Genomic DNA, 72089 nt, shown 5'->3' with positions numbered 1-72089 from the left:
TCTTCCTATCCACGGCGGTGACGCAGCAATTTGTTATAGTTTATTTTATAATTTATAATTAATACACAATTATTTTTATTTGCTCTACACTTATTTCGAGTTTTATTCGACGCTATCGAAGAATACACTAACAGCCGTAAAGAAAACTAAAGGCGAGTCCCCCTTTATTAACAAATAGTTTTAATACGTAACCATCTAACAACAACAACAACCATTGGAAAAATACATTTTGCTGTCAAAATAAATAAATAGGTATATATAAATATTTCATATCACTAATTTGACCACTATTCTCTATCATCGCCTCACATTTTCACTCCAAAAAATTACCAACAAATTCCAAAATATCATTTGTATGAATACCTCAAAAACATATTCTTTCCGAAAATATTTTCATTACCATAAGTTATAATTTCACCCCCTGCTCCGTCCATTAAGTTGGAGTGTTTATTTCATCGGTAAGAACGTCTCCTAAATAATTGTGAGATAACAGAAACCGGTATCGCTAACCGTTGCGAAGACGATAAAAGCATAAGGTGGAAACTGTTCGTAGTGGAGCATTGTATGGATACGATTTACAAAATATGCTAAATATTATTCGGTAGTCGAGAAAAGAATTTGTAGAATTTCCTGTTTCTAAATTCTATAAAATGTATTTGCGGCCGTGGTTTGGTAATAAAATTCTCTTAACAGTGAAAAAGTGAGCATACAATATGTTTAGAAGTTGTCACATAAACAAAAAGTGTTTTCCCTTCCCAATCTTCCTAATCCCGGATTCCCCAACAACCCTTAAATTCCTAACCACCAAAAGCACGGCAACCCACTTGTAACGCCTCTGGTGGTTCAAGTGTCCATGGGTGGTGGCGATTGCTTACCATCAGGTGATACATCTGCTGGTTTACATAAAAAAGTAAGTCGAGGAAGACAGAAGACACGCTATTTATTATCTTCCAGATATTAAATATTTAACTAAATACCTATATAATATTTTAATTAACTTATTTAACCAAAATTGAGATGACACTTAATATTCACATCTTTCATCATTTTGAAACAAGTGACTTCAACCAAATGAAACTTAGTTCAAAAAAATAAGCTAAAAATATAAGGGCACATCCACACTAAACCGACCGCCGTACTAAAAGGAAAACTCGCGTCGAAACTAAGAAAATATTGGATAGAGATTAGGCCATATACTTTTATTGAGTTTTTCACTATATTTATTTAACGTTCCTTCCTAGATTGCGAGGAAACCGTAAAGGAACGTATCAGCCACTTGAAAATAAATCTTTTTGTTTGTTAACACATTTTTTTCCTTCAAATACTTTTTGAGGGGGAGTTTTTTTTTCTTTTTCGTAAATAGAGAGGCGCCCGGTGATAACGTTAGGCTTAATTTATCGTTGAGGATTGTGTTTTTCCGAGTGCTTTGTCATATTATTGTGATGTTCTTTTAGTTTCTTTGTTGGTTCGTGGATTTTTCGTTGAAGGGCCGTTTTGTTGGGTTATTATTGCAAGTTTCTTATTGTTATTGTGAGAGTATTTTTGTATTGAAGTTGATTTAATGTTTTATTGGTTGACTCTTTGAAATGATGTGGGATGATGGTGGAAATAAAATTAAAAAGTGAGATTTTTGTTTATTCCTATACATTGCCAATGACTTGACTTACTTGATGAAAGTAGGATTACATTACAATCTAAAATAGTTATAGCCTCGTCACATTACAACTGTAACATTGTTTACAAACAACTAAGCCCACCGCTTCACTGGTTCACCCCATTATCAACCTCATAATTTTGAACACCAATCAACTCATTTCCCAATCCCATCACCAAAATTTCCATTAAAAAAATTACGTACGAACACTCAACAATGGAATAATAACAATATCTTCACCGGAAACCGTCCGGCCGCAGTGATCTTGCAGCGTCGTAAAATTTTACGATAACGTTGCACGCGCGTGTAATGTCACCGCGTCCCTCGACTGATGGCACATCATGTTTATGATGTCCGAATATTTATTGAGAAACGCCCTTCAGTCAGATTTGCGATGTGCAGTTGTTGATTTTGATGAAATCGCGTGTGTATCTGACAGTTATGTGGTATAGTGATGGCGAGAATTTAAAGCAGTTTAGTGTCCCTTATATTTGATTTGTCTTTCTTAATGAAAAATGTCTTGGTGGCCCAAAGAAAAAATCGAAATCAACCAAGGACAAGGACAAATGCGACATTTTCCGAGTTATATATATACTTTCTAATATTAATTAAGACACAATAGACAAACGGTGAAGGAAAACACCGTGAGGAATCTTGAACTTATAATTTCTAATTGTAAGTTTGATATTGCCAACCCGCATTGAGCGAGTATGGTGATTAATGCTCAAATCTTCTCCTGACCTCTGGTGGTAATCAAGTGTAATAGCTCTCTAATTATATTCTATCATATATAACAGACAGCCAGACAGCAAACATATTTCCCATACCGAATCAATACATTCTAATGTCTATATCTACCGTACTACTGACAATATAAGAGAACACTTACAGTTTATTACCAATAAATATCAAGCGAGGCGGTCGCGCGATTAATTCAGCCGCGTGTTCGCACGACTTTTATGTTTGAGCCGCGCGCTATAGTGTGAATGTGTCCTAATGATATTTTGACGTAAATGTGGCAACAAAAGTTGATTAGTTGCTGTGTGAAAGAAAGTATTGGGAAATGGATATTGAGTGAATGATTAGTTACTTAACCTACATCGAATCAAAACGACTTTGTGTCACTTGAAGACAACATCGGCCAGTGCCGTTAAAATAAAAATTACTTATAAAAAAACAAACCTAAATAGATACTAATGGTCTAAACAGTATAGTCAACGAACTTATAATATACACATGAATTTGTAGGTACAACATTTTTGCCCTATCACAAATTGGGAAAGCAAAAATGCTGATTATAAAATATTCGTTGCCAAAATGTGCATAAAATATGGGCACTATAAGCCACTGAAACTACCATTGGGGTTGGTTTTAGTCAGTAAGAGTGACACTTCTTATTGCCTCACCTAAGGTGGGAGAAGTCTTTGGATGGTTTACCCCCTTAAAAAACCATACTATGAAGCAAGGAGCACTTTTCCCATACAATCCACGGCTAACCCGTCAAAGACCGATCTAATCCAATTTGTTGACAGTGTCGCAAATTGAAACCCCATGCAGTACCATGTAATGGGTTGAGCCATGCAGTCCCAATGATGACGTAATCTGATTACGTCACCATTCTAACGTCTAATGTTTAGGGTTATGGAAACTGTTATTCGTAGGGTTATTAGGTTCTGTTCCTGCCTTAAAAACTATGTTATGGTGTTGTGTTGGGTACTACGCATTCAAAACTAATTAAAATGAGGCATTTTTTTTTGATAAGTAACTATTGTGAGACATTAACTATAAAACAACGGTTTAATCATAGATACGTACTTGATTTTGTAGTTGTGAGTTCTATATTTTCTTGGTCAAGTAAAATATTTGGTACCTTACTCGTTGTGGAACGAAAGTTTGATCGGAGGAATCTATTCATTAATCTTTACTAAAAGACCATCAATTTACCCGTAATTCTATGATTGAAATTCATCATTATCAACATCAACAACAGCTTACAACTGACCAAATCACTCTCGCACGGACTAGTTGTGAGCATTAATCACCACGCTTGTATTTCATTGATTGAAATTAATATCAATGTATTAAATAATTACCTAATTTTCTTTACACCTCAGTAAATACTATAACAGTTATACAGTTAACAAGAACAAAACGATTTACATAAAAAGCTGTAACATATGTGTAGTTAAAAGATAAATTATTGTGTTTGACACGGAACGCAACCCGGCACCGCTTGTCACGTTATCTGCTAATTACCGCTACACTTGTTAGTTTTTGATAAAAATGGTAATACGATGAAAAAGTGTAAAAGTAATTTATAATTAGAAAATTCTTTTAGTAAAAATAAAGAAGTATATACCTAAAGATGGAGATTAGGTGCGAATTTATACTTTTGTACGTTGAGGAAAGATTTTAAATTATATTATATTTTTTTGTAAACAAAAGTATATTTGTTAAAGTTAAAAAATAAAAACACGTTTATGATAAATAAAGAAAACTATATTAAGTAAAAAAACACGGTTTACTCACGTATATTAGTATAAGCGCTGGCAACGTTTTTGAGAGAGCATTTCAAGAAGGCCAGTTTTTAGATATATTATGTCTCTCAGTCTCCCAGACATCATACGGGCTATCTGGCACCTGGTAGTCGTTGCGTTCATCAGTGCGCATCGCATTTGTACAGGTAAAATTTCAATTTTTCAAACCATTTTAAGAAATTATTTTTTATTATTATTATTTTTATTGAACTTATAGTAACATGAATCTCTTATTGCCAGGCATTTTTCATGTTGTTTAAGGTCTGCCAGGCGCCAACTTTGAATTAAAAAAAAAAATTTTCAAATCATTTTAGTATGGCTGAAATTTTAGTATGATGTTATTTAAGTAAGAAAAGACCCAAAATTAATTTGCCAAGCAGTTATTCGGTTGTTAACCATCAGCCAGACCGATCTAAAACTGAAAAATGATGTAGTATCATTTCGCTTGGTCTAGAAATATTTGTCGAACGAATTAAAGAGAAAGGGATTAAACAACCGGCCAAGTGCGAGTCGGACTCGCTCATGAAGGGTTCCGTAGCAGCAAGTAGACGACTAAATAAAAAAATTATAAAATAACTTGGTTTTACATAGTATTTTTATGAACGACAAAGTTATATTTGTGGTTTTGGAAAATGTTTTATTTCTTAAAAACTAATAATGGTATCTCGTTCAAACCAATTTTAGTTGAAACATTTTATTGAAATGAATAGCATATATTTTTTTAAATTTCCTCACTCTCTTATTTTAAAAGTTAGAGTTAAACCACAGAACCTAATAATTATAGGCCTGTATCTATTTTGCCGGTCCTTAGCAAAGTGTTTGAAAAGTTGATACTGTCTCAGATGCTTCATCATTTTAATAAAAACTCCATCTTCCACCATCAGCAGTATGGTTTCACTAAAGGTCGTTGTACAACTGACGCCGGTGTTACTTTAATGAAAGAAATATTTGGTGCCTGGGAGGAAGCACAGGATGCCATAGGTGTTTTTTGTGACCTCTCAAAAGCATTTGATTGCGTTGACCACGAGACACTTTTGCTGAAATTAAATCATTACGGGATTAGAAACACTGCGCTCCGTCTATTGAAATCATATCTAGGAGATAGGCAGCTAAAAGTTCATATTAACGGTGTTAATTCACAAGGGTCTGAGATAAAAATGGGCGTTCCTCAAGGTTCAATATTGGGTCCTTTCCTCTTTTTAGTGTACATAAACGATTTGCCACTCATATTCGAAAATGAACCAAAAATGGTTCTGTTTGCAGATGATACATCACTGATTTTTAAAATAGGTCGACGTACGAATAATTTTGACGACGTGAACAGCTCCATTCTTCGAGTCTATGAGTGGTTTACTATTAATAACTTGGCGCTTAATGAGAGAAAAACCAAATGTGTTAAATTTTGCTTGCCAAACGTACAAAATAACGAATGTTATGTTGCTTTGAACGGACAAAAGTTGGAATTTGTTAAGGAGACTGTATTTTTGGGTATCACATTAGATGACAGATTGCAATGGGGGCCCCATATAAAAGCACTTTCGGGGAGACTAAGCTCAGCTGCTTATGCAGTTAGACAGATTAGGCAGCTAACGGACGTAGGTACGGCAAGGCTTGTTTATTTTAGTTATTTTCACAGCATAATGTCTTACGGCATTTTGCTGTGGGGGCGAGCTGCGGATGTAGAATCAATTTTTATTTTGCAAAAGCGAGCTATTCGAGCAATATATAACTTGCCCCGTCGCGAATCTTTGAGAGAACTATTTAAAACTATAAACATTCTTACAGTGCCTTCTCAATTCATTTACGAAAATATTATGTACGTGAGAAAAAATCAACAATTGTTTGAAAAAAGAAGCGACAGACACAATTTTAATACGAGAGGTAAAAATAAGTTAGCTATACCGCAATTCCGATTGTCCAAAGTGCAGAAATCCTTCATGGGATTTTGTGTTAAGTGTTACAATAAACTACCAACCACCATACTGAATCTGAACGAGAAAAAATTTAAATCTTGTATAAAGCGTGAACTGTGTAAACAGGCATATTATAAACTGTCAGATTATATTGAAGATAAAAATGTGTGGCAGCATGTTGGTCCGGCTCCACTGGACACTCGCTCACACTAGACAATGCTCTAAGACGATCACTAGTTACACGTTAAATTAAAGTAGTAATTTATTCCAATGTAGTCTAGGGATCCTGTGGCATCAAGCAGTTATTTATTATTTTTTTTATTTGAAAAATTAAATTAAAGATTATTTTTTATTTGTATAGAAGCATTATTTCAAAATTGTAAGTGTACATATGTGGGCACTATGTTTGAAACAACCCGCTTTTTTAATTTATATTCTTTACAAATTGGTTTTATTGTCCCATAGTTTTGACGTCGTATTGTCGTTACATTGTTCCTACATATATAGACAATAGGTAAATGATCAAATAATGTATCAGAGATATTGTAAAAAACATTTTTTGAAAAGAGTAACGATGGAGTTTCTTGCTCGTTCTTCTCCATTCGAAGCAACACTTTGGAACGAGCGCCTAGCTTCACTGACAGACAGACTGACGGACAATTCAATTTGACGTTTCAAAAGTGCCTAATTTAGGATTAATTGAAATAAATGCTTTGACTTTGACTTTGACTTTGGGGGGTACACTCATTTTTCCACTTTGAAAGCGTCTAACTTTCAAACGATTGATTTTGACGAAAAATGGCTTTAGGAACCTTAATGTCTTTTTTAAAGACCTATCCATAGACACCCATCACGGATATGTTAGATGAAAAAAATTTTTTTTTAAATCAGTTCCATGTATTAAATTATTTTTAAATTTATTAATTTTTATTCAAAATTCGAATAGCGGTTACCGAAACACATCAACCTACAAAGTTTCAACTTTGTAGGCCCAACAGTTTGGGAAATATAAATAACCGCTATTCAAATTTTGAATAAAAATTAATTAATTTAAGGGGGCCACTCCATACATGGAACTGATTTAAAAAAATTTTTCAGCTAACATATCCGTGATGGGTGTCTATGGATAGGTCTTTAAAAAAGACATTAAGGTTCCTAAAGCCATTTTTCGTCAAAATCAATCGTTTGAAAGTTAGACGCTTCCAAAGTGGAAAAATGAGTGTACCCCCCCTCTAACTTTTAAAATAAGAGAGTGAGGAAATTAAAAAAAATATATGCTATACATTTCAATAAAATGTTTCAACTAAAATTGGTTTGAACGAGATATCATTATTAGTTTTTAAGAAATAAATCATTTTCCAAAACCACAAATATAACTTTGTCGTTCATAAAAACACTATGTAAAACCAAGTTATTTTATAACTTTTTTATTTAGTCGTCTACTTGCTGCTACGGAACCCTTCATGGGCGAGTCCGACTCGCACTTGGCCGGTTGTTTAATCCCTTTCTCTGTAATTCGTTCGACAAATATTTCTAGACCAAGCAAAATGATACTACATCATTTTTTAGTTTTAGATCGGTCTGGCTGATGGTTAACAACCGAATAACTGCTTGGCAAATTAATTTTGGGTCTTTTCTTACTTAAATAACATCATACTAAAATTTCAGCCATACTAAAATGATTTGATTTTTTTTTTTTTTAATTCAAAATTGGCGCCTGGCAGACCTTAAACAACATGAAAAATGCCTGGCAATAAGAGATTCGTGTTACTATAAGTTCAATAAAAATAATAATAATAAAAAATAACTTCTTAAAATGGTTTGAAAAATTGAAATTTTACCTGTACAAATGCGATGCGCACTGATGAACGCAACGACTACCAGGTGCCAGATAGCCCGTATGATGTCTGGGAGACTGAGAGACATAATATATCTAAAAACTGGCCTTCTTGAAATGCTTGTTTTTTCGACGTTGCTAGCTCTCGTACCATATTAATGGAGAAAAGCTCTACTAGTTTCAGTTTCAAATCTATTAGTATTCAGCTGCGCGACGCCGCCGCGTCTGAAGCGCTGCTGCTGATGAAGAGTCCCTCTGTGACTCGAAACTAGTAGAGCTTTTGTCGTCGTCTCGTCAATTACCAATTAAAAGAAATATACATCTCACACCGTTGCAAAAATCTTTTTAAAAGAATATAAAATTTATTTTTGTCTACTTCCAATTAAGAATCTCTTCATTATTTTTTTTAAGAATCATCCAATATTCTTTTCAAATAATTAGTAATTACAGAAATCAAAGGTTCTTAGAAAGAAAAAAACATAAATGAATAGACACAAACATATTCCTTTTTTCTTTCACTCGGGGGCGACAAATTGCCGTAATTACTGTTCCCCGATTGATGCAAGATAATCATTTCACGCAATTTTTAGGGTCGCTATCAACCTAATCAGCGATGGTGTTTGCCACGTCCTGACGTCCCCGTGACAAATGCCCAATTAATTTTTATTATGTTTATCTTTATTTATTTTTTTATTTTATGTCATCGTTTTTATTTTTTGGAGAAAATGTGTATCTGTAATTATTTTTGTGGAGATGATTTTTGGTGATGTTTTTCTTTGATCTTTCATTTGATAATATATTTTTGATAACATGAAAAAAAAGATGACTTTCACTTTGTTTTTCTAAATACACACTTAGAATTGAAAAAGGCATTTGGTTTGTGTGATAAATGACTCAAAATGAAGTCCTTATTATTTGTAGTTTATTATTCTTAAGAATTTCCAGATAAAACAATCACCGCCGCCCATGGAAACCCAAAAAACCAGAGGCGTTTAAGGGTTGTTGAGGAAATCGTAGATTGGGAAGGGGAGTTATCAAGCCTCCGGTAACCTCACTCACACAACGAAATACAACGCAAGTGTCGGTTTTTAGGCCGTGGTATCACTCCAGTCGAGCCGGTCCATTCGTGCCGAAGCATGGCTCTCCCACACCTTTATCTACTATTACCACTACGACAACCAACAACACACGAAACACTAACAAACAACCATCTTTAACTCATTACATTAACACGACAACAAGAAAACAATAAAAGACAGCGAAAACACTATACCCCCCCCCCTACCCCCCACTTCTACGAACACGGTGGCCTAATAAAACAAAATAAATACAAGTTACGATCCCAGCGCCATCTGGCGTGCAGAGTTACAAGCTAATGAAACTGGCGCTTGCAAATATTTGCACGAGAAGATTAATTGCTGCAGGTTAGTAGAGGATGTTAAAGGAAGTATGGACATAGATGATGTGTTGTTTACTTGTTTTGCAAGTTGGGTAAAGTAGTATTATGTTGTTCATTGTTAAAAAGAAGAAAGATATACGTTTATTAATTTGGTAAATACAACACAATTCTACAACGTATACTTATGTGTAGGAGAGCCATCGCCTTCGCAACGAATGGGCCGACTGGACCGGAATGACTACTACGGCCTCACAGAAATCCGACTTGAAAAATCAACGCTTGCATTGTGTGAGTGAGGTTACCGGAGACCCATATTACAACCCCTCTTCCCAATCTTCCCCATCCTCGTTTCCCCAACAACACTTAAATTCCTAACCTACCAAAAGGCCAGCAACAGCCTCGGGTATTTCAGGTATACCATGGGCGGCATCCAAGTATCTAGAATGTCCCGATCCTGGAACTGCGGACTACTTAGCGGGTTACCTTATTTCCGGCTCAAAGAGCAGGACTAGGAACTGGGTGGTTTATAGTCGGTAAGAGACTGACACTCTCGCCTCGCCAAAGACGCAAGAAATCATTGAAAAACGTATTTGATTTTTATATGTGGATAAATTATAATAGAATTCTTCTTTATTTTCCATCTATGGTTTGTTGCAAATTCTCTGGCATTACATACATACTAGTGAAGAATCTTAAGATTTCATCATAAAAACATCACTGAAATATTAATTTTGATATTGGAAGCACACATAAACATCAGAAAACACGATCACATTATCAATCACACTCAAATTTGAACTCTATAAACAATCTTATAAGCCTTTGACTCATCAAAATATTAATAAACAAAGCTGTCGGCGCATAATCAAATTATTTCATGATCTCTCTTTATTTCCATACAAAACAACTATAAAACCCTTTCTTAGCATTCCCTCGGGTGCTAAAACAAAGGACTTGGCGTTTTTACGACATTTCTTGTTTTATGCCAGTCAGGATCTAATTGCTACGGGATTATTATCAGCCAAGGATTATATTGTTATTATTAATTTACTTACTTATGTTACTTTGTTGTGTTTTCATTTGTGTGATTATTTTTTTTCTATTTTTATGAAATAAAGGTCCATCTGGTTTCAATGTTATTATAGGAAAACTTTAACAAGATTTCTAGGCAGTTTTGAATTGTATTAATTGTTTATAAAAACATAATAATTTGCATGGCTTGAAACTAGTTTAGTTCCTCGTCAAACAATTATACGTGAATAAGCCGAAAAACATAATAATTAATTTAGTATGTCTCACGAAAGTTTTAATATAAATATAGTTTGGAATTGTAGTTACAGTTAACAAATGGTAAAATTGCATTTGTTGACTTTTATTTATAAGTAATAAATTAAAAATTACATAATCAAGGATTTATTATTTCATTTTGAAGATAAAATCGTTCACTTAACATTACTACATATACGTATATCTCACAAACGTTGTTTTCTGCAAGCATATAATTTCAAATTAACAATGACATAATATCAGTATTACACATTAAAAATTACCAGCAACGAATCAACAGCAAACAATTATTTCCACTAGCAAACGTTATCAATTATAAAATATTCGCACGCGGCCCAATTTGCCACAGGCGTCACTTGTCAGTTGTCACTCAGTTGTGACGCAACACCCAAGCTCTTCAATACCTACCGTGACGAATAGTGACGCGATTTTAAAATTGTCATTTTAAATTAACCCTTTGAGACGAACTTGGCTGTTTTTTTCAATCGTGGGAATCTGACTTTTTTGGGTTAATAAAATTGCTTCATTGTTGAAAGGGCGCGTTACTTGAATTCGGGTTATGTTAGTTTTTCGGTGTTTGGAAATTTTGAGTGAGAGAAATCATCCATTGGCTTCATGTGTTTTTTTTTTAGTGGAAGAATTTATTAATTGACTGCTCCCGCCTTGGGCTTGCCAGCTTTTGGCGCCTCTGGTGTTTCGAGTGTCCATAGGCGATGGTGATTGCTTACCATAAAGTGATCCATTACATCGTTTACCGACTTACACAAAAAAAATACATTTTCGTAATACCATGCCGTCTGGAATTGATGATAGAATTTGGGAAGTCTCCTTCTCCTTCTATTTCGATAAAAATTAAATTAAAAACACCTATAAACGAACCAAACAGTAAACTCCACAACATACGCAGTAACATCTAAATCACAACAGTTCCTAAATCACACAGTCACTTGTGGCCACTTCAGGGGGTGAGCAGAACACTTGGAATTTGCATACTATCTCAATGGGACGCTATGAATCAAAGCCAAGATGTATGGACACATTCGTCTTAACGGAACGACAGACGTTCAATTTGATCGAGGTTCTGTAATAGTGGAGTTTAGTATTGTGGCTATATAGGAATAGGTATAAAGAGGCCCCATTCCATTGGTGTCTCCTCAACCAGACGTGATACAACATGTATGAAAATTAAAAATCTATTAAATTGAAAAAATATTAGACACATATTTTTTTAATTTGTCATAATTATGAGATAACAATACTTAGATAAAACGATTCAAAATTTAGGAGCAAATACGTCATTTCTACATATAAACCTATATGTACCTAAAAGTGAGGTTACGCGATATTTCAAATCAATTTATCTTCGAAACTATTTGTTTTCGTAAGGAATTAAAAATGCGTGTCTAATATTTTAAAACAATCTACAAGACGGTTACCTACCCTATTATAGTATGGTAGGTATATTGGTATAAAGCACATAGCCCAATATCAGTTTCGTCCAACTTTAAAAAATAAAATCAATATAAAAATAACACAAGAACATATATCATCTAAAAATAAATACTAAAAGTGGGTGTTTATTTCACCACTTATAGATACGCAACACAAAGGCGAACATCACCCAATATTGTATGTCAAATAAATTTCAAAATTACACACAGTACATAGATTCAGGAATGTATGTTACAATAAGAAAGGGTGGCAATCCATTGTACTGATTCAATTTGTAACGTAAAGCTTAAAATTTTAAAAGGGTTCGTTGGCACAACATTCGTCGTCCCTATCGACATATTGCCGATGTGTCACACAAAAGAAATAACATTAAATTGACATACCATTAAAAAATATTGCTTGAAAAAATTCAATGAACAAATCATGTGGAAGATATAACTGCAAATGTGACGTCATAAATGTACAATTTATAACACAACCCCGTCGCATAATTAACGATAACGATAGTGATAGTTAATTAGCATAATTTCTAGCAACTGATTGATCGATTGTCATAAAATATCTTTTTGTAATAATTTAATGACGCAGTTTTATTTACGGTTTTATTTTGCATAAATAAATAAAAGTATGACTCGTGTTTTTATTGAAAAATATGCTAATTTGTATAAACATTAATTTGTAACGGTTGATTTGTTAATATGGTGAAAATTTGCATAATCATCGTGATAATAGCAGAGTAACGATCGATCGTTAATTCTATAGAATGACTTTTAGCACTTTTTTGATGTATCGATCATAAAACTAAATGCTTGCATTAAAAATAATGTCTCTATTTAACGGGTTATTATTAAAATCGTGTGTGGTTTTTAAATAAAATTATTCTAATTCCGATTATATTTTAATGCAAAGACTTAAGAGTTAAGACGGGTATAAAATGCTCACCTTTTAAATAAAGTTGACAATACAAAGAGTGTTATAAAATCTTTTATGACCGCAGATTTAAATAAATGTAATTAAGTTCATGAATTTAAATATTAGAGATTTTATTACAAACTGTTACGGTCTGGAACTCTGTGTCATTAGTCATTACTTTATCCAAGTACATAGAACTATGCTTTTTATTCTCGAAAGGGAAGAAGTAGATAAAAGTTCACTTACATAACATAACCAGTATTTTTTTTACTTTTTTATGGCAAGGTGGTAAATGAGCAGACGTATCACCTGGTGATAAGCAATTGCCGCCGCACGCGATAGGCGATAGAAGTGCGATTTCGGGGGTTAAGAATTAAAGGATTGCTGGAGAATCTGGGATTGGAAAGATTGGGAAGGGAGTAATTAGGCCTTCGGTAACCCCACTCAAACAACTCAAACGTCGTTTCATGTCGGTTTTCTGTGAGGCCATGGTATCACACCGGTTGAGCTAGCCCATTTGTGCCGAAGAAGCCTAGCTCTCCCACAATAAATTTTAGCAACATGTTGGTGAATGATTATAAACAGATAAAAGCTAAATTATAACTCTTTGGTGTATCGCTTAAACCAGTACGGTACTCACTTTTGCAAACATCCAAGAAAGCAATAGCGTTTCGACGCACAACGCACGACAAAAAAAGTTCAAAACGCAATACAAATCAGATAAACCAAAAAAATATGTTTGAGTAACTCTCATCATCCAATCCCGTAGCTAAAAGCCAAATCTAAAACCACATACTTATTGAACAAGAATAACTTCAACGATGCGGGATAAGTAACAAACATAAGTACGTAGAAATACAACTCAGAAGAATCAATTGATTTCCCATCATCTTTCAATAAACAGAAGAATTGAAGTGCTCTTCAATTTTAATACAATTTGCATAAGTTAAGACTAATGCATTATGCTTTTGTGTCTTCAAACTCCCTTAGGTCGTCGAGTGGGCACAAGTATGCGGGCATACATACGAGTTAGATAGAAAATTTGCATTTTTTTCAAGTATGGCGGCGGATTTAAAATTTAGGTTAAGATGTTTGAGAAGATTTTTATTATGTTAGATGCTGGTGGTCCTTGTAAGTTGTTATTTCGTTTTCTTATTGGTTTTAATAATACTACTTTTTTTTCTTATAAGATTTACATAGATTAGTAGATTAATACTGGGAAATGGACACCGATAAAATCAAGTGGAATTAAATCAAACTATATTTTGCTTAAGATCTTCATTTTTTGTTTAATGAGCTGTTAGGTACTAGTAATAATCTGACACATCACACGCGTGAGGGTGCGCGTTTGAAATCCACTAACGGCAAAGTACTACAATGTGAAATTTCTACTTTCTAAGCATATTTAGACACCACTGACAAACGGTGAAGTTTGAAATCGCATAGAGAAAGTCTAACACCTTCTCCGTGCGGGAAGAGGCATATTGGTGTAAGGAACATTTTGAAAATCCACCTAAGCAACTTCAAAATTACTTAATCCAGAAAGGGGTTAAGTTTAACAAATAGACAAACTTTCCTATTTATGACAATATTCCTGATACATAATTTCCTTCTATTTATTTCCTCTCTGTATCTATTTTTATTCCATCATCCATGTTTGTTTTCGATATGAGCTCACTCAATACTGTTACGGCAGAGTATTGTTCTAAGAAATTGCTTTGAGTTGTAGGTTAATGTAAGTAAACATTAACCATTTTTGGTATTTTATATTTGTGTATCAATACACAGTTATTGAACTGTCTAACCGGATCTTCGACACAAAAAGCAGGAGTAGGAACGGTTTGGTTTTTCAGTAAGAGTCTGATTCTCGCCTCGCCCAAGACGAGAAAAGTCATTGGATAATTTTCCCCCTCAAAAAAAAAAGGTTACCATTATGAGACGATTTCCATTGTGGTTATGGGATTTTGACTACCAGAACAAATAGTTGACTTACTGTTAACTTTATCATTACAAAATGGGAAAAAGGTCTATAAATCAGCAACACATGAAAGTATACGACATACTCGTAAAGTCCGATTATCGAGTTGAGACCAATGGTTAATATCCAATAACATATATTATCTTCAAATCTCTTATTAAAGATAGATAGCCTTCTTCATCCAGTAGAGAAAAGACTACCAAACAGAAGATAGGCATTTCAACAAATAAATGTCAAGTAAACCTCTATTACACGTCCAAAACGCTTCCATTCAACAAGTACTTAAATAACAATGACAATAGTTTCCGAGCCGTCACTTCTATCATCCACAAACGGGCCCGCCCTACTTGTGCATACATTACTCATTCACAAAGGCAAACGCAGGAATTGGGAGAGACCTTTCGTGTATCGGTGCAAAGATTAATTTGCAGAGAAGACCATATTTTGAGGTGTATTGGTAGAGTTATAGAAAAATACTAAATTAGAGAGATTAGTACGAGATATTTTGGAAACTGAGCGATAGAAAGTATATCTTATTTTATTACTCTGTTCCTTTCTTGAAAATGCTATAATTTCTTGCTACTTGATTTATCGGTTTCAAGTAAAACGTTAGTGACGCGTAGTTCGAAAAGCTTTATGTAGTGGACAGAAAAAAATTAAAAGTAAACTCACATAGGTATTTCTTCTGACTCGAACTTCTCAGTATTCGTTGAAGACCAAGATTTGACCAAAAGCTTTGACCGATAAACAATATCTTATTTCAATATCTGTAAGTTTCTTGCTTTTGTCTCTTAAATGGGACTCTATAGTTTGCTATTTCTATTTGTGTATAGTAAAATATGTATCCTCATCAACATCCAAATCAGACCGCTTCTGCAACATTATTTTATTCTACGTCCTCTTTCCCATGTCCTTTTGTACGGCTGGACCAGCGCGATCAAGTGTGTGTTGCTGGGCGTCGGAGCGTCAAAACCAATCTCACTTCGGCCTCACTTGTGGCTTTTTGAATTTGATTTGGCCTTTTCGATGACGTCACTGCTTTTGAAGTGAGGTTGGCCTTTCTTGTGTAGTGTTTTATGAAGCGTGTTTACTGAATTTCAATTTTGTGGACTGGGCAGTTTGTGATTTTGTGTGTTGTTAAATGGATGCTGAATGTTATTGATTAGAACTACTCAATATAAATAATTTATTGTCTTATGTGGTTATTGAATACAAGAACATACTGCTACAGATTTTTTTATGGAATAAAAAAAGAAGATAAATATCCAGACGAATCACTTAATGGTAAGCAATCAACGCCACCCATGGACACCAATACCAGGGAAGCTACAAGTGCGCTGCCGACCTAAATGGTAATGGAACGATCAGATGTTTTGCTTATCAGCATTATTAATTACACTAATTCCAGAAAATTTGTGGATAAGTCGCTAACCTATCTATCTGTAATCTAAATGTCATATCTAAGAACCCAATTTTTTAACACAATAGAAGAAAAATGTTCACAATAACTCAACCACCACCCCAGTAGACACCAAGAAATCAAAAATTCCAACAATATGCACAGCAACACCGCTAATGAACTGAGTTTAAACCAAGCAAAATTAATTGGTTAGCAAAGGGGTAAGCTAATCCCGTCTTACGTACTAGTAATTATTTTGATAGGGACTTTCTAGCCCATGGGAGTTAGAGGGTTATGTGGTCCATGCGTGTTTTAATTAGTTTCGGATTATCAGGCCTTTGATTAATGATTTGTTAGCGTTATCTGACGTTTCGGCTTTTGTTTTTTGAATGTGAAATATTGGCTGTGATGTTGAATAATGTTTATGTTGATTTCTGATAGTTGGGTGTTAATTTTTAGTAACCAAAGTAGTTAAAAGTGTGACTGCTGCTAAGGTGAATCATATGTATATAATAAACGGGAAAGTTTGGTTATTAGGATGTTTGGGTATTTTTCCGTCAAACACGCTGTAAATACTGAACGAATTTTGTTGTTTGCCATATAGACAGGGTATGAGCTGACTTGAGTGAAAGGATACTTTTCATCCCACGGGATTGCGGGCGAGACAGCTGGCAGAATGTAGTCATTAAGTTATTTTGAAATAGTAATTAAATCTACCTGTAAAAAATAAGCGGATTCCGCGAACTTTGTTTCGTCTTAGAAATTTTTCTTCGTATATTTGTATTTTTTTTTCTCTTACGTCAGAACCTTCTCTGTTAGAAGAGACTTCTAGAATGACTACCGCACTACCTTCTCGAGATTCGCGCTTGTATGACGAGAAAAATATTCAATTACTTTAAGAAAATTACAACACAGTAAGAGGTACCTAAGATTCATTGAGGTGTAAAGTTGTGTTAAGCCGTCAATATAATTCTCAACTCAACCAAATCATAATCCTTTGAGTTCAATGGAGCAGTAATTAATTTTGCTTTAATTCTAACTTGGTTAAGGCAACAAACTTGGAAGTCAGTTAAGTATTAAGAGAATTGAAAAGTTTCAAAACTCTTTGATTGGTTTGGTAGATAATTGGGAATGAAGTCGTGTTTAATTCGGTGGAAAATGTTTGTGTAAATGTAGCTTAGAGCAAAGAAAATATAAATATATGAAATTAAATAAAATTAGAACGATGACCATTTAAGTTGTATAAATCTTTGCCGCCCGACATAATTGAAGCTCTTCAATTCCACCATGATAGTCTATTTATTAAGAATTAGCTTTTGCCAGTGGCTTCGCCGTCGATGCCATGGGATAAAGTATCCTATCACCCAAATCAGCTCATACCCTGTCTGTATACCAAAATTTTCATCAAAATCCGTTTAGTAGTCTTAGCGTGATTGATTGACAAACTTTCACATTAAGAATATTAGTGTGATGTCGGTCACATTTTTTTAGGGTCACTAGATTCAGGGGTCTCTAGATTTATTTTCTAAGAAACTAATAATAATAGGTACGCAATCCGCATTACCCATCATCCAACAACCATAGACAGAGAAATATGAAAATTAATTAATTTAAGTGCATATACCCAACAAATCCGGACAATATTTTTCAAAAGACACATTCAAATTTAACTAAAACACTTGTGACGCATATTGCATATTCTGCAGCTCTACCCGAAATACAGGAACTTGTTCAAACTAAAATGGGTTCCTTGTAATATAAACTGCCATGGAATACATAAAGTTTGTTCTCTAAATATACTCTAGAGTTTTCCTTGCTAGTGGAACATTTGGTACCATTTGTTTAAGGGAAAAGTGCAGTGATGAAATTGTGAGTCGAGTTCGAAATAAAACTAAAATCAACTGTTAAGACAGCTTTTAAAAAAAATGGAAACCGCTTTCAATTTATTTTACCACCTCCATTTTTTTAATGGACGGGTAATATCCTTAAAACCTTCACCTACGTCTGAAAACTACTATGTTGAAAACCGCAACAAAATCGGTTCAACCTAACGCGTGATAATCGCGCAAAATCATAGGTACAGGTCATACTAAGAACCTCGTTTTTTAATTCGGTTAAAAATAAGAGTTATATTACACCCTGTCAATTAGAATAAAGAGTATAATACAGTCTTTTTTTAAATAACTTTCTAAAATGTAGCCTACTGAAAATGTATGTTAGAAACAAAACAACACTAGTTATAAGAAGACATTCAATTTATTTCGTTGCGTTTGTACTTCAGTTTGATTTCGTAGAAAAAAGAAATCGAGATATTTAAAGCTGATGTGCAATATTGCAAATAGTATCTTCAGTGTCAATCCCAGTTTGATTGACAGACACTAATGTGACGTCTCCGTTACTGCTTTTGTTCCTGACACGTACTTTCTCGCCATTTTATGTGCCAGAGCAAAGAAAACTGTACTTCGCGTAATAGCAAAAGAATATAGGACGTGGAAATGACAATTATCGTGAAAATTCGTTCTTAAATAAAAAACTTTAAATGATAAAGTTCTTAAAAAGTTATGAATAAATAAAACGAAATATTCATAGTCTCTATTTGGGTAAAACTTCACATCACCTGTACCTATCTATAATAATAGGTCGATTTGAATGTTCTCACTCAAAATCTGCCTCAACAAAACTTTTTCTTTCAATACGCAAATCTACCGGAATTTTCAAAAGCCACTCAAATCACACCCTTAGTAAGGGATTTCAAAGCAAAGCTATTATCATGTCCCGCGGCGCTGCCTGCTAGCAAAACGTTTGTCTTTTTAGCACATTTGTTTAAGAATAGTTGTATTTCACCGTCTTCACGTACATTATGCTCAGCATAAAAATAACGTAAGGTACTTCCTTTTGCTAAAGGGTTGATGTTCTTATATATTATGTGAGACAGATTATTTGTATCTAGAAATGTTGCAGTGTAACAATGCTGTGCAATGTTGAAAGTATTTGTTGATTGTGTATCTTGTATGTTTTTAATTTTATGGAAAACTTAAACGATATTATCATCAGACAAGTGAAATCTTAATTAAAGATCACGTCGCGTGTTGTGATGTTTTTTTATGATATAGGCCGGTAAACGAGCAGTCAGGTCAGGCGTTGATCGTTGATGATCAGAGGCGTTACAAGTATGTTGCAAGCCTTTTGGGGGTTAGAAATTTAAGGGTTGTTGGAAATCGGGCATTGGGAAGAACACGATAACGTTTCACTAGTATAAGTACACGATATCATATTGTGTATTTAGATTGAAAATGTCAAAATCGAAGTCCAGTTTCTAAAACTATACCAAAAACTTTACACTCATACAAAACAAGACAGCGTCTTCTCTTAAGTAAAAAATATAAAATTATCATTATTTAGACTAAAAACGGTTTACAGTCTACAATACTCCGATAATCTTCAAATATAATTCCCAACAAAACACAATACAATTACAAAATATTGAAAAAAATATAATTTAAAAAACAATTATTTATTTAAAAAAAAATGCATAAACAGTCCGCAGGGGTTGTGTATAGGTGGTGAACACCATGATCTGTACAATAATGGCGGACAATAATTGCTCGCGAAGGGTGGTGACCATTCAATCAGCATTGGGACATAATCATAAAGTGTCAGGAGCTGTACTCGTAAATATCTGACCGGGTTGTCACTGTGTAGGAAAGTAAGTAGAAGTTTAAGTTACTTTTTCAAGACTGAAGATACATGATGTCACTTTTTGCATTAATAAACAAGGCTGATAATACACATGCATATTTATGGAACTTGCCCTGTGACACCTCCTCCTGTATCAGATGAGAAAGTAACTAATAATCATTTGTATGTCTGATTCTTATATACTGTTTTGTAGAATATTACTCTGAACTTTTATAGAAAAAAACAGACACTTGCCATCAGCCTACACATTTATCAAACGCTTTAAAACTCAAAAAAATAGTGCGCCTTACTAATATCTAATAGAAAAATAAATCTCCATTACAAGTACACCACACATTGCTATTAGAATCTGGTAAGGCACACTATTATTTTGTTCTATCTGCATTAACCTAAAAAAAAGCTTTATTAAACCTACTGATTTTCCTACCATACATTACATGAGTCGTATCAGACGGACGGACGGACGGACGGACAGTTATGGCTCGCGTCGAGATGTTATGACGCAAATCGGTAGGGTGCTGTAATTGATCAGCAAATGCTATGCACTCGGTGCTTTTTTGTGGTGAAGTGGTTCTATGATATGGTGGATTGATATTGAATTCTTTTAGCCCCCGAGTAATTTTGGTATTTGTTCATTTATGTGTCTCTTAGAATCGTTTGACGTAACAATATTTTGTGAATACTGTACACAACATAAAGTTTTCGAAGGATTTTTATGGTATAAGCCGGTAAACGAGCAGAGGGATCACGTGATGGTAAGCAATAGCCACCGCTCATGGAGACACGAAACACCAGAGGCGTTACAAATGCGTTTCCGGTCTTATTTAGATTAGGAATTGTTTAATTTGTGACAACATATTTTATTAGCATTTGAGTTAATATTCTAAGTAAGAAAATCCTTTATAACAAAAAATATGAGACCATTTGTAGTCAAACATTATTATGCATTTTCACAATAAGTATACCACATTAAAACTTATCATGTTCTGATAGCATCCCTCCAAAATGACATCCATAAACTGGACAATAGACTCTAAAAAAACCCTAAAAATATTCACCACTATTAATACTCCCATAGCAAAATAAAAAGGTATTTTACTAAACCTATCGCTGTGTATCGAGTCAATAAAAATGCAACAATAACTGCCTGTCCATTATAAGTAGCGATGCGTGAATAACGAGTGCCGATAAACCCAAACGTGGACTGTAAAATGCAATCCGTATGTGGATTTGGTCTGCTTATCCAGTGTATGGAAATTTGCAGTTTTTAGAAGTCAAATTATATCAAAACGTGAAGCTAAAATGGATTTTGGTTTCTTGTCCTTAGATATGATTAGAGCTTTAGAATACTGCATTATAAAAGTGCAAATCCAAAAGGCTAGGAGACTATATTTTGGGCTCTCTGTCTTTGCTGCGGTAAGTCCCCTCTTTGAGGAGTGCCTAGAGAGGCGGTACGGCGTCCGGTAGACGGTCTGTCCTAGACGGTAGGTCCAAGGTATGGAAGCTTCGATAGGTTCCTGTTTCTGATTGGACGGGAGGAAACGCCCGAGTGTCATTAATGCGAGGACCGCCTGGAGAAAACTGTGGAGCATACCGTGGTAAAGGTGACAATATTTAAAGAAGAAATACTTTTGAAAAAAAATTTTTTTCTCTTTGTTGATTCCGTCTATATTTTGTGATGAATGGCGATACATTTCATTAACTCCTTTTAGAGTTTTACAGAATAATTTATGAGGAAAATTCCTTCCCAGAAAAAAATCCCAAGCAAACCCATGACACCCAACAATACCAAACAAACGTCAGCTAGTATAATGACGTCACGATTTTCCCAAATATTCTTCCGAATGCACCAATCGTAAAAGGTTTTACGATCAGTTCCGATGGCACACACGGGTTCACATCGAGCTATAACACACCAGTTTATCATGACCTCTCAATGTATGATCTTTCCACACATTCGACGGTCAGGTTATATTGGTTCTGTGTAACTTGATCTGTAACCTATGTTTATTAACGGTCTATACATGTGTGTGTCGTAATGGGCTATTAAATTTAGTTAGGACTGATAGGCCCATGTAGGTAGCCAGTAATAAAATTACTAATGATTTCATTGGGATGCGGATAGACGCGTTGTGTTCAGTTTATGTCGGTTTTATACCTAGATGAGGAAGACTAGGACATTTATGTGATAATACGAGTATCTAAATTAATAACTGATGTCAATTCAAAATCTTTGGATCTAGTGTCTGAATACTCAAACGTTACTCAATTTTAAGTCGCTCCCAAAACTAGTTCTGTCCCTATCAATTCTTTATAATATGACAGATATAGCCCGATATATAGGTGCAACTTAAAATTTGCCTTTCAGTATTCGGGCGTAGGTATAACAATGGACATCCGAAACACCAGAGGTGTTACAAGTGCGTTGCCGGTCTTTTGGGGGTTAGGGATTTAAGGGTTGTTGGGAAATCGGGGATTGGGAAGGGGTAATTGGGCCTCCGGTAACCTCACTCACACACACCAAACATGACGCAAGCGTTGTTTCGTGTCGGTTTTCTGTGAGGCCGTGGTATCTTGCAGCAGATATGCAACACGTAAGCATACACAAGACACACAACAAACAAAACACTCGACATAATTATGTTTCGCTCCACGGAGCATCTTCAGGAGGTGTTGACTCGGCGGCTCCCGCAGCCGCAATCATCTAAAAGCGGAATTAAAACCAACTAAAAATGTATTGTATTGTTAGTACCTATAGCATAGATTTCCGCAAAGTAACGCCTGACTCTATCTAGACACACGGCAGTGTGTCCGCCAAGTTCGAGCAAAAAACCGACACACCGGCCGTGGGTTATATTACACGAACCATTTCGGGCCAAGTTCGACCCACCTATAACTCAAAATCTATTTTATCTACGCATATGAAATTTCTAATATCTGTCGAGATCTACTTACTTATCTAAAATACAAAATTTCATTAATGTACCTACTGTAGGTCTTGAGATATTGACGTCAGAAAATCGCTATTTTTACTATACACTCACTGACTGACTCACTCATCAAAAACCTAGACCACTTCCAATGGTCGTATTGACTTGAAATTTGGCATGGAGGTAGGTCTTTAGGTCAAGGTAAAGGAAAAAATCTGAAAATGGCCAAGTGTGAGTCGGTTTTAAAAATAATGAAGGTGTAAATTCATTCCCCTAAGGAACTAAAACAAAAAAAATATCTATATCTTCCAATGGTCGTACCGACCTAAAATTGGTTACGAAGGTTTGTATTTAGTCAAAGTAAAGTAAAATAAGAAAAAAAGAAAATAAACCTTACAAAAATAAATGAAATCCCACCCAAAACATAAATGTGAAAGGCTGCCAAGTTCGATAATATTGGAATGCTTCGCCTATAAAAGAAGTGAGATCTAAATAAGTACCAAGTTCCATACACAGACCTCAGTTAAAAATGATATAACTTGGCAAGTTTTAATAGAAAATTATATACTTGACTCATTGCGTTTAGTAGGTTTATAACAAAGTGTGTGAAAACTTGCCAACTTGTTATATCATTTTTAACTGAGGTCTGTGTATGGAACTTGGTACTTATTTAGATCTCACTTCTTTTATAGGCGAAGCATTCCAATATTATCGAACTTGGCAGCCTTTCACATTTATGTTTTGGGTGGGATTCTATATACATACCCTGTATTTACCCCATATTATACAGGAGCAAATTAGACATATCACCATAGAGATGATCAATAGCTGACCAAACCATTCACTACCTTCATACCCAATCAAAATCTATTCACACAAGAAAATTTAATTACAGGACACCTACGGTCTACGGTCCACCATCAAATATCAAACTCAGAATCAAACTATTCATAGTTCCATTAAAATTAAGCCCCGTACAAAACAGACAATAAGTAATAATGTACTTAATTAACTAATAAGTAATGACCATATTCAAATGATGGAAATCAGAGTGCCCGTATGCTTGTATGGGAAAATGGAGCGTTGGAGCGGCCACTGAATAGATATAATTGCGGAGGTCATTTGAGACGCACAATAGACTGGACCCCGTCACCCTTTTGCTTAAGTTCTTTGGCTATGGAGTCGTTGTTTGGTGTAAATATTTTTGGAAGAGAAATTTATTAACATTTATTGCAGTCTATAATATTATGAATGCGAAAGTTTGTGAGATTGTCTGTTTGTTACTCAATCCCGTCAAAACTGCTGAAGGGATCGGGATGTAATTTAAAACAAAGATAGATTGTTAGACATAGGTGTCTCGTTGACTGATACTGATAGTACTCACACGTCCATTATTAACATTTTAAGCGTGCAGTTAAATGTCAATTACCGTTTGTATAACGCGCGGATACAAATTGAAAAATTATATCTACACTAAATACATATATGTTTAAGAAATATGATACCAAAAAAGAAAGTTAAGATTAAATAAAACATTGAAGGAATTCATATACAAAAAATAGCAAAAGGCTAACGTCACGCGGTATTCCCAGGCGGTCACCCATCCAAGTACTAACCGCGCCCGATGTTGCTTAACTTCGGTGATCGGACGAGAACCGGTGCTTTCAACATGGTATGGACGTTGGCGAATGTTGAGTTGAAATTACTCTTCAGTACAATATTTCACTGTAGTGACGTCATGTTTTTTATAACCAACCAGTGACAGAACAATAGTTAATTTTAGAATTCTTTGCCATCGATACGCTTGCGCCTGCGCATGAACATAATTGTATATTTTACTATCACCAATCTATTTGTACGAAATGTTTACGAATTTAAATAAAAAAAAAATGTATTTGCTCCTTGAAAGGGAGATAGGGGATTTAGATTTTTAATTCTAATATTTGGTTTTCCTATTAAATACCGTGTCCTAAGGAATGAAGGTCTATAAATCATTTTAAACTTGTTTGGTGGTAGGTTGGTTAAAAAGATTAACCGCAAAATATCAAATAATATTTCAATAACTAGTATAGGTTCAATAACAAAATATCAAATAATAGTTTAACACCTAAAATTTAGTAGTAAAAATGGCAAAAGGCTAACGTCACGCGGTATTCCCAGGCGGTCACCCATCCAAGTACTAACCGCGCCCGATGTTGCTTAACTTCGGTGATCGGACGAGAACCGGTGCTTTCGTAGGTTTGATTCAAAGCATTTTAGCAAACCCTAAATCAAAAGCTGCAAAAAAATTGTGTAGATTAATGTTAATTGTTCAGCAGTGAGGAGCAGATTTATAGTTTTATTTATAATTCAGTTAAGTTTTTTTTTTATAACAAATGAATTTATTATTGTTATAAGGTATGATGGGGTTGACATATCCTTGTTGGACAAAAACCCCAAAAAATTAAATAAAATAAAGATTAAAAAAAAAAAAACATGGTATGGACGTTGGCGAATGTTGAGTTAAAATTACTCTACACAATCAACGCTAACAACAAACGATGACGTGTTGATAGTGAACACGTGGTTTATAAGCTATTTTTATTTTATACAGAAGATATTTATGGATTGTATATAGTATTATCAATCTTACGAAAGATATTATAAATTAAATTGTGTAAACTTATAAAAAAAAAGTAACTAAAATCCATTCGTTTAAAAAAAACCTTTGCATCTGAGCATTATTTACAAAATTCATAAAATTATTTAAGTACTCAATAAACGACTCCATCCCTTTCACGAACACACATCGTCTGCCCAATGGAGTGGACAGTATTTTTCCATTTTGCAATTGATAGCCACCATCAGAAAATAAAGGGACCCTGCATATTTTAAACTTGTCTATTATTATGCAAATTAACGTATTGACTCTGCTCATACCCTTTACGAAGTATTAAAAGTTCTATGCCAGAAAGAGAAGCCACTATATTTGTAGAGCGCTATCTCGTTTTAGCGCAGAACAATGAGCGGTTTTAATCTCGCGATGTAGTGTCACCCTATATTCGCTGGACATTCTCTTTTTTGGCAATTTTATTTAAGTTTATTTGTCATTCGAATTTTAATCTTATTTTTACAGAAATAAGAACTATTTACAATGCAAATAAATGTTAAAATATTTTATTAATTTATATTTTGCATTTGCGATATCGTGTCATTTAAATTTTTACCTTATCACATTCGAAATAAAGTTTATTTTTATTTGAAAAAGTTTTTCTTAGTAGATTTATTAACAGCTTCCGTTTTGCTAAAAATGCGTGAAAGAGACAAAAGATCATTGTTTAGAGTTATTTAGATCACGCATTAGTTTTAATGGGCCGGACGCATGGGGGCGTCTTGTTGGTGACCAGTAGCAAAAAATAATAAAAATGTATGAGAAAATATTTTAAATTAAACGTTTTAATAAATGTGGGGGGTTGGGATTGTGTGACCGGACAGACATTATTTTATTTGTTTGTGAATTGAATGATCTACAATGGTCTAAAATGTCGTTGTGGCCCGGTGGTTTAAGGCGTCTTATGCATGAGAGTGCGGTTTCGAAACCTACCAACGGCAAGTACCTACTAATGGGACTTTTTCCAAGTTATATGTTTTTTTTCCTTTCTAAAATTATTTAGACACCACAGACTAACGGCGGTGTTTAGTCAGTAAGAATCTGACAGTCCTTCTCGCGTCACCCAAGGCGGGAGAAATAATTGAATGATTTTCCACACTCAAAAACATGCTTTTTTTAACTATTTATAAATTGGAACTGTTATTTCCTTCATTTATTGTATACTAATTATCTTACCTCTTAATATGCCACACTCAAACAAAAAAAAAAGTAACATTCTTAACATAGTACACTAGACGCCTTATAAATTAGCAAAAGAAAAAATATATAAAAAAAAATCATTCATAATATTCACACCTGTCTTTACTATACTATCAATTTTCGACCTTAACACAATACAATAAGGTTTTAATTACATTGTGGAGTAGTGAGTAGGGTGACCAGGTGTGTTCACGGTCGGTAAGGCACGGTGAGTCACAGTGTCCTCAAAGTTCATGGCACGTGGTCACCTAGTCGTTAACCTTTTGCGGTTGAAATGTTACGGTTTTTGCAGAAAAATGTCTACCGTTTGATAAATTAATATTGTTTCTTTAGAAGGAAAGTTTCCGGTGTATTTTAAATTGTTTTCTTTTAAACGGTTTATCAATTGTTAGTTTTGTGTAACATTAGACTTAATCTAGAGGGTATGTAGGAGTGTATTCACAACTAAATTCTGAGATGAACTTTTAAATGAAACTCGTGTTTAGAGAATAAAAATGTAATGAGGTACGTATTGAACGTTAAATCTAACTGCCGAAAGTGAAAAAACGAGCAGACGGCCCCTGGTCGAAAGAGAACAGCGCCGCCCGTGGTCACCCACATCACCAGAGGAATCACAAATATGGCTCTTCAAAGGAATCATACTATCACAAATTGCATTGGAATTTGAAAACTTCAATAAATCTTTCATACTATAGTTAGTCGTTCATATAAAATAACTACTCGTATATCAATCGGCGTTAAGCGGTCATTTCAGCTCTTTATACGACAAATAGGTCTTTCAATCAACCACGCCACGCTAAACGGTCGCACAATAACCAAGAGACCACAGAGAATAAAAAAACGTACTTAGTAAAGAAAAAAATATCTACATAATTATTTATAAAATGCAACGGTACATAGACAGTACTGGTTTGCAAACATCTGCCGTCTGACCTTTACACGATGCACCTTGAGGGGTCGGCAGGATGGTAATTATAAAGTAGTAGCTAGTCATAGGTACCTACTGCATGCGGGTTGCAAAAAGTTACCTATTAGTATTCTTGTGGCGTTAGTGTTCTTTTTTTTATGTTTTATGTTGTTAATGTGTGATGTGTTTGCTAACAGTATTTTTTTTAAAGTTAAGTCTTTGACTGCCAATATAAAACTGTTGAAGGCAAATCCTCCGCTAATGTCGGTCACCGGATGACCACCACGGCGTTCAATGTGTTAACCCACTCTAGGATTTTCGTCTGTGTCGTGGTCGTGGGTGCGTTTACAAAGACGTGATTTCACATACACATGACACCCAAATAGTTGGTCCCTACGGGAATCAAACTCGCTACAAGTTGCAAATTAGCCGGTTGCCCAGCCACCGCGTTATTTGTGCATTCGGATTTTTATAATAAGGATGAAAACCAGGCATTTTTTATACACCTAGTTGTCTAATGAAATTAAACAATTAGTTACTTAATTAAATATCATGATTAACATCTACATAAACATTCATTGCGTATTGATTTATAATTATTATAACCAGCAATAATCTATCTGATAAATTATTGCTACGACCAAAAAATCAGGCGTTGAAAAATATTCATCAAATTATTATTTTTTTTCTTAAATCAGTTACCCTATTCTTACCATTATCATTATTGGACATGATCTAGTTATTAAAACGTGCAAATTGACAGCAGATGCGCGTCACTAATGGCACAATGACTTGTGGTTTATGGGAAATTGTATACAAATGATATGGCAACATCACCCCCATAGCCGAACCAATCACTCATGGAATTAATTAATTAATTGTATTGATTAAGTAGGTACTTCAGTACTAATGATACATTATAATAAGTGAGATAAATTTTCAAGATAACAATTAGATATTTTTAGATTGTTTCATATAACAGTTTTTTTTTAATAACAAATAAAAATTTTCACTATTAGCTCCATTACAAGTTGAGAGTATTAGTTACAAAGAGCACATTTCAGATCAATAAACTGAATTGCACTTAAATAATTAGGATTAGTATAATAGAGTGTAATGCAAAAATGTGACAATGAAATAAAAAGTAAAACCGAAGCACGTACTTTGCTAAGAGTTACCTTTATCATAATAATAGATTGTAAATGAAAAATGGAACAATAAAACCTAAGCACCTACCCAAGAGTTATAGCAAAATCACATTTACGCATTTAACCAAAAACGAATAACAATTTCCAACCTACAAAAACAAAAAACACATCAACAATACAAAATAAAACATCAGCAGATTCGAATAATCAGCGCATCCCCACAAAATAGGGGACAGATTAACATCGAAAAAGAGAATCCAAATTAAATCCATTCTGGTAGATTGTGACAAACGCTATCAGTCATGCGGCCCCTCATTTGCATGAGAAAAACTTGAAGAACAACTATTTATCAAAATGGCGAGAGGACTTCCGGCTGCCATGACAGTAGGCGCGACGTGTTTCCGCCCGCCATCTTTGGCTGAATGTTGTACATCCGAAAAAGGAACAAAGCTTAGAAATATGTTACTAGATGTGACTTAGTGAAATAAATTATACTTACCTATATTTATCTTTCTATCTCAAGGCCTAATATACTGTAAAGTATGTAAATTATTTATTTTCATATCATTTATTACTGAAGTATCTCCTACTTTTTCTTTAATAAAGTTTGTTTTATCTAATGTAAGTTAACGCCTTAAAAAATATACATAGCATTTAGTTTCTTGATTGCGTTTTACCTACCTCATCTACCTGGCAATTTGATTCACACACGACTTTATTTTAGTTATTTGAATTGGTGGATAACTAACGTTACTGCTCATTAATTTTATGTTAAATCCCGGCAAACATGTTTTCAAGATATAATAAAATTGTGAATTCCCTATTAACAAGTTTTTTTTATGTTAAATGGACCGACGTTTGGCCGCTGTCTAGTTAGTAGTCTGTATAATAGGCTAGTTCTGTACTTAACATTCGCTAGTAACAAGAAAGTTACCTATTCACAATTATATTTTAAACTAAATAAACATTACCTACGTTTACAGATTATGAAAGTCCACAGTTCAACAGTAAACTATCACAAGCCACGAGAGTATCAATAAATAAGTGTCCGTAACTGATATTTCATAAAAATAACAAAAAGTGGAAAATACTATACATACAATATCGTGAATCGTGAAAATAAGTATCTAATAATACCTAATCCTTACAAAAACTATGTCACTTCTAGTAAAACATCTTAAATCACACAGAAACACAGATTCCCTGATTGGGGAGTGATCTCAATTTAGATAATTTAGTGCTTCGTTCACGGTGAAATATTTTCAGCATTTTCAGTGATTTCAGGGCAGCCTCGTTGATTGGTGGTGATTCTGCTAACTTGATGTGCGCCATTTTGTTTTCTTGTTGTTTACTAATATGTAGCGTAGTTATTTATGTAGGGCAGTGTTTTTGACCGACTTAAAAAAAAAGATATTATGGTAAGATCGGGTTTGTTTAACCTCAGGCGGTAACATTGACCGAAATTCTGTGATCAATAGGAATCCAGAACAAATCGTATATTAGTGTTTTTATTGTCTAAAAGTTGTTTGGGTCAAAGTAAGGGTTCTAAAAAACCTAGGTTAAAAAAGCACGATGACACGATTCTGAATTTTTTCATATTTTTATTTGCACAACGTTACGTGAGTAAACCGAAAAAAAACATAATTGTATTGTTATTTTAATATAATATTATGTACTTATTTAAAACTAAAAGATTGACACAGGTACGCACCGTTACCGAAATCACGTAAAATATAACTAATTTACTACATACATAATACATTTCAACAAACAAACAGCAATACGCATTGCATTAAAATAAATCACAATAATTCAATTCTTTCACTTTACGAACGCGTCTCAACGTGTGACGTAAGAATTTACGCAACGAGTTTGGCACGACGAGGGCACACCGCTATTTCGCCACGGCTTTCAACCCTTCGATAGCTCAGTTGGTAGAGCGGTGGACTGTAGTTGGTACAATAATGGATATCCATAGGTCGCTGGTTCAAATCCGGCTCGAAGGAATTCTTTTTGTTCTATTTAGTTTTTCTTTTTGATATTTTTTTATTACTTTTTGTTGTAAAATGTTTGATCTTGTTAGGTCAATTTCCATTAAAAAGTTACGGAGTTTGGATCGTTAATTTGTTACAAAATTGTCATTAGTTTTTTATTGTAGGTATGTTGCATTGTAAATACATAGTTATTTTTAGTTAAACTTAAATAGATTCAGGTAATGATTTTATTCGTACCTACAAACTGATTAAGTAGGTACTCTGGTTAGTGAAATCCTACTCAGAAGACCCTTTAATCGTTCAAAAAATGTTATGTAGGTAAGGTAAATAATATCCTTATCTGATAATGATAACACTACCACATTTTAACCAAATAGATAAATATACAAACTTACATACAGATATTCCCTTTTTACGTGTTAATCCTATGCCGTGGATGCGTTTGGCTTCCACCAATCATATTCATTGGTACACATAGATTGGTAATGGTGGAAACTGGCTCAGCTAAGATATGTTTTATATATGGCAAGATGCGTGCTATGGATGCGTGCTAAAAATGCATGCTATACATAGATGTGTGTGATGGTTTCCACAGCTACATACATCGCATACTCGAGCTGTGCATTTTCCTCGCACAGTTTCATCTTCGTAGCATAGCTACATAGCACATCTCTAGTAAAAAGGCACCCTTAACAACCGTAAAATCACACGAACCGTGCAAATTAACAAAAAGTAACCTTAATTTAATTAGTTTCACAGACTCAATAAAAAACTTTTCTCAAAACCGCAGTCGAATTAAAAAAGGAAATTCAATTTGGTCACGATACAAAGAATTCGAATCACCTTGTAACCCTTAACCACTGCTTTGGGTCCGTAAGACCGTGATAATGAATTAGAGGGTTGAGTGGCATTGTGAAGATGTCTTCGTTACAGAATTGAAAATTGGATTTTTTGAAGTCGCAAATGACGTTTTGTAGTCTTGTACTGGCGTTGAAAAGGTTAAGACGGTTAGGGATGGGATTCTTTTCGGAAATATAATGACTTCGAAGCAATCACATTTTTTTACCATCACTGTATACTTACTAAAATCTCATCTTGATTAATACAACATTTAAAGAAAATCAGAATCCAGTCAGATAAACATTTAAGTATTGTTGGTACGAAGAAACTCTACCGAGTTTCTAGTAATTTCATCAACAACTATTCAGCATTTATTGCAGAAATGACCTATTAAAAAAAAATACTCGCCTATTCTAAAAATAAAACGCCTACAGTATATCACTGGGCATTTAGTCCACTATTGTTTAAATGCACAAAAAGTGTAAAATAAATAAATCTATACAATACTAATAATTAAGATTTCCAAAATTAAATACCAAAATTGCTTAACCCAGAGAAAAATCTCATTAGAACAAAAATCTTCCCAATTATTCGCAAATGAATACTAAACCCTTTGAACGCTCAGAACTTTTTAATTGCTGTTAAATCGAAAAGGGATCAAATGGAAACTGGCGAGTCCATTGTTAGCTGTCATTAATCTATGTGGGTGGGTACAATTTCATCCCATCACGCGTTGTAGGGTTTTAAATGTTTTGGTGTATTTTTTTTTATATTGTTTATGTGTGTATGAGGAGTTGTGGAGAGTGTTTATATTGTTATGCCAGTAATCATGAGAACAGATTCAATGGGCTCTATTTTTGAGTCGGTTTTTCGGTTTATGCTAAATTCTTATAACTGATGGCGGATCGGCTCGGACAATCTGGAACTTATCTGTAATTGACTTATCTATTATACCCACATTGAAATCATAACATAACTAATAAAAAGTTGGTATTGCATGGCCTTTATATGTATATGAGGATAAATTGGTAAACGAACTGACGAATCATATGATGGTAAGCAATCGGCACCACGGATATGGATACCAGCAACACCAGAGGATTTACGAGTGTTTCAAATTAATGAGGCAATGGATGGATTTGGATATACGATGTCAAACAGTGCCGACATCCCTTAAAGATAAAGACTTAAGTAAAAATCGTCTGTGACAACCCTCTAAAAAACCCCAAAAATATCACCACTGCACATTTAAAACCCGACAATTTCACATTAAATTAAATAAAAGATTTTATCGCCCCTTCTAACCCCCTGCGTGACGCACAGATTCATCTTAACCCGTCACCGACTGATGGATCAAGATATTAATACCGAGCGTGGCGAATGTGACCAAAGCGTTAACCCTTTCAATGCATTCTTAATTAGAATTTGTGCTACGGGTCTTCTAATGACTGATAACTGTGATTTTCTTTTCAAAAAGCGAGATTGATTACTTTTGTATACGTTTTAAAGGAGATTAGCGATGCTGGAGTTTAAATTGGTGATTAAAATTGTGTTCTCTTTTGGCTGTATCGTTGGTTGAGTGGTAGCAAGTGCGACTACCGGGCAAGGACTGCAAGGAGTGTCGGGTTCGATTCCCAAGGAATCCCAGGCCAGGCAAACTGCTGCTGGGCGTTTTCCGGTTTTTCGCAAATTACTCACTAGCAGTACGGAGTCAGGAATTGTGCCCATTATTCTAAGATATACCTCTTCGATCCGACAGACAAACTAGATAATATAGTTTTGTCGGACTGTACCTACACTAGATTATAAGATCTCTAGCATCTACCTTTAACAAATAAATAAATTTAAAAAAATAATATTACATGGGAAATATAACGCAAATGGTGAAGTGTGGGTGTACAGTGTACATTGGCATCACGTCACAGAATAATAAAATCACGTGCTTTAATGTGCACATCTGCCCCTTCGGAGATACAAAGGCGTGACGTTAATTCTCTTTTTTGCAGGTTTTGTATGTACTACTATTTGTTTAGAAAATAAAAAATAAAGCTTAAATAAAATTACTGAAGAAGCTACCTACAGAGTAACAGGAATGTACTGAATTGAACTTTAAAAAAAAAACACGTTTATAATAAAAAAATACCAACCACGTGCCACGTGCGACCACGTGTTTACGTGTGACGTATATCTGCTACATTGTTTGTGGAGAATAATTTTGCCTCAGCATTCGCCAACGTCCATACCATGTTGAAAGCACCGGTTCTCGTCCGATCACCGAAGTTAAGCAACATCGGGCGCGGTTAGTACTTGGATGGGTGACCGCCTGGGAATACCGCGTGACGTTAGCCTTTTGCCATTTTTTTTTCTAGGATATGATTGAGTTTTTTTTTGTTAATGAGTTGCAAATAGCATTTTGCTAATTTTATGTTATTTATTGAAATAACACTAGTTATTGAAATAATATTAGGTATTTTGCGGATAATCTTTTTAACCAACCTACCACTAAACAAGTTTTAGAATTATTTGTAGACCTACTTCACTCCTACACACACAGTATTTAATAGGAAAACAAAATATCAGATTAAAAAAAATCCCCTATCTCCCATTCGAGGAGCAAATTATGTTTTTCTAATTATCAAAATTTATAACATTTGGTGGAAATAGATTGTTGATAGTAAAATATACAAGTACGTAAGCAGGCGCAAGCGCATCGATGGCAAAGAATTCTAAAATTAAATTGTTCCGTCATTGGTTGGTTGTAAAAAATATGACGTCACTTCAGTGAAAAATTGTACTAAAGAGTAATTTTGGTTTAGCACTCGCCAACGTCCATACCATGTTGAAAGCACCGGTTCTCGTCCGATCACCGAAGTTAAGCAACATCGGGCGCGGTTAGTACTTGGATGGGTGACCGCCTGGGAATACCGCGTGACGTTAGCCTTTTGCCAATTTTTATTTTAGTTTTCAAATCTCTTTTTTTTAATCAGTTTTGTTTTTCAAGATTTTTATTTATAAAAAAAGAGGAATGAAAAGTGACGTTTAACATTTTCTTGCTTTTGACCACGCAAACGAAACCGCGGGCAATAACTACTTAGTAAAAAATAAACATACATCATTACTTGAACTTTTCACACAAGAATTAAGTGGACACCTAATACTCGTAGGCAAATTTTAAACCATGCGGGTCCATTGTACCCTTCATCTTATATGTCGTCTAATCGATCAACTTCACTCTAATTCAGCTGATTTGCATGTTAATTTTAAACCGAGTTCTTAATAAAAGAGGGTTAATTGTGGGGATCATTGGAAGCCCTATTTATGTGCTGTTATTTAGGGATTAATTTGGAACTTCTTGCTTGGAAATTGTTTCGGTTGTATTGATTTATTTTGGCTTATTAGTAATTACAAAGTTGAATTAGAGAGAAAGAAAAAATATTTATGAAGCACCGAACACGATGCTCCAAAAATATACACAAAAAAGAAAAACAGTACAAACATTAAAAAAATATTTAAAAAAAAACAGTAATTACAGACAAAAATACTACACAATATAAAATAAAGGTACTTAATACTATAAAAATATTTACACGTTAACTGCCACGTAGATTACCTACGTTAGTGGAGGATTTGCCTTCAACAGTTTTCTGATGGCAGTTAAAGGATTAAATAACAAAAATAAGGTGGCAACGTACCCAAGCCAAAAGAGTTGCCAACTCAGCATGTCCTGGGCACATAATGTAACTGAAATTAGGTAAATTCGTTATAATAGGAACAGGTTCTCTTAACCGGTTACTTACTAAAATTATTCTACGACGTTTGTACTAAGCGTGGTTTCCTTAAAAAGCAAAATTGTTGATCCATGTTTTTCTCCGATTTTATCAACTTTTAGAAACTTCTGTCCATCGTTTTATTGGGAAATTGTAGGTAAGTATTCTAGAACCTAAGTAGGTAATGTCTATTTAGTACTGTGAGATGTGATAGTATACAGTTTGTCTTGTTCAATATCTACCTGGTGATCTGTAACACAGGTTCAACCTCTAACAGACACCAGTCTCATAGCTTGCATAGTACTATAAAAATGTGTAATTGTAAAAAAAAATTGGGAGAATAAAGAATTTTCTTTTTTTTTATAATAAAATCCTTTCCTTGTTTTCTACAAAAATATGCATTACATTACCAAACTTTTAAGACAGTTTAATTTGTTACACTTAACCTACTATAATTGTGAAACATTTTATACGTCTTAGTCCAATTATGAAATTAAACAATTTTCTTTATATCATCAAAAGAAATAAATTGATTGACTTTAGAGCATCCCCTGACGTTTTAGGGGATGGGGCCTCAGACTAAAAACAAAGTAAATTTTTTCACCAATTACATCCATAAATACCGTACAGAACAGTAACTACACAGAAACAGTCCCCTCTCAACAGTACATTCCATACCAAGTATCATTTTAGATCAAACACGTGATAATGGCTATAAGAGCGCCCCTATTATTTGATACAATAAAAGTGAAGTGCAGAAATACTTGGCATTCTACTGCGAAACTGCACCACATAGAAAAATAGCATAAGTGACGTTACAGCTGCAAACGATAATGAATCTAGAAGCTGGATACTTAAAGACAAGAATGCAATAACAATTGATGGATTTCATGAGATATTTTGGATTGTAGATAGATGTATGTATCGGTCGTTCAATAGGCCGTACTCTTGCAGATACGGTTCTAATGGTGATTGAGAAAAATATGGCAGGAGGACAGAGTACAATAACTTGTGGTTATGTCCTCATGAATATTGAAGATCTCAATGATAGACAGACATACATTTTTATTTGATTATGTAATAATAGCGAGCGATGCTGATCGTGAATTGAAGATACCTGCTTTATATCAGTTTGGTGGTGAAATATTTTTTATTGGATTTGTTTGATGTAAAGCGATATGATGTTATTATCCTCAAGGTGATTGTAGCTGAGAGTTATGTGAATGATAAGGGGGCAGATAAAGATATTATAGAAAATTGTACGTTATTTGCTAACTAGATAATGTTGATATTAAATCCCAAAGATTGGTTATTCGTGGATTACCTTAATTTGAGAATTTACCTTAACCCTAATTTGACAGTAATTCATGTCCCTGGGACGCGCCGGGCTTCAGTGTTCCGGTATTTGCATTGTTGTATCTACTGTAGGTCCTAGCTTACAGGTTGTGCAGGCTGGTCCCATACCATAATTTGAGAAACCTTAAAAATCGTAACTTCCTTTTCCTCGCTACTTTTTCCCCTTTCACCACGTGGCCGAAAAGGCTGAGTGCAGGTAACAGTTAATCTCTAGGTATGCAGTTCCTGAATCGACCCTTGCGATACCCACGGAAAGAGCTTGCGTATCACGATTCATGTTTCACCTGAACTAACTAATACAAAAGTTTGCCATACAATAAATTCAACACGTGTCACAAACAAGATTTTGTTAACCTTGGCTAGTTTCCAATTATGTCGTCTTCGTTGAATGTTTAGAGTAATTTTAGCTCGGCATTCGCCAACGTCCATACCATGTTGAAAGCACCGGTTCTCGTCCGATCACCGAAGTTAAGCAACATCGGGCGCGGTTAGTACTTGGATGGGTGACCGCCTGGGAATACCGCGTGACGTTAGCCTTTTGCCATTTATTTTTTTAAATACGATTGAGAGTTATTTTTTGTTTGACAACTATTTATTTTCATACAACTGCATCTTTTTCATTAGCCGCGAAACGCCCACTACCTAACAAAAGTTACAAATACCAAGTGAATTCCTTTACCTAAAGCCCACAAAAAGAAAATCTTATATCATATTTTTCCTTACATTTACATCTATAAATACTAGTCAAAAGATATTAATTACCGTATCATTAACGCGTTCCTGATTCCGACGCGCCGTGCCGTCGGATACCCGATTATTCACCCCTTTCTGCTTACACCCGAATACTTATTAATATACAAGGGGTAATCTTTGACGATTAATGTTTTAGACGTATAACACTGCTGACTACCTCGCTGGTTTAATGGTTGTAAGCTTGGCTGCTGAGCAATGTATCTTGGTTGGGTGTTTATTCATTTCAAGTTTGGGTAAAATGTAAGAAAAAAAAAAAAATTAAAGTATTTTTGTCTCCACGGTTAGATTACCATTGTATTTTCAATTGATTTAATGCAAATAGATTGTTGATAGTAAAATATACAAGTACGTAAGCAGGCGCAAGCGCATCGATGGCAAAGAATTCTAAAATTAAATTGTTCTGTCATTGGTTGGTTATAAAAAATATGACGTCACTACAGTAAAATATTGTACTGAAGAGTAATTTTAGTTCAGCATTCGCCAACGTCCATACCATGTTGAAAGCACCGGTTCTCGTCCGATCACCGAAGTTAAGCAACATCGGGCGCGGTTAGTACTTGGATGGGTGACCGCCTGGGAATACCGCGTGACGTTAGCCTTTTGCTATTTTTTTCCACAATAGGTTTTGGACTTTTTTTTTGTTTATGACTAATAATATTTCTGTGTTTTATTCCTATATTGTATGTTAGCTATCTGAACGATTTAATTGAAATATTCAAAGCATGTAATTATTTTAATTGGCAACAAGAACAAGATTGATGACTTACACTATTTATACACATTAGTTAGCTAATTATTTACTGTATTTTTGTATGAATATCTTTATTATGGAGCAAGATTTATATGTATAGTAGTTGGACAGGTCTAATGTATTACGTTATGTACTATATGACATATTACCCCACATTTAGTTTTGTCTGTCATCACTGAAATCACAATTACATACCAATTTATTAGTCCATGCTGGATACCTAAATAATTAATTATGCTTCTTTGGCCGAGTGGTGTTAAGTGCGACTATCGGGCAAGGGGTCTCAGGTTCGATTTCCGGGACGGGCAAAGTGTTGGCTTTTTCGGATTTTCGAAAATTTCTCAGTACCTAGTAGCAGGGAGTCTGAAAATGTGCCCGGTGTATGACAATAGGCTCACCTCCTATTACATGGAACTTACAGCATAATTCGTGAAAAGTGAGTGTGCATTGTACAGTGCCAGAATGTGCACCTCTACCTGCCCCTTCAGGGATAGACGGCGTGGCGATATATAATAGTAAATAACTTATCAAGGCTCAAATATTCAATCAAAACATTTTACCCAAATATCCAATACATATGTGGACTATCCTCTAACACGATCCTACATCAACCCACCACCCTTATACAGGGGGTGCATAAATTAACGATTGCATTTCGAAAATTGTCAGTCCCAATATCAAATAGAGTTTGACAATAGAATTTGTCAGTATAGTGTTGCCAGTGATTATTTCCTATTAGTTATATGATAAACATTTTGATTTCGTTAAGTCTGATACAATTTTGTTTTGGGGTTGCCATTATTGAATTATCGGGGTGTTATGTTATATTGTGTAAATGTTGCTTGTTATGAGATTTGGAACAAATTGTTTTTAATCAACTGTTTGGGTTATTGTAAAATTACCTACTTGGTATACGTAGGAATGCGTCTTCATAGGAGTAGACACACACCAAGACTACCATGTCTCAAGTGTAATATCCAGTTTTCATAAGTAAGTTAGTTAGCCTTTGACGTGTAAGCCTATATTCAAAATAGCCCTATATAGAACATTTTATTAAATTGACACCTAAGTGCGTCAAATGAAACCAAATCAAACGAAAATGACTATTGCATCCATATCAGTGATGTAACGAATGTAATTTTGTAAAGCGAATGTGAATACGAATGTCAAAAAATGTGCGAATATTCGGGAATACGAATAGATAAGAATATGCGAATAGTCAATAATTTTAATACACATTACTATGTCTCAACTACGTATTTAAGTCAAGTCATGACGTTTCGTGCGTTTAAAAACATTAATTAATAAGTACAATATTTTTCTAATTTATCCTCCTAACACAAAAATGTTGTTTAATTAATTAAATAAAATACACAGCCCATCCATTACTTAGATAATGTCCTCAAATTAGTGTAAAATAACTCATCAATCTTGTTGCCAATTAAAATAATTAGATGCTTTGAATATTTCAATTAAATCGTTCAGATAGTTAACACGCAATATAGAAATGAAAGATAAATATTATTAGTTGTAAACAAAAAAAAAACCGGGTCTTATTTGTGAACAAAAATGGCAAAAGGCTAACGTCACGCGGTATTCCCAGGCGGTCACCCATCCAAGTACTAACCGCGCCCGATGTTGCTTAACTTCGGTGATCGGACGAGAACCGGTGCTTTCAACATGGTATGGACGTTGGCGAATGCTGAGCTAAAATTACTCTTCAGTATAAAATTATACTGTATTACTGTCGTATTTTTTTGCCAACGAATGAGTAATTTGTTATTTATCTATGCGCATACACAGTAATGTTACTAAGAACTACCCAACCTGTATTATTGTTCTAACTCGTTTATGAACGTTCGAAAGGAATGTTTTGTTATGGCTTATTGACGAATAGACATTTTAAGCTAAAGTTAATATCGACTATACAAATAAGAAGTATAATTTTACTGAGCAGGTAAATCCCTTGTTCGACAGCTTTATGACTTCCATTATTGAATTGTAGGACTCAAGCCTATTGTGCAAACGGGCACACAAAAACAAAACACCTTTTGTATAAACTCAGAATAGGAAATAATAACAGCACCTATGTAAAAAAATAAATGGAAATATTTTTAGTGGTATAAACGAGCAGACGGATCACCTGATGGTAAACAATCGACTCCGCCTATTGGCACCCGAAATACCAGAGGTGTTACATGCGTGTTGCCGGTTCCCGTCACTTACTCAACAAAGCATTGTTTCAAGTCGGTTTTCTGTGAAACCGTATATATCACTCCGGTCAAGCCGGCCTATTCGTGCTGGAGCATAGTTCTCCCACATTTAAACATTATCTTATCTGTATTATTTTAAATACATACATACATACATTTGTAGGTAGTTACGAATACAATAAAAATTTTGTTAATACTTAGGTAGATATGGTATAGCCGGTAAACAAGCATACGTGTCACCTGGTGGTAAGCTATCGCCGCTGCCCATGGACACCAAAAACACCAGAGGCGTTACAAGTGCGTTGCCGGCCTTTTAGGAATTATAAAGAGTTGTTGTGTTATCGGGAATTGGGAAGATTGAGAAGGTGGATTGGATAATCGGGCACACAACTATTATTCTGTGACACAACGCAAGCGTTATTTCACGTCGGTTACCTTATCACGGCCGAGCCGGGCCGTTCGTGCCTTATCTGTAAGTATTATTTTAAATACATACATACATTATTGTAGGTACTAATACACTAAACATTTGTGTTAATAGTTATGTTGAGTTATCATTAATTCAGTATCTACGAATAACTAAACAGTAACACATAGCTACCTCATCATTATCTACCACTAATTATCAGATTTATATCACTAACAAACTAATTAACAGTTGATTGCGTTAATTTACTATTGTAATTGTCTTATGAATTTAATATCTATGTAATTATCATGCCCTTATCATAATCATTATCAGATCAGCCTATAAGTGGCCACTGCTGACCAAAGGCCTCTTCTCACACGGAGAAGGTTTGAGCATTAATCGCCACGCTTGCTTGGGTTGGCGATTTCAAACTTATAATTAGAAATCAATAAGCCCAGGTTTCCTCACGATGTTTTCCTTCACCGTTTGTCAGTGGTGTCTGTCTTAGAAAGTACATAATATGACTCGGTAAAAGTCACACTACCACCTTCCTATAAGTGCCAGATAAACTTATGAAACAGCTAGCACAAACAAATTACGTTCTTAATTCTATCTAGACATTGTGAAACAAGTCCTAAATCAACCATTTTGCTACAATTGTGTACCAAACCAAAATGCTTGTACTTACTTAGCAACAAAAAATATACTGTCTTTCAAAGCAAAGTTGTTTCCTGTTTACACTTTATCGCCGAGCTTCTTATCATTTATTTTTAAACTAACTGGCAATTCTCCACGCGGTTGTGGACTTGTGGCTATGGCACGAGTAACGGCAGATGACGTCATTGTGCTATTAATAGGTCTACAGTCTATAATGAAGAGCTATTTTAGCTCAGCATTCGCCAACGTCCATACCATGTTGAAAGCACCGGTTCTCGTCCGATCACCGAAGTTAAGCAACATCGGGCGCGGTTAGTACTTGGATGGGTGACCGCCTGGGAATACCGCGTGACGTTAGCCTTTTGCTAATTTTTATTTTAAACTATCGTTTTTGTTTTTTATGTTATTTTTAATTACCTATGTTTTTATTATTTAACGTAAATACAGTTATTTCTAAAAAAAAAAACAGTTATTCAGTTTATTTCTAAAAAATATTTGCTTAAAGTTTCTAGGTCTCTTAAAGGTACTACATTAATTTAATACTCATTAATTCAGGTATTGATATAGTCGTTTTGATTAATATCTAAAAACCTACTTAGTGTGTTAGTTATTCATTTTAGAAAAAAATATCTATTATTTAGGTCTAGCTACCGAATCACAATTGAAAATACGTTTCAATGCAGGGTCTTTCTACTAAGCTTGATGAAATTGTATAATTTATTCGACTAGAAGGGTAAGTCTAGTAGATTGAATAGAAAAATGTTATTTTTATCCCTACATTTCGTCGTTTAACAAAAAAAAAAAATCAATGGCTCATATTTTTTCATATAAGAATTAAGTTGTTCAAAACAAAGTTGTTTCTTGTTAATACTTTATCGCTGAGCTTCTTAACACATATTTTTAATCTAACTGCCAATTCTCCACGTGGTTGTAACTTGTAGCACGTTGTAGATGTAGAGCTATGATAAGACTAACGACCGATAATTGTTATCGTGCCATTAATAAGTCTACAGTCTATAGTGAAGAGCAATTTTAGCTCGGCATTCGCCAACGTCCATACCATGTTGAAAGCACCGGTTCTCGTCCGATCACCGAAGTTAAGCAACATCGGGCGCGGTTAGTACTTGGATGGGTGACCGCCTGGGAATACCGCGTGACGTTAGCCTTTTGCCAAAATTTTGCACATTATGCATTTTTACAAATTCTAATATATTTTTTTATAATATTATTATAATTATGCTTCGCTAACAAGAACATCAAAATTATGTCTATTACGTACACATTATCAAACATTTTGATTAGAAAATTATACTAAAAGGAATTCGAACAGATATAGTTATGAAACTTAGACAGTTTCCTTCACAATACACTACGTATATTATAACATTTATCTCTACACATCAAAACAGACAGACAGACAATAAACTAAACTGGCTATAATTTCCAGCTGCAAGCCCATTCAAACTTGCCAAACTTCGGATCTAAAACATAACCATTTCCTTAGACCATACAACAGAAACTATGAAACGATGGACCATCAAAACACAATACCTTATAGATGGTACTCATTATACAAGAACCAAGTTATCATTACCATCGCAAAACCAAAACACAACCAATTTCAAACCTTAACACATTTAAAATAAAGGTTAGTGGTACTGAATGTAACAGCAAAGTTGAGTTGGTAAATGTGTTTGGCGATTTGACTCGCCTTAGATGTCCCGCTGTGAAAGGTAGAAAGGAATGATAGCTACAATTTTCTAAGATGCAGTTTCGTTGATGTTTGTTTTGCAATAGTGAATGGTAGTTGAGGAGTGAGGGATGTTGTTAAAAAAGTTTTTGGGTGATGTCTTTTCAGATAAATGATTTCGATAAGTGTTTTCTTTTTTATGGTACCTTTAAGCCAGTAAATGAGCAGACGGATCACCTGATGGTAAGTAATCGCCGCCCATGGACACCCGAAACACCAGAGGCGTTACGAGTGCAAGTTGTTGGGGAATAGCGGATTGGGAAGGGGGTAATTGAGCCTTCGGTAACCTCACTCTCACAACGAAACACAACGCAAGCGTTGTTTCACGTCCTGGAATGAATAGTACTGAAGACTAAGCCGTGTCCTGCTCTCTGGTAAATCTGAACATTTTGAAATGTGATCTCCAACTTGCAATTTCCAGCTCACTAAAACTAAATAAAGTCAAAGTCAAAAACATTATTTCAATTAATCCTTAATTAGGCACTTTTGAAACGTCAAATTGAATTGTCCGTCAGTCTGTCCGTGAACCTGAAATAGTATGACAAATTCCTATTTATCCTAGATGCGAGTACAAGCAAATGCTGGCAGAAACTAGTTCACAATTCATTATGTACCTACAGCATACCTAAAAGAGTTCCCATACCCTCATTGCCGTCACCATTCACAAATAACTTTGTCTAACGCTTACACACACTTTCTTTTACCCGATTACGCAACACAAAGGAGGGTTATGAGTTTAACCACCGTAATCACTTATAACAACCCGTCAAACACTACTTCATTATTTTTTAACACCACAACCCACCAATCAAATGCCCAATTACCGTTAACTATAAAAATGACTTCGTACAAGGAAATGCCTTTTGTTAATGAATGAGCTTGTTTAAATAATTCCTGTTGGGGTACAATTTACCCTAAGTAGCACGCACACGGTTAAAATATTGATGACGATGATTTTTGTGTGTATTTTCTATAGATGTAGTAATAGAAACAAAAAAATTAAGTTAGGTGCACTAATCTTATAAATGACAAAATTCATACATTTGGGCACATTTTCATGTATTTAATTCCATGGTGGCACATTGCATTTTTTTTGAATAATTACTTCGCTATTTACCAATGAAGTTTTGACACATTTTCTGTCATGAGATATTTCTGTCCCTTTTACACCTCCGGTTATCACATATTAGATACTTGTCAAACCCTGCGGATGAGAGAGAGAGAATGCTATTCGGCACTAAGCCCACCTTTGTTCGATTGTATACGTAAATTGTTATAAAAAACATAAAAAAAAATATCTTGATAGCAGCCAAACACAATGAAGAAACTGAGCAGCCGATCGGGAGAAAAAAACCATTTGCCTAATATTTAATTGTTAGTAGTTTAGTAGGTAAGGGTTTAGATATATGCTTAATAAATACCCAGATTATACATAAATATGTCAGGAGCCCATGTCTTTATTTATTTGTCAATCAAATAGAATTAATGTATTTACACAGAGCTTTTAGATTACACAAAATGTAATTGTATTTTCTCAAAACATTTATTTATTTATCTCCTACTTATAATGACAAAAAGGGGGAATTATTTTCTTTCCTCCATTCACAAAACTAGTTTTTCTGTCATAAACCCACAAATGACACGTGTCACGTAATTGCTTACCAATTTACTGACCGAGAATCGAACCCGAATGTGGTCATTGGACTGAGTAATTGTACAATTTTACTTATTATGTCTGTTTGGTTATTTTCTTTCTATTTTGGTAATGTGTGGATTTGTTTGGTTAGTTTTTTATTTTGTTTTTTGTGATTAAATAAATAGGCGTGATGTTTTTCTTTATTAGGAAGTTTGTTATGACTATGAGTCAGTCTACAGCTTCAACTGAAATGTATATTGTATAGAGTCTATACTATAGACAGTTTTTCTAGACACTGAAACACAAAAGACGTTTTTTATCGTACTCTTTTATTTTCATTCAACATATTTATTTATACAGACCATGATTCACAAACTTTGTCACAACAAAATTATGCAACGGTAGGAAAGAGATGGAAGTATGTTGGCTATCTCTGTCTGACGCATGACGTCACGCTTTAGGTAACCGGCCGGAAATTTCGACGAGGCTGCTACCCGCTCCGATAGCCGTGATCGTCTAGTGGTTAGGACCCTACGTTGTGGCCGTAGTAACCCAGGTTCGAATCCTGGTCACGGCAGTGTCATACACTGTTACGGCGGAGCAATTCTTTTGGAATTTTTTGGTCTGAAAATTATTAAAATGGGCCTTTATTTGTATCGAGAATAAAATTTATTTTTTATATAGATAAGATACATTTTTATTTTTATTAATTTGTACGATATTCAGTCGAAAAGTGTTTTTTTTTCTCTTTATTTATTTTTAGGGACTTTTATACGCACGTGTATGCCAGTCCCATCATGCCTTATACTAATACATAATCTAACTAAAAATGACGAAAAATGTTGTCAAGTTTATAATAACAAGTTCTAAAAGGTTTATGTTTATGATTATTTTGTAAATTTTTAATATTCAGTAATGAATACACTTGGTTCGAGCCGGAGCCCCGGTAAACCCGCTAGGTAGTCAACAGCTCCGAATCAGGCACCATACTGGGACCCATCTGAAATAAAAAAATCACCATAATTAATCACAAACAAACTAGTTATAAAGTACATTAGCTCCTGGACAGTATCTTAACGCTTTGTATCAGTATTGTAATGTAACACAAAGGTTTGTTACAAATTACACTCATTTGTTACACTTTGTTAGCCTTTCAACAGCGTGTTTTGTGTTTTAATGCGTTTTGTGGGGTAGGTGTTTGTAAATAGGGGTGAAGATGCTTTGGAATTTGGAATGTATGTAGATGGTTTTGGACTTAAAATGTTATCATAGCGGTATAACGGTTGTAAGTTCGTAAAAACAGTGGATATTAAAAAAATCGTCGAATTAGTGGTTTGTATTTTTTTGTATTTTATGGCTCTTTTTCATATTTAATGATGAATATATAGATATAACAGGAAAACAATATTTTCTGTAACATTCTAGAATTCCAAATAAATAACATTCATTATCAGTCTCCAAAAAAAATTACCAAAATAAGCGCCTGCCAAAAAACCTACAGCAACAATTAACGATTACGCCACTATTCACCTAACAATACCTACAGTGACTACTTTCCACATCAATCCTTAATCAATATCTTGCACTAAACTCATGACTGCTCAAAGGCATTCCTCTAGATGACCACTACATTGTATAATATCATAAATCTATGCAATCGGACATCAAACGTCAATGGTGGCTCAGAATACGGCAATATGGCATCCCTAGGGACATAGGGACTCAATAGCCGGAATGTAATCCGGCTGTGGAACTCGTCTCATAACTCTGATATGAATTTGGTTGGTGGTTAATACTTGGTTAAATGGGAGTTTCTTGTTTCTAGAAATTATCTAGGCGTATTTCTTTTTGTTTCAACAATAATAAGTACTTAATATTTTCTATATAGTCCAGGGCGAGATTTTTCATTTCATTAGTTACTTACGTCGTCCGTACGATCGTACTTAATTAAAAGCTACTGGTTAGTTATGATAGAAATTGTTATTTTATAATGATAGAAATGTGTGTTAAAAGAATAAAATTTTAAGGGTCTTTTCTGAAAGTTCTCAAGAAACTAAAAAAAGTGGTGCGTATCGATAGAACCAGTCATTTAGAGCAATAGTTATAATTTTGAAGTTTGAAGCAAGTTTGAAGATTCGTCATTTATTGCTTTCTAAATGTGCTAGGAAACACACAATAATGAAGGATATTGCTAGAATTAAATATGTGAGGCAATTCTGGACTTTCAGAAAAGTCCAGAATTGCCTCAAATTAATGTGGAGCCGTATAAGGATTTGACCTTCTTATTTTTTTCCACATAGGTGAATTTCCACATAACTGAATTCCAAAAATCCTTTTAACAGTTGTTATCCGTAATCAACAATATACAGTAAACAATCTTAATTAACACAACACATTTAAAATTTAAATCACAAGCACTGTCCAGCGAATTGTCAAAGCAAGGGGGTCCCGAATCCCGAATCCCGATTGCCTATATTATCTACCGTTACGATGTTAATATCCAGAGATATTAAGATAAGGGCTAATCCCGCCATAACTTAGCCTTACGTCACTTATAGACGATCCAATAGCGGCTGACCATTGTCCTGCATTTAATTTAAACGGTATACTGCTTAAAGCGAAGCGGTAATGATTTTACTAGCCCCTACAAACTCCTCTTTACCACCACATTTCCATATACCGACTTTGTTATAAAGGCATTAAGGTTGATTTTTGCTTGGTTTTGTCTATTTGTGGTGGTGTTCCATCTTTGTTCATAGGTGTCGTAAGATTTTATGTGGAAATGCTCTTTATGCAAACAAGTCCTATGGGTGATATTCCTGGTTTTTGGAGCCATTGAATTTTGACCCGCTATTAATGTTAATGTTTATATTGTTGGACTTGTAATTTGATGGAAGGAGATATGAAACAATAATGGCTTTAGATAATTTGAATTCCAACATAAATTCATGGTAAATCACTTTTATGTGGTACGGAACGTAATAAAAATTAAATACTTGCATCAAAATTTTGAAAAATATTTAACAGGATTGGTTAGAAAAAATATAATAAAATTGTAATTTAAACTTATGTTAAAAAAAATAGCAAAAGGCTAACGTCACGCGGTATTCCCAGGCGGTCACCCATCCAAGTACTAACCGCGCCCGATGTTGCTTAACTTCGGTGATCGGACGAGAACCGGTGCTTTCAACATGGTATGGACGTTGGCGAATGTCGAGCTAAAATTACTCTTCAGTACAGACTGTAGACCTATTAATAGCACGATACGTTAGCATTGATGACATCATCCGTCGAGATCTTATTATAGCCACGACAGTGAGTAAAGCCAGCTATTTTTAACCCCCGACGCAAAAAGAGGGGTGTTATAAGTTTGACGTGTCTGTCTGTCTGTCTGTCTGTCTGTCTGTCTGTCTGTCTGTGGCATCATAACTCCCGAACGGATGCAGTGATTTCAATTTAGTTTTTTTCGTATTAAAGGGGACTTATGTGCGAGTGTTTTTAGACATGTTTGATGAAAATCGGTTGAGCCGTTTTAAAGTTATGGGCGGTGAAAGTAACGTAAGCGAGAGATTAACCGAAGGTCTGCAAATATACTGGGATGGGGCTGTGGATGGGGTCTCAAATGAAACCGCACTGAAAGAAAATATTGAAAGATATCATTTTTTCGTATTAACAAAAATAAAAAATTAAAAAATAATAATAAATAATTTAAAAAAAATTAAAAATAAAATAAAATATTTTATACCTTAACAAGAATTGAAATTATAGTAAGCATATGTAATATACTAAGCCTAACTTAACCTAACCTACCTATAAAAAGTATGAAATAAAAAATTAAATTAAAAATTTAAAAAAACCCCCGACCTAAAAACTTAATTTCCCTTTAAAAAGTAAAAAATAATAAAAGAAACCTAATCTTAAAGTACCTAAGAATGTACTAATAATTCTAAAAAAAAAATACGTCACGTTGGGGGACCGCATGAATACGGACTGCACACTTACATACTTAAACATCAATTTACTTTAATGTTAACACCAAGCATGTGATACTTATGAAAAAATCGTAGAGAAGTAAGAAATAATTAGGAGCGGTCCCCCAACGCGACGTATTTTTTTTAGAATTATTAGTACATTCTTAGGTACTTTAAGATTAGGTTTCTTTTATTATTTTTTACTTTTTAAAGGGAAATCAAGTTTTTAAAATTAAATGGTTAAAAACTCAACGAAAGAATATAATATTGTATGTGATATTACTATACTACCTATGCCATGAAAGATGTATTTTTTATTTCTAATCTTTGGTTTGTTACACATTTTAGTGAATGGGTCGATTTAACACCATAATATGGCATTTAAATATGTTTATATAAATATGTATCTACGAGTTTAAACACAGGCAGGAGGCATGTGAATATAAATCTTAACATTTTTTATTGTGCTTATTTAAAAGCCTAAGTTGGTATATAAGGAAACAAAATTATTTCCTTCCATATTTTAAGCATTTTACTAACTTATGTATGGTATCATATACAGTAGAGTCCGTTTATAATGACATCGAAAGGAATTGACAAACACGTCATAATAAGCGGACGTCATACAAAGCGTTATGTATAAATGAAAATCTTTTTTATGTAAATATGTATGTATTAAGTATTTTAATACAGAAACATAGTATATTTGCATATGTGTAAGACCATATTAAATCAAAATCAAAATTGCTCGTAATCAGCAGATTATTATAATAACACATACAGAAGAATCCGTTTATTATGACTCCGCCTATATTGACCAACCGGTTATTATAACGTAATTGCATGACGAAGTTTGGTTTTCATATAAAATTCTTTATAAAAAAGTCGGATATAATGACTTCCCTTACAGTGACATGCCGCTTTATATGACCCATTTTTAATAAATTATGTCCGGTTATAATGACCGGCACGATTCTTTACCTTCAATAATGTTCGTTATATTAAATCAAAATCAAAATTGCTCGTAATCAGCAGATTATTATAATAACACATACAAGTGTATTTTTTATTGTAAGTAATCCGTAATTTTTGTCTGCTTTTGTAAAAACAGACTCTCATACTATTGTGTATAGAAGACATAGCTATGGTCAAATTATCATTTTCAATATTGCTGTGGACAAATCGTGATAATAATTCTGCAGCTTTTAATGCCTCTTCCGCGGTAGGTAATGGGGCTTCCTCGACTGCTTTGCGACGTTGAGATGACATTTTTTCCACAATAACAAACGAAAAAACAATGCGTAACCTTCAACTGTCAATTACTCACTGAGATTCAAAACAAAAACTAGGCACGTGCCGAACGTCGTCGGGAATTAACGAACATTATTGAAGGTAAAGAATCGTGCCGGTCATTATAACCGGACATAATTTATTAAAAATGGGTCATATAAAGCGGCATGTCACTGTAAGGGAAGTCATTATATCCGACTTTTTTATAAAGAATTTTATATGAAAACCAAACTTCGTCATGCAATTACGTTATAATAACCGGTTGGTCAATATAGGCGGAGTCATAATAAACGGATTCTTCTGTATTTTGATTGTATTTCTTGAGAGTAGTATAAGTTTGCAACACCTCAATAATTATACTTTCAATCGAAAGACTTGCATTTTCTATAAATGTTTCATAACAATGTATAATATGTCATATACTTAGGTTAATTTTATTAAAAGTTTATTATGTTTATGGGAATGATAAATATATTCACAAAAAATAACAGAAAATGAACTAAATCAACTGGTAATTCAATTGTTTTGTCAAATCCTAATTGTAGTTAAATGTAAAAAAAAATTGCAAAAGGCTAACGTCACGCGGTATTCCCAGGCGGTCACCCATCCAAGTACTAACCGCGCCCGATGTTGCTTTACTTCGGTGATCGGACGAGAACCGGTGCTTTCAACATGGTATGGACGTTGGCGAACAACGAACAGAATTTAAAGATCTTACTAAAAGCGTGAGTCACTTTTAGCATATTTTTTATGCCAAGAGACGCGACCGAGACCAGTTTTTTTGTATCTAATAATAAATTGTACAATCTGACACTAGTTTCATTTACCTCGCGTCCAATTGAATTATTGTAATAACGACCATAACAAAATTAGTTTTCACTTAATTTTAAAATATCTGGTTTGGCACTCGATTTGATTCTACCATTCCCTGACTAATGTTTTGTAGTAAGCCAAGACATTAATCATACTAAAGAACATAATATTTAAAACTTTCACATAGACGATAATTACTACTTTAAATTAAAAAAGTGCCATATTTTCCATTACCATCCAAAATCTGCTACTCCCACCACCGTCGCCCACCCTGCGTATAATCCTGCGATGTAACCTCAGCGACAAATGTCGCCAATAAGAAACCTGTCGCGGCTGGATTAGTCGGCGTTAATTGAAGTTATTATTGTCACACTTTAGGGATGGGAAAAATAGATATCGATAGTCAGTATTGCAATTTTTGTTCTTTGGTGAACATAATAGTTTGAATGTAGTAATTTGTGATTTAAAAAAAATAGCAAAAGGCTAACGTCACGCGGTATTCCCAGGCGGTCACCCATCCAAGTACTAACCGCGCCCGATGTTGCTTAACTTCGGTGATCGGACGAGAACCGGTGCTTTCAACATGGTATGGACGTTGGCGAATGCTGAGTCAAAATTGCTCTTCAGTATAGACTGTAGACCTATTAATAGCAGCACGATGACATCATCTACCGTTACTCGTGCTATAGCCACAACCGCGTGGAGAATTGCCCGTTAGATTAAAAATATGTGTTAAGAAGCTCAGCGATAAAGTGTAAACAGGAAACAACTTTGCCTTGAAATACTTAATTCTTATATAACTTAGTAAGACTTAGTTCTTACTTGAAAAAATATGAGTCATTAAAGTTTTTTTGCGTTAAACGACGGAAGGCAATGATGAAAGTAACTTATTTTTTAATAATTCTTCGAGACTTACCTACACCGGCATCTAGTCAAACATTTATAACGTAATTTCTTTATCAAGCTTAGTGGGAAGGCACTGCAGTGACGTATTACCAATCGTGATTAAGTTAGAAAACATAATAATATGTTTTCTTTCCAAAATGATTAACACAATACAAAGGTTATCAGAAATTCATCAAAAAGACAATATCAATAGCTTTTACTACAAAAAATTTCTTAAAACTAAAAATATATTTTAGTTAAATAAATTCAAATAACTGAAAATTAAATAAATGAAAATATTGTAAGGCATAAAAGCGGAAACATTAATAAGTGTTAAATAAAATTTTAGCAAAAGGCTAACGTCACGCGGTATTCCCAGGCGGTCACCCATCCAAGTACTAACCGCGCCCGATGTTGCTTAACTTCGGTGATCGGACGAGAACCGGTGCTTTCAACATGGTATGGACGTTGGCGAATGCTGAGCTAAAATTACTCTTCAGTACAGACTTTACCTATTCATAGCACGATACGTCAGCATTGATGACATCATCTGTCGAGGTCTTGTTATGTCCGTGACCATGAGCCGCTATTTTAAAACCATATCGTGTGTGTCTGTATAATCTGTCTTTATCGCAGTAAATTATGTATTTTATCACAGTTTTATTTATGTACATCGCGCCCAGTTTTACGATTACCTATTTACAACATATTTATATCAACATTATTTGTCTGTTCTGTTTCTGTTATAGCAAATAACATTAGTCGTACGACTCATTATTTTTTCTAGAACATTTTTCTCAAGTTACCTACACAACATTTTTGTAATAAAATCTATCGATAAAATTTTAAAATTAACTCATCCCATCACTAACTAGACACGTAATTTAACTTCACCATCACTACACCACAGTAAGCGGATTAGTGTTTAAAATCAAAATGGCGGACGCGTTCCATAATTAAAATGTGTCATAATATTAGGGGTTGAATGAAAATGCGAATTATAAATAATACTTATAAGGGCAAGAGATTAGTTAATTTATTTTCTGAATAGGTGCTAAATTATTATTTTTAATCCTACGGGATTATTTGTAATTATTACATGGTGCTTCGGGTCTGTTTTCGTTTTGATAGATAGATTGAAAAAAGAAGTACTTATCTTACAGCAAGAGCAGTGAAAAGAAACCCTCTAATTCTCTCATTTGTGTTTTTATTCATTTGCAGATGAAATTCTAGTATTATGTCGCACTTATAATGTTAATGTCGGTTGTTTTTACCTTGCGTATGGGGCAGACACTTGAGAAAAAAAAACAAATTTTGTTTCTTTCTCTTTGTTTCGGTGTTACACCATCACATAGCTTTCGACTAGAGCAACAATTGTTTTTTAGAAAAGATTTTTATTCGAACTACCATTTTGAAAATATACAACAAAGTAACATTCAGACGACCATAAGTCAAAAACGATGTGTCGTAGGACTATGTATCTCAGAGTCTAAATAGTTTATAATATGGTCAAGATTAACCTGAAACTGATAGTGAATTTCCGAAAAAAACCTCTTTTTTTAGGGTATTTTTAGCCATTGTGCCCAACCCTGCTAACAATTTAATAAAGTAGATTAACTAAGTTACTTAACTAGTTTACACACATGATGAAGTAATATTCTTGTATGCTACAAACACTCCATTCAATGTCAATAGAACTGTAAGACATCATAACCTGTTTGTAGATAAAAAATGTTTGTCGTCATCCAAAGCAAAAAAATATACTAGTGATGACTCATACGTTTATATAAGAACTATAAATTCAACTCAGCATTCGCCAACGTCCATACCATGTTGAAAGCACCGGTTCTCGTCCGATCACCGAAGTTAAGCAACATCGGGCGCGGTTAGTACTTGGATGGGTGACCGCCTGGGAATACCGCGTGACGTTAGCCTTTTGCTATTTTTTTTTATCACAAATTTTTACATTCAAACTATTATGTTTACCAAAAAACAAGAAATGCAATATCGACTATCGATATTTATCTTTCCCATCCCTAAAGTGTGACAATAATAACTTCAATTAACGCCGACTAATCCAGCCGCGACAGGTTTCTTATTGGCAACATTTGTCGCTGAGGTTACATCGCAGGATTATACGCGGGGTGGGCGACGGTGGTGGGAGTAGCAGGTTTTGGATGGTAATGGAAAATATGGTACTTCTTCTTTAATTTAAAGCAGTAATGATCATCTTAGAAAAAGTTTTAAATATTATGTTCTTTAGTATGTTTAATGTCTTGGCTTACTACAAAACATAAGTCACAAAGTTGTAGAAACACATCCAGTGCCAAACCAGATATTTTAAAATTAAGTGAAAACTAAGTTTGATGTGGTCGTTATTACAATAATTCAATTCGACGCGAGGTAAATGAAACCATGTCAGAACATACAATTTATTATTAGATATAAAAAAAAACTGGTCTCGGTCGCGTCACTTGGCATAAAAAATATGCTAATAGTGACTCATATTTTTTATAAGATCGTTAAATTCTGCCTTACATTCGCCAACGTCCATACCATGTTGAAAGCACCGGTTCTCGTCCGATCACCGAAGTTAAGCAACATCGGGCGCGGTTAGTACTTGGATGGGTGACCGCCTGGGAATACCGCGTGACGTTAGCCTTTTGCCAAAATTTACAACCATAGGAGTTTTTTTTAATTACATAAAAAATATTATTTTGTACCCAGTTTTTTTTATAAAACCCTTACACTTAAGTCATGGATTTTTTCGGACTTTAATACCTAACAATAAACTTGTTTTTAACCAAAATGAAGTACGCAAATTTTCTTTTAACAATATCATGTAATGTTAATAGATCCTAGCACTACTGCATATAATTATCATATAAATTACTCAGAAAAAAACAAGCTAAAAGCTTAACACGAAACATTCCCTAACTGTCAGTATTTAAAACCTACTTAATTGCATTCATTTTCTTAAAATAACCAAAGCTAAATTGTTCAATTAAGAACAACCAATACTTATAATATCGACTATCGAATTTTATCTTTCCCATCCCTAATGATCACGATTGATATACGTCTCACTGCTGTGCCTTCCAAAAGCTTGATAAACTTACATTATAATTGTTCGACTAGACGCCGACGTAAGTTTAGCTGAAGTCTAGAAAAAAAAAAAGTTATTTTTATCATTGCCCTTCGTTGCTTAACATAAAAAATCTGAAATGACTCATATTTTTCATGTAAGAACTAGATTCAGTTACTCATTCGCCAACGTCCATACCATGTTGAAAGCACCGGTTCTCGTCCGATCACCGAAGTTAAGCAACATCGGGCGCGGTTAGTACTTGGATGGGTGACCGCCTGGGAATACCGCGTGACGTTAGCCTTTTGCAATTTTTTTTTGCAAATCTACATGTTTTGCCTAATTTCTATTAAAAGTTTATTTTATATTTTTTTCTACTTAAACCATTTTTTATTTCATTCACAGTTTCAACCCTACCATATCACTGATAGATATCTTTCATAGCCAAGACAAATAGTGACGTCACCGCCCAACCGTAAAAGTAATTAAAGGTCTTGCTTTAATTTCCAAAGAGCGCAGATAATCCTAATTCGTTATGGTACTCTCAGCACAGGGTGACTTCCTAACCCTTCTATACTCCTGGTCATTCATACCCCTTTAAATTAAAACTATATCTGTTTACTGATATTCAATTTTCAACCTTACGTCCTTAACATAAGGGTGGCAATGAAAGCATTGAGTAAAATTGTTGTGTTGTCTACAAAATAGACATGAGTAATAGCGCTTATGATTGAGACGCGTCATCGGATATTTAGCTTGTAGTGCAGTTTGAGTTCTATGGTGAATAAAGTTAAGGCTGATTTTAGAATAAACGTGATTGCTACAGCCATTTTACTCGCAGAATATAACTAAGTGGTGCACAGATAATATCTGTGTATGAGTTTCATCTAACTTTAAGTACAGAAACATTTTTTTATGGTATAAGCCGGTAAACCAGCAGACGGATCACCTGATGGTAAGCAATCGCTGCTGCCCATGGACATCTGAAACACCAGAGGCGTTACAAGTGCTTTGCCGGCCTTTTGGGGGTTAGGAATTTAAGGGTTGTTGGGAAATCGGGGATTGGGAAGATGTAGAAGATTGGGTAATCGGGCCTCACTCACACAACTCACTATTTTTTCACGTCGGTTTTCTTTATTACTCTAGTCGAGCCGGCCCGTTCGTGCTGAAGCATGGCTCTCAAACTCTTGAAACTAGTTTAGTAGGAATGACCAAGACAAAAACAGAATAAACCAAAAGAAGTATGCCAAAACACAGAAACTTTAGCCAACCCAACCCAAAATTACTTTCCATAAGCTCCCCTAAACAACCACTGAACACCCTTTGATTAACTGGAATCCATATTCCATAGCAAATCTGTACTATTCCAAGTAATAGTAACATTCGTATCGGTCACTATGACAAACTGTCCGGTTATACAAAGTTATGACTCCTGACGGGACTACGTTCTTGATATTAATATGGACTATTATTCACCCCTCACCACTTAGTCTGCTTATACCGATATAATATTGCCCGTTATGGAGTACGATGTCTTATTTGTCAATTTTATTTGTGGAATAATTTGTGTTTGGATTGGTCATGCGATTGAGTGATAAAGAAACTAGACACGATCTAGTTTCTTAATCACTAGCGAAGAGTAGGTCCGAGATCTTAATTTGTAATGAAATGAAATGACTTTATTTTTCTGTGAATAGGCTACAAAAGGGCACTTTTCCACGTCAAAATATTGTATAAAAAATGAAAATCTAGATGAGGTCGGCATTTCCTAATGGATTACTCTCAGAAAAAATGCCGAAACAAACTCAGAGGTCTACAGAATTAGAGGAACTACTACTATTTGACAGTAAGATTGTCTTGAAAGACCAATTTTCTATTATCATGATAGGATACATAGAATAACCATAACATATCTAGAACAAAACTTGAAACAAAACAGTAGAACAAACTATTGTCTATTACTGATTGATATCGAAAGCAACAGTCATACATAAGATCCACTTAAAAAGGTCCCTTAAAATAACGACTCTAAAGCTCAAAATAACTTGAAAATAAACTCCCAATAATTCAAAACAGGAAGGATTTTATGATAAAGCATCTTCCAAGTATGTAAACCTTTTATAATCCTTGTTAATGATAGAGGGCAACATCCAAAACCCCATAAAAGTGATTGAACAGGGAACAAAACCGGGTCCGTTCCGTTCTCAATACACTAGCGAGTAGCGACCCCTGTCGACGAAACAAAACGGGTTAAGAATGAAAAATGAAATCAAGTGGACATTGGTGATGGTTAGACTGGACAAAGTATGGAGTTGGTGAAAAAAGGAACAGCTATAAAAGAGAATGGCAAAAAATGTGAAGATAATACTGTAGTTTTGACTTGTGAAATCAATGTAGTTAGTAAAAATAGTAGACTTTAATGATAGTGTGCATAACTATGAAAATATTGTGTTTAAAGGAAATTAAAATAAATAGTACGAAACTCTCTCTGACACGATGGTCGGACCAAATTAGGAACTTTCAGACCCTTCTAATCAACATCGCTTTTAAAAAAATGCTAAGATAGGATCCATGAAGGTCTATGATAAAGACCTTGGAGAAGGATTCCTGTGCAGAAACGAACTTCAATAATGAAGAAACGAAAAAGAGGAGAAGATAGATGAACTATTTAATCTTCGGATGATACAGAACTCAAAAACATGTTAGAAACAGCGACAGTAGCAGTAAAAATAGGGGGATTAGTACGCCGTTAGCTGTTCAGCGCTCAGTACCCTTTAGTTCGAGTTTACTTTAAGTTGAAAGAAAACGAAACTAGAGTACATTCGGCATTCTGATTGGTCGTTTCGAATAAACCAACCAATCAAAGCGCAGAATGTGCTCTAGTTTTGTTTTCGTTCAACGTATACTCGTTCTAAGTGTAAAGAAAACAAATTTAACCGTACATTTCGCACATCTACATACATTTCAGAGCATTCGAGCAACACAACCCAAGCTTAACATAATACCCTAAGCCGAAACTATCAGTGCTCACCGCTTGACCATCATTAATCAGCAGCACTTAGCCTACTTTGCATAAAATGATTAATGCCCACATGATACTGATGCTGACCAATGAACAGCCTCGTGTTTATTTTGTACTGATAAATTGTTTGAGCAAGATAAGGGTGCTGGTGAACTTTCAACGTGATTTTTATTGTAATTCGTCTAGAAAAGGGGTTTGTGAGTAAGAGAAAAGGATATTGATTGTCTGTATGGGATGACTGATTGGCAAAAAGGTCGGCAGATGAATTTATTACTTTTTATTTCAGGAATTTTCAATAAAACACAAGTTTGAAATAACTTTGGCAATGTGTAAGAAACTATGGAGATTTACTTGTATCACCTCACCATCACCTTATTTACCAATTAATTTAAATCTATCAACGACAAAAATCAATGAGACTTTTTCCGAGTTATATGTGCTTTGAGTAATAACTCAAAGCACATATAAATTGCCAACCCGCATTTAGCAATCGTGGTGATTGAGGCTCAAACCTTCACCGTGTGAAAAGAGACCTTTGGATAACAATGGCCACTTAGAGGTTTTGTGATGTGTTACATCACAATATGTGATTCTACCGCGCGAAAAATGATCATAAACGTACATAAGGCAATGGCCAATAGGTATAGGTTTCCTAGAATAACACAAACCAGATCCCACAAGACAAAGCAAGCAAATCAAATACAGCTTCAGAAACAGATAATGACGACAAATTCAAAACAGAACAATATCCAGATATTAAAGAAGAATGATGAGCCAGCATCAGTAGGCGGCCGCAAGGTGGACGAACAAATCACATTAATACACACATTCAGATAAAAAGAAACAAATACTCTCATGATAAACGCGCAAACTCTCGCCAATGTCGCACGGAAACTGTAAATCTAAATAAGCCTTCGTACCATGGATATAAAGTTTAAAGAATGATTAGCTTATTCGATTTATTTAATAGTTGTATTAAGTAGATTAGGCACCTAGCTTCACTGACGTACAGACTGACGGACAATTTAATTAGACGTTTCAAAAGTGCCTATTTCAGGATTAATTGAAATAAATACTTTGACTTTGACATTGAATTCTCTATGGTATTTATTCGCAGCTTTTTTTTTAAGGTGGGATGATTTACATCCAATGGCTTCTCCTGCCTTGGGCAAGGCAAGAGAGAGTGGCAGATTCATACTGATTCAAAACCACCCCATTCCTACTCCTGGTTTTCGAGCTGAAGCCCCGGCAAACTCTTCAGTATCCAGTAAAGTAATCGAAACGAGAGTGTGTTCGGCGCCCGTTATAGATCGCCGATTCGCACAATAAAAAAAAATATCTTGATCATCACTAATAAAAACCTAATTCATCGGTACTCTCTTAAAAATAATTCCAAATAGTATTCACATACACCATCTAGGACATCACTTACCTAAATCTGTGTTCCACGCCTAAATAATAGATGAGTGGAGTAAAAATCCTACCGGAATTACGAAGACACGTCATTACTCATATTTTGAATGTGAAATACTCGAATTTCAAATGTATCTGCTTATTGGTGTGTGGATATGAGAATCGGGTGGGTTACACTTTCTTTTGTTTTTAAATGCCGCATCCATGTTGCAGAGTAATTTATATTCCTGTATAATTTATGTGTGTTATAAATATTGCTTAGATTTCGTAAAGGCGGTTCCGATTTTTAGATCCGATGTATTTATGAGCAAATTATTTTAATGTGTGTTCTAGTTTGTATGTTTGTTTGATAGTATGTATTAACATGATATTTGTATTGTTTTGCCTTGAAGTAAAAACGATGTCGCATATTAAAATTCTTCGTAACCCGGAGCTGCGGACTGCCTAACGGTTTACCGGGGCTCCGACTCGAAAAGCAGAAGTAGGAACGGGTATTTTTAGTTAGTAAGAGTCTGACACCTGCGTCTCGCTGCACCCAAGGCGCATAAAGACATTAGATGATTTTCGCCTCAAAAAAAAAAAATCTTATTTGATCAATCCTAATGAAGAGTATTCAGCATAGTGTCACAGAATAATAAGTAAAATAGTGTGATTGTCTGAAAACTATAAAAACGGTAAAGATATTCTCTTTACCGTCTTTACCGTTTTTATAGTTTTAAGATAGATTTGGAAGACCTCTTTCAATAGGCACCTACTATACATTCTTTCTCTCTCTTCTTTGATTTACAAGAAAACAGACACAAAATTGACAACAATTGAACCAAAAAAAAAAGTCAGCAATTCGCAAACCGAACTCGAATAACAGATGACATTCGTTTTTCTCGCATCCGCAGCGGCGTATTCAAATTTGACGTTGACAAATCTTCGGCTATTTCCGTCTGCGGTTCGGGCAAACTCGGATGTTCATATCATTTGTATTCATTTGTGATTAGGTCGGCTTTTGTTCGTTGTATGAGTGGCAAGTCAGCATTGTATCATAGTTGGGGGTGCGAGTTAAAAATGACTGGTGTTGATTGGTTTTGTGAAATTAAATTAGATATTTTCGCGAGTGTGTGTGTTGGGTTGTGGACTGGTCTTTTGTTGTGAGGATTGAGGGTGTAATTGGGAGATAGTGTTGTTAGTTTTTTTATAGGAAAAATAGGGATAAAGTTACCAATGTAATTGTGGATAACAGCTCATGCATAGGACCCATTTAGTATTAGCATTTAATATTTTAGTTTTAAGTAAAATTTCCGTGGTGCTTGGCGACTGGGCTTCTCCCAGTTGTGCAGTCTCTTTTGTGCCTTAAGGCTTAAGTCATCCTGTCTCCTGCATTAAATTCACCGAGGGAAGTGGAAACTATCGTTTTCTTTTCTTCTCCTCTATTAACATCTTCTGATTTGTTTCGTTGCGGGTTCCAAGACAGTCATTCATTTCCCTGGGACGCGCCGGACTTCAGTGTTCCGGTGTTTTCATGTTTGTATCTACTGTAGATCCTGGCTTACAGGAGTTGCAGCGGTATGGGAGGATGTGGCGGGCTTGTCCCAATTAAAAAAAAAATGTTATTGTGGATTTGAAGTGAGTTTAGTTAAGACAAAAAGTGAGACATACTAAATTAACTAAAAAATCTCACGTACATGAATGGAGGTCTACGCACGCAGTTCATGATGAAGAGTCCATATGTGATTCGAAACTAATAGGGTTCGAAACTCCATTAACACACGTGAGTAATCCGTGATTTTTTAGAATTCCTTTTACGATCTTTAAGTGACTTTTTTAGCTTTTCCTATAGTATCTTTGTTAACCATCCCATCTAAATGTTTACTGTTTTATATGCACATTGCTAAAGTATATACCAAACAGTACAAATATAACACTAATAATACCAAAGTCACACATAAAAAAACCATTTTGTCCTTTGTTTTCGTTCCAAATCACCTCATTTTCTCAATTACGCATAACAAAAAACTGCCCAATGTAATACTTTTTCACCATCCATAGTCCAATCCAAAGTCTTATCTCCCTGTCCAGAAAACCTTATCTTTATAACTAAAAAACTATCCATATTTATATCGGATACAGGAATAATAATTCCAAGAATATATTTTAAGGGAAAAAACAGGAAAATCTTGACTCTTAAGAGTGAGATTACCATGTTAAGTGACCCGTTGCAAAGCCCCCGCCATATGTAAATGTTATCGGCAATTTATGGCGATATTCGCATTCTTCTAAGTGATTTTCGAGATTTCCTTTTCACGAAATATGCCTTGAAAATGTTCGTTTTTTTATTGCAGGTTACGAACTACCGTTTTAAGTAGGCCTGTAAAGTTGTTTGTTGTTTGTGCATTGATGTTTTAGTGTAGTGGTTTGGGAACACTATCCTATAAGTAGTAGAGTAGTAATTGAAGTGTTTGATGGAATCTTTAGACCCTTTTTAATCGACTTCAAAAAAGAAGGTTCTCAGTTTGACCTGTATGTAGGTTGTATGTTTGTGTGCGATTATCTCGCGTTTGACTCGAATAACGATCGACGATCAAATCAACAGATGACGAACAACAGTTGGGCAGAAAGCCCGCTTGCCACGATCACCTCGCCCGGTCGGATGATCGTCTTTTTCTTAGGGAACTTTACTTACTGTTCCCTAAAGTTTATTACAATGAGCTTAAATAAATTTGTAGTAGAATTGACTACAGTCTTAACATTTTTTTTTGATAAAGACGCGGAAAATGGAAAATAAAATGACTTTATCATTTTATTTTCCTCTATAAATTGTTCCGCTACAGAACATTATTGTATTAAAACGTTAAAACTGTAAATTAAAGGTAAATAACTGTTTATTGTGTTTCGGAAAATCTATAACTTCCCCTCTTGCTACTTTGAACTGTTTTAAAAAGTCCTCTTATGGTGGACACGGAGGTACAATAAAGTTAGAAATGGATAAGACACTATTCAGCCGAATTTATCTGCTCATATTTGTACATTATAACACACAAGATATCGATATGTTTTATTTTCGGTTTTAAAATAGTAAATAACGTAGTAAGATAATTTCTTACTAGTTGCACGGAGCCTGGAATAGTGCCCAGTATGTGACAATAGGTTCATCCGCTATTACATGGGATTTATAACACAAATGCTGAAAACTGGTTGTATATAGTTGCATTTGCATTACATTACGTGCCGTAATGTGCACCTTAGCCCACCCTTTCGAGGATAAAAAAGCATGACGATACTATACGTTAACAGCCTCAAAAATTTTAAAATTTATTCTAAGCTAAGTCGTTGAAAATAATTTTACCAGCAAAAAACATTAACCTGTAATTTTTAATTGTAATTAGCATCAATTTTAAAGAGTTAAACATATTTTTAATTATACCACATCCATCCCCATTCACTCCGTGGCTCCCATAAACAGATTTGGGTGCAAACGTGTGAGGCGTCCACTGGTGCATATCTAAAAGCATTGTAAATTTCCACAAGTACGCGGCCGTCAGTACATTGTGTAGTGGGAAGATATAGTGGCGAGTACGTGGATACTAAGTGGTTGGTGGTACAATGTGGGAAGATTGGTGGTACTTTTTGGAATGGAGAAGAAATGTGTACTTTAAGTATTAATCCCTTTTCTTTTCTATTTTTTTAAACGTTGCCTTAAACTAGGATTATCTCCTGTGTCGTGGGTGCCTAGTAATAAATTCACTTTCTAGATTCCCAGTGTCGCTGCGAATTCAGTCAGTAAGAGTCTGACATTCCCTCTCGCCTCGCCCAAGGCGGGAGAGTCATTGGATGATTTACCCGCCTTAAAAAAGAAAGGTTCCCGTTGTACTGTAGTGTGAGTCAATAACTAACAATATTACATTACTATTTTATAGCAAAATCAATACAATAATAATTAATTTACAACAATTAACAAATCCACAATAGTCGAGTAACAAACAATACAGCGATACAGTGAAATAAATTAACATTCTCCCGCGGCGCCGGTCGCGGTTTCATCGATTTTAATCACGCTAAGTGACAATGTATTTATCACCTAAACGGGCCAAAGCCAATGTTGGATCCAATGTTTAGGGTTGTGCATATGCAAAATTGTTTTAAACAATATTTTTGATTGGTAACTGTTGGTGTTCATAAGAGTTGGTCTAGTCTTGTAGCTGTATTGAAAACAGTTGGTGTCGCTTTGAAGTCTGTACTGTGCATTTTCCAGTTTGTTTTTTAATTCTATATGGGTTATTTGGCTGCTTCTTGGGTGCCGATAGGGGTGACGAACCTGGCGATTTGCCTACAGCTTGGAATGGATTATGACATGTGACAATGATGACCAATGTCGAGATATCACGATATCTATTCAATGACTGAAAATAATTAATAAAAGACTAGATTATAGTCAGACCCGACGACATCAGGTAGCCATTGCGTTAACAGTAAACCGTGCAATCAAATTCAGTTAAATTGTTAATTAGAAAACTAATTATTCCAAATGGAATAAAAAAATGAAATGTATATTTAAGAAAATCTCATGTATTTAGGTACCCATCCATTTCTTTTTACTCAATATTTCTTTAAAAATAGCAGATTATAATACTGCACTTATTATTATCGACAACCCTATCATTCCACGAATATGCAAATTCGATTGGTTATTTGGTCCAAAATTTTGATTCCCCGTGGCTGCAATTTGAGTGATATTAGATTAACTTAAACGCAACACTCGTGTTAGGTCTAGCCTAATGTATCGGCAGCACTAATGCCTATTAGCACCATTTGCGAACTAACTAAGCTAAATTGGAAAGTGAATTTTAGTTAGAAATTTTAATATTCGTTATGTATTTTAGAGAGCATTCGTGCGTGTCATTTTCCATAATATTATACTGTCATATTATTATATTATAGATTCGTTTTAAATACGAGTATAGTATTTATTTCCGACCCTTGTACTCAGAGTCATTTAATTGTCACTTAACCCAGTATTTAGCTATTATTTTCGATACAAAATCGTTAGTACGGAATTGTTTAAGTAATCATTAAATTTCTTTCGCGAGACATACTAAATTAATTATTATGTTATCGGCTTACTCGTATCTGTTTGACGAGGAACTCGACTAATTTCAAGCCATGCTAGAGGCTCATATTCATGAGCAGCATTCTACTTAATTAATTTTGACATAATGTAGGTGTTCTGTATCCTTCTGCATACAGGGATGTCAAAGTATCCTAAAGTGAATAAATTAAAGTTAGAAAATAATCCTATGCACATCAATTACGATCTTCCTTTTAATACCACCCTACAACTTACAACAATCGCAATCACTAACAAAAACACACCTCACGGCACTTCCATTTTCCGTCAAAGAAAATACAACAAAAAAAACTCAATCGCACATCTGTTTAGTATCTAATTACACCTTTTGTCGCAACCGAAGCGTTCCGTCCGCAGATGTCACAACTAATTAGTATTGTAGTGTGCGCTTGACATTAGCACGTGACGTCACATTCCGATTAAATTGAACGCCGATGCGCGTCCGTGCTTAATGTATTTAATTAGTACAATATATGTAGGTATGTGTGTATGTGTATACATATTTGTGTTGTAATTAGGGTGGAGTTAGGTGGTGTAGGATTAAATAGTTTATTTGATTGATTTCGAAATTTAAAGTGGTTTTGTCTATTTTATTATTAGGAATACATATAAATGGTTCAGAAGATTTTCAATTAAAATATTAAGTGTAATTTACAAAAAAAGCTAAAAATATTTTTTTAAATCGGTCCGCAATCCTTTAAAATGTTAAGTTAACTTTCTCTTTTTTATATTATTATCTTACTCAGTACTAGCACTTACTTTTATAGATATAAAACAGATCTTTAATCATATCCTATAGGTATATAGAACAACAGAACCCTCTATTTCTCCAGCATCAAATCATTTGTACGGTTTACATACAGGCAAATAGCTTACGCCGCAACCTACTTTCTTCAACTTACCTTATTCATTTAATAATTACAATATTCAGTTGATCAATTGCTACCTTAGCGATAACACCACGGATTAGCATCCAATATAACTAAACTGTAACTTTTACAAATAAACTTTAACTTACTGTGTTCTGTAGTTTCCGTCAACTCACAACTAACTGGCTAACTCTGAACTTACAGTGTTGCAAATTCAATAGAGAGACCGTATTAGACCACTACACTTATATCGACATCGACATATACCAACATTACACACACATCACTAGACAATTTCACACTATTTCCACTGAAACACTAATGCGCTACATAATGAGGTAGCGGCCATCGACAGCGGGTGACGTGTCTAATGAGATCAGAATTAATTGCACGTCGATATTGTAATAATACCTACTCGTATGTGTGACAGCTGGGTTTAGGTGCGATTGACGAAATATTGTGTTAAAGTTAGAGATAGACAGGTAAATCGAGTCTCTATATAATTTTATTTAGTTAGATGTTATTTTTTTTTATATTTAATAAAAAAAAATTATAATAACTATCGTGAGACATACTACATTAACTAACAATCATGATTTACTTACGTAATTTACTGGAGAAAAGCTCTACTAGTTTCGTGACGCGGAGACGTCGACGTCGCCGCGTCCAGTGTAGTGCTTTTCTCTAGTAATTTACGTGACCAATCTGTGTGTATTTTTAGTTTAAAAAAATATTTGTTGACTATTTAAATAAACTGGCAAAAGCCTCTTCATAAAATTTAGAAATGAACATTGATCAATCACCACGTTTGTTTTAAACTATAAAAACAGATTATAGTAAATACATTTCTAAAAAACAACTTTTCTTTGCTTTTAAAAAATGTCAGTAAACCATTTTATTCCAAACGTAACAAAAAATGTAATAATAAAATTTAAGTACCTAATCCTTATTTACTTTATCGACTAGGACAAAAAAGACAATAATAGAAACCCAAAAAAAAAATAGCCACTAAACTATAACAGCTTGGACCTTACTCCACAAAAATCCCAATTCTTATTTATAGAGACAAAACTCCTCATTCACAAAAAGAAGAAAAGATTACCCCAGCCAAAAGCGATTATTTCTGACGCAATTAATCCCGGAAAGCCTATAAAAGTAGATTACAGAAGGTCCAGTCGAACAAATTGTGTATTAATATTTTATGTAGTTCGCACCGGGTCTGGCTATAAAGCTGTCATCGCAAGACAAACTGCTTGCACTTCTTATAGTGATTTAGGGTGGGATTATGGGAATCCCATACATATGTAGGAATGAATTTTGGTCATCGCTATGGTCTATGGTGTTTTCTAAGTCAGTAGGTGTGATCGATGTTAAGAATTGGGGTCTTGGTAAAAAATGTTTTGGTATTAGGTGTATGTTTTGTTTTTTGTTGTTATAATATTTTTGCACTTTTGAAGAAACTCAAATTGAACGTGTTTAGTAATAGTTAAACATTCGTTTTATCGATATTTTAATTACAATATCTACATTTTAGCAATCAACAAAGAAACACTTGAAAGATTTGAAAAACATTCAACGTTCTCCAGTAACAGCGATGCGGACGAGTACGTCGACGTCTAAAGGAAAGATAATTTTTTTTCTTTGTTTTAAGTTGTACCTTACATAAAGTTGTACCTTACATTCATTAAAGTTTATATGTGAAGTCAATTAGAATAGAATTCTTACTCATATTATAATTGTATCAAGAAAGTATTTATTTTGTAACCATCATTTTTATATCAAAGAAACTGATTTAAGTATAATTCTGTTTTTGTTGCTTCTTTCACCTGATACTTTCCTCATAATTCATATAGGAAATTATTTATTAAAACATTACCATCAGATACACATCAGATCAATCCTCCATACATTAATCAGTCAAAAACCACCCCTATCACCAGCCAAAATCCAAGAAAACGAATCAAAATTCCTCTGCACATTTGTCCCAGCCACAATTACACTTAGTCCAATACATTTACTGACACGACTGGGCTGGAACTGTAGTGAGGCATTTAATTAGACCAATCGCTTCAGGCTGCCCTGACATCGCCTGTGTACCATTGTGATTGATATATGAGGGTACTGGTAGAAATTCTAATAGGTATTTGAAGCGTTATTTGCAATAGAGTGGTGTTTGAGAGTCAGGGTGGTATTGGTGAAAGAGTTCTATTTGATTGAGTGTGTTTAAAAAATTGTATTACATATTTGAATGTAATTTATAATGAGATTTTTAAGAAAAGTGCAATAAACTTAGACTGAAAATGTTCTGCAGTCCAAATCTGAAAAATTACACGCTGAAAACCGCATCTAATTTGGTTCAGTCAAACGTGAGATAATCGCGCACAAACATGCATACAGGTCAAACAGAGAACCTCTTTTTCATTCTGGCGCGGCGACAATCGCCTCGTCGTGGGTTGAAACTAGTGGAGTTTCTTAAAATAATAATTAGTTTAGTATGTCCCACGAAAATAATTCTCAATATTGGTTATTTGATAATAAAAATTTGCTACATATTCCCTCTCAAATTCCAACTAATATCAAACATAAACCCACAATCAAATCCACGTAAATTACCCAACAATTAATACTAACTAACAATGCTAACACAATTACAGCATACCAGACCACATACCTTACACAAGACTACTTACAACTGCTAGGAATGCCTCCAGGCTCCCACTAAATCGAAGCCTCATTATAAGCAATCTGTACCTAATTACCTATACCGACCAGCATATCAAACTACCCCAATCGATTTTTGATTATCGAACCTTACAACGTAACAATAAAGTTGGAAATCTAATAAAGATTACTGATACAAATGTGTAGGTTGATATGCTTGCATGTACTTACAGATTCTGATAATAGCATAATCGTAGTTCCCTGCCTACCTCACAGAATGACCATCATTAATATGTGAAACTGAATTACTGAACGTCGATAAGCACTGGCCAATGTGCACAGCACTAAATATCTTTGCATCGTAATAGTTGCATGTAAGCGTAGGGATGGGAATGTGTTGTCGATAGTTTTTGGTACTGGAAATTACACAGGAGTCGTTTTTACTCTGTTTACTATAGCAACTAAGCTTATTGGTTGTCTAATATTAATGATCACCTTAGCTATCGCTGTCACCTTACTCAAAGTCCTTTAATAGTTACTTAACTCAGTCCTTAGCGATTGTTTTCTACACAAAATCGTTACTAAGGAATTGTTTAAGTAATCATTAAATGTCTTTGAGCGCGGCAGTTAATAGAATTTGGAATAAAATAGTTATAAAATTATGTTTAAAAAAAAATAGTTTTTGATGAAGCGAAGGAGGTGTGTAAGAATCATAGCAATTGGCGTCTCATTGTCTCTGGATACACCCATTGGAGACAGGAATGAAATTATGTATGTATGTTTTTTATAAGCATGTATGTTTTTAATAAGTTTGCCACGGAGTATAAAAGGTTCCAACTTTTTAAACCACAAAAGTGGTCATAGGCTTTTTAGTTAGAAATAATAGGTACCGTACATCGTCAAGATCATCGACATCTTCAAACACCATCACTATGCACCGATAACATGCATATCCACCTATCAGATGTCACCATCTCATATACGGAAACCACATTCTGTTCCTATTCTGCCTATAATATTCCAGTTCATTCCCCTTACATCTGGTTTGCACCGGTTCACAACCAGTTTACGTTGACCCCTGCCGCTTTAGAGCGCTAAAGGCGAGTGTTCAGTAAGTGAAGTTCTTGAGTTATTGGATTACGCGACCCCCTAAAGCTAAATGGACAATGGTGACCGCTGGATTTCAGAAAGGCCAAACGCCTCTAAAGGCCATCTTTGTTTTGTATGGATAGACAGACAAATCCGCTTTATAATACATATGGAATGAATTACTAGGAAACGGAATGCCGTAGGAATTTAGTTCTATGAAGGAGAATTGATTAGAATTGGTTGACCGTCTGTGTGTTGTGTATGAAAATTAGTTCCAAGTATAAAGGATTGCATTCTAGTGTAATGTTTGTTCGTTGGAATTTCGGCGAGTTCTTTTTGTAGGAATTAGATTGATTAGGTTGGTTGTATTGCTAAAACAAAATAAATTGGACTTCGTGTTAACCTGATTGTAATTTTGCGAATATGTTACGTTATTCTATTGAGTAGTTTAGTTAAAATTAGTGTCGTTTATTAGTTTAGTGTCGTCGTTCGACGTTTTTCGTAGTAAAGGCGAGAGACGCCATTGGTTGATATTCCCCATTTAAAAAAAGCGCTATGAAAAAAAATTACGACGTCTGACATAACCAATGAAATCTTCCCCCATATAAAAAAAAGAACAGAAGTGCAAAAACAGAATACACCAATCAAACTTAACGAAAACCATAAAATCTCATTAAAAAACAAAAGAACAAAAATTAAAATAAGAACACGATAATGAATTCAAAGAAAGTTCTCAAATCAAAATTTATCACTGGCCATATAGAACAATTAGGGAGCGAATAAACGAATGAACGAAGCTCCGTGCCTCAGGAACAACTACCCACATTTGCATCGGATGGCAGTTAGCGATGCCATTATTGAAATTTTATGTGAGTTTGATTATTATTCAGACGACCGCTATTAGAAGTGGACATGGGATTAGAGAGTTAGTTAAAGAGGAAAGGGAATTGCTTTTAGATGAAGAAATTAGAATATGATGGGGTCTGAAAATTTAAAATCTATTTAGTCCGTCAGTTAGGTAATGAGAAAATATTAAACAAGTAATTTCTTTATTTTGTCATGTCATAACAATATTTAGCTAAAACGAATCGAAGTTTAGGAGTAGTAGCACATACGTCATGTAAAATGGACCTAGAAGTGACGTAACACGATATTTCAAATCGATGTATCTTTATTGTATCTTTCGTGAGACATACTAAATTAATTATTATGTTATCGGCTTACTCATATCAGTAAGCCGATAACATAATAATTAATTTCGATGTATCTTCGAAAGTATTTATTTAAAAAAAATCAACATCACGCATAAAGCTTATTGTTAAAAAATCTAGCTTGTATGTCTGTTCATCGAAAAGTCCTTTCGTTTAAAAAACACAACAGGAAACGCTTGGGTGCGAGAATACGAGAATCCAATTATGTTGTCACCAATCACTTAGCCGTAAGTATCACTCACACTATTTTTGTAATTATTGCGTGTATAACAAAGAAAAGTTATTAAAATAGAACTACCACTCCATACTCACCAACCGGCTCACCGAAACCTAAGTGAGTAGACATCGTTGAGTTATGTAATGGAAACCTGTTAATTGCTTCCAAAGTGCCAACGTACATAATTCATACAACACTAACTTATGTGGCGTGCACACCCTGTACAGTTGTATAGGCTGCACCCTGTATAACTGTATAGGCTTCCGTTGCGATGCATATTATATGCATGGATGACTTCATTTGCATGCGATATGGGGACACACGGAGTTTATATTATTTTTGGTGTATAAGTGTGGCTAGATAATATTTAAGTGATATAAAATTCAAAGTTTGTTAAATACGTACCTATTTTTTTTTAAATGTTATTCTCTGTGTCTTGGGTGCATTTACAATTACACAATTTCACATACACATGACACCTAGATCCGGAATAATAATATGTGGATCACATAAAGAGTGCTGTGCTGGAATCGAACCCGCTACACGTCGCACGGGAGCCAGTTGCCCAGGCACCGCGCCAACAATGAAGTTAAAGGATAAGTAAGAATATTTAGGAAAAGACGTTATTTATTATTTTCGGGCATCAAACGTGAATTCGAATCTGCGAGCTTGATACTCGTAGTAAAACTTAATACATACTAGCCAAAATACACAATACAAAGCAATATTTAACTCACTATCATACACCATACAAATAAAAAATGATTAGCTGTTAAGCTGAAAACGCCTCAATAGGAAACGTATTATCGTAATTAAAAATATATTATAAATTTTCTTTTTAAATCCGCTCAGTAGCAATCCATGAATCCTTTCAATGGAAACCCACTTATCAATTACCAGTATACAACATGATCCCACAAATTCGAAGCCTTTTTACAAAATATTAAAATTTGCATTTGATCCATAATGAGCCTTATTTGTGAAGCCAAAAATAATTTGCTCAATTTCATTAATGAGTTCAAACAGTGTCAGATTTCATTTTAATTGGCGGATTATACTGACATCTGACGCCTTGTTTTTTAGCAATTCAAAACAGGGGATTTTTACGTCATCCCTGACAGAAACGTAGAGATAAGGCGAACGTAATTGCACTCGTTTTTTAACTGCTTTATCTGATTCTTCTTTAACGTCACCGTTCAGCTCCAATCTGACCAAGCATGTTAACATCGCCACACAATTCTCAACTTTCAACTTCAAATTCTTAGGTTTGAAATCGCTTGGAAACATTCGTTCCTCTAGCATTTTTCCACAGCGTCTGCGGGCATCTATCAGGATGGACAAGCATTTTGTTGAATCGTGAATTGGACGTTGGTCCGAGAGTTTTAAATCTGAACGATTTACGCGAAAATAATAGCCGGG

The 72089-nt window shown here is 34.5% G+C and overlaps 17 non-coding genes and 1 pseudogene across 17 annotated transcripts; 11 read left to right on the top strand and 7 right to left on the bottom strand.

Moving 5' to 3' along the window:
* Positions 1-24564: 24564 nt before the first annotated feature.
* Positions 24565-24683, bottom strand: LOC118278311 (5S ribosomal RNA). Its single transcript, XR_004783852.1, has one exon. It is a non-coding gene; the product is annotated as a 5S ribosomal RNA (ribosomal RNA).
* Positions 24684-25132: 449 nt separating this feature from the next.
* On the bottom strand, positions 25133-25249 carry LOC118278335 (5S ribosomal RNA; annotated as a pseudogene).
* Positions 25250-30818: 5569 nt separating this feature from the next.
* Positions 30819-30908, top strand: Trnay-gua (transfer RNA tyrosine (anticodon GUA)). The gene is given in 2 exon segments: positions 30819-30855; positions 30873-30908. It is a non-coding gene; the product is annotated as a tRNA-Tyr (tRNA).
* Positions 30909-33965: 3057 nt separating this feature from the next.
* Positions 33966-34084, top strand: LOC118278310 (5S ribosomal RNA). Its single transcript, XR_004783851.1, has one exon. It is a non-coding gene; the product is annotated as a 5S ribosomal RNA (ribosomal RNA).
* A 473-nt stretch (positions 34085-34557) lies between these two features.
* Positions 34558-34676, top strand: LOC118278333 (5S ribosomal RNA). Its single transcript, XR_007706249.1, has one exon. It is a non-coding gene; the product is annotated as a 5S ribosomal RNA (ribosomal RNA).
* Positions 34677-37276: 2600 nt separating this feature from the next.
* On the top strand, positions 37277-37395 carry LOC126911732 (5S ribosomal RNA). The gene has a single exon (XR_007706248.1). It is a non-coding gene; the product is annotated as a 5S ribosomal RNA (ribosomal RNA).
* A 696-nt stretch (positions 37396-38091) lies between these two features.
* LOC118278331 (5S ribosomal RNA) lies at positions 38092-38210 on the top strand. The gene has a single exon (XR_004783871.2). It is a non-coding gene; the product is annotated as a 5S ribosomal RNA (ribosomal RNA).
* Positions 38211-39941: 1731 nt separating this feature from the next.
* On the bottom strand, positions 39942-40060 carry LOC118278309 (5S ribosomal RNA). Its single transcript, XR_004783850.1, has one exon. It is a non-coding gene; the product is annotated as a 5S ribosomal RNA (ribosomal RNA).
* Positions 40061-41883: 1823 nt separating this feature from the next.
* LOC118278308 (5S ribosomal RNA) lies at positions 41884-42002 on the top strand. Its single transcript, XR_004783849.1, has one exon. It is a non-coding gene; the product is annotated as a 5S ribosomal RNA (ribosomal RNA).
* A 686-nt stretch (positions 42003-42688) lies between these two features.
* On the top strand, positions 42689-42807 carry LOC118278324 (5S ribosomal RNA). The gene has a single exon (XR_004783864.2). It is a non-coding gene; the product is annotated as a 5S ribosomal RNA (ribosomal RNA).
* Positions 42808-45533: 2726 nt separating this feature from the next.
* Positions 45534-45605, top strand: Trnah-gug (transfer RNA histidin (anticodon GUG)). Its single transcript has one exon. It is a non-coding gene; the product is annotated as a tRNA-His (tRNA).
* Positions 45606-48117: 2512 nt separating this feature from the next.
* On the bottom strand, positions 48118-48236 carry LOC118278307 (5S ribosomal RNA). Its single transcript, XR_004783848.1, has one exon. It is a non-coding gene; the product is annotated as a 5S ribosomal RNA (ribosomal RNA).
* A 2623-nt stretch (positions 48237-50859) lies between these two features.
* On the bottom strand, positions 50860-50978 carry LOC118278306 (5S ribosomal RNA). Its single transcript, XR_004783847.2, has one exon. It is a non-coding gene; the product is annotated as a 5S ribosomal RNA (ribosomal RNA).
* A 605-nt stretch (positions 50979-51583) lies between these two features.
* Positions 51584-51702, bottom strand: LOC118278341 (5S ribosomal RNA). The gene has a single exon (XR_004783877.1). It is a non-coding gene; the product is annotated as a 5S ribosomal RNA (ribosomal RNA).
* A 639-nt stretch (positions 51703-52341) lies between these two features.
* LOC118278340 (5S ribosomal RNA) lies at positions 52342-52460 on the bottom strand. The gene has a single exon (XR_004783876.1). It is a non-coding gene; the product is annotated as a 5S ribosomal RNA (ribosomal RNA).
* Positions 52461-53802: 1342 nt separating this feature from the next.
* Positions 53803-53921, top strand: LOC118278328 (5S ribosomal RNA). Its single transcript, XR_004783868.1, has one exon. It is a non-coding gene; the product is annotated as a 5S ribosomal RNA (ribosomal RNA).
* A 608-nt stretch (positions 53922-54529) lies between these two features.
* On the top strand, positions 54530-54648 carry LOC118278317 (5S ribosomal RNA). The gene has a single exon (XR_004783857.1). It is a non-coding gene; the product is annotated as a 5S ribosomal RNA (ribosomal RNA).
* Positions 54649-55256: 608 nt separating this feature from the next.
* Positions 55257-55375, top strand: LOC118278305 (5S ribosomal RNA). The gene has a single exon (XR_004783846.1). It is a non-coding gene; the product is annotated as a 5S ribosomal RNA (ribosomal RNA).
* Positions 55376-72089: the final 16714 nt, after the last annotated feature.

Source organism: Spodoptera frugiperda, chromosome 18 (assembly GCF_023101765.2).
Source record: "Spodoptera frugiperda isolate SF20-4 chromosome 18, AGI-APGP_CSIRO_Sfru_2.0, whole genome shotgun sequence".
In the NCBI taxonomy this organism is placed as follows: Eukaryota; Metazoa; Arthropoda; class Insecta; order Lepidoptera; family Noctuidae; genus Spodoptera; species Spodoptera frugiperda.
Note: the sequence above shows the minus strand (reverse complement) of the source record. Positions and strands in the feature narration are given on the sequence as shown.